Below are 72089 nucleotides of genomic sequence, written 5' to 3' on the forward strand. Positions count from 1 at the left end.
CCCCTCCTCCCCCTAGGGCGTTACGTAATTTGTGGATGGCGCCAATGACTTGCCGAAGACATTTCCAAAAAAAAATGTGAGGAAGATTTTAGAGTTATTGTCGAATGAATTACCAAAGGCTTCACTAAAGGAATCCCCAAAACAATTGCCTGGAGAATTTAAAAAGCAAATATCAATAGTATTGCTAAAATTAACAAAACAATGCTTGAAACACTACTAAAAAATTGGCGAAGGAAATCCCGAGAAAACATTTTAAAGGATTTGCTAATGAAATAAAAAGCCAAATAAACTCCTAATGGAATAGCCGAAGAAATTTCCCTATGAAAATTTCAAAGGATGCGTGAAAGGTGTTTAGTATCAAAGTCCAAACTAATTACCTAATAAATTCTTAAATAAATTGCCGAAAGGGATCCAAAGATATAACCGAAGAAATTTGCCATATCCAATGTAATTAATGAGAGAAATAAATTGCTAAACAATTTCCAAATAAAATGCCGGGAATATTCCCTGAAGAACTACCGAAACAATGTTTGCCGAAAGCACAAATTCCTTGTATCATACTCGATTATCCAAAATGTACGAAGTTGAAATTTTGACTTATTACTACAATGTTGGTTTTAAGTAAGTCAAAATTTCAGCTTCATATAGCTAAATCGGAATTTGGTGCGAGCATCAGACTCCCGAAGAAAAAAATCGAAGTTCGCTCGCTCCAAATTCCGGGCTTCAACTGGATTGATAATATGTTCGTGAAGCTTTAGAACGGAAGTAAGGATAATCGAGTCCAAATTTTATATGTGAAAACGTATTCTCACGGACCTGATTGTTTTCAATCTATGAAACAAAGGGGTTGTTGCTCAAACTGAAAATACTAATTCCATTTATTATACGCAATCAAGTTATCAAGTTTTCAAACCTCACATGGCGGGGAAAGTGTTTAATCAGTACATGTACTTGTTGTTGTTGTTGCAACGGTTCGGATTTTCAAAAGCAAAATGTTCTTTAAAATGTGTATAGCGCGTTTAAATTTGCGGTCTGATTTTTCCCGCGACGCAATATATCATTACATATACTAAGAAATTGAGAGTGGATCGGTATTTCCTTTTACAAAAAAAAAAAAACAAACTTAAACTGGCACCCCCTAGGCACCCCTTAGGAAAAAATCCTAGATACGCCAATGCACTTGTCGCTATAACTAAAACAATTTCAAACCGATTGATTTGAATTTTTGTACAGAGTTAGATACTGTACGTGCCTAACTCTGAACAAAATTTCAAATCAATCGGTTTGATATTGACTTAGTTATAACGACAAGTGCCCAAAATAGGAACACCTGCCCAAATGGTACAAGACCCTACCTCAGGCGCCAAAGAAATCCAAAAATCACAAATGTGATTATTTTTGCATTATTCTAGTATTGGGAGGACTCAATGACTAACCCGGCGTAACCTCTACAACACGGCTGAGGAAAGAGTGGTAATAAATTAGATGAACCTAAATTGGTTGTCATTGTTTTTTTTCGATCTTAACCACGAAAAAAAAATACTTGGTCCCTCATCTAGCTACGTCAGTGGAGCATGCGTGAGAAAATAAATGACTATCGAAGACCAACAACAAAAACAAAAAAAATCTCTTCGTTGGAATTTGGTATACAGAGCGACTTTGATCGACATAATTTATGCACCACCTACGGTTTAGCTACGAATATGTGACGTTGGGACATCGAGATTATATTAAGTAGACACATTTGAGGAAAAAATACAAAGGTTTATCAAATTTGAATCAATCGGATCACCGAATGACATCAACGGAATCTACAATCATCATACTTTTATATTCTCAATCGAATTATCAATGGCACACGACCAAATAATCAGTGACTCATCGGAACTGGACGAGTTATCAGATGCAAATTTGGAAGTTTTATCAACATGCCATGACGATACGAAAATGTGGACTAGACACTTTTTTTAGAAAGGGCTCGACATTCAGCCAAAACCATTAGCCACTTTGGATGAATCATCGAGCCAGTCGTTCAGCAGGTTATCGTCTGGCCTGATATAATCGGGAGCGTTGGAGATTGAAAGAGCCGAGCATCTTCAACGGATTAGCTGCAGAGAAAGATGAAGGCTTGGCAGAGCTTCCCCGCACATTGGCAATTTATTTTGTTTTGATTGAATGTTTGGCGGAATGATCGTGGGCGTAGCTTTGGCAATGATTTTACAGTAGTAAAGTGTTCGCGGAATTCCAGCAGCCGGCAATCTGTTCGTTTTGGGACCAATTTCATCACGTTGAGAAAGTCTTTAACCGGCGCCCGTCTTGCACTGGTGCCCCGAACATCGAGAAGAAATTGCACAATGGCCCCAGAACCGTTTGTACACAGAAAAAGATCTGAAAATTGTCACTAGCATAATTATTGACACTGTCGCTGAACCAGAAATCATGTAATAAGTTTTTACGCGTAATTTTGTGCCAAACATCATGCACATGCGGGGAATGCCAGAAATGATGCTATTTTTTCAAAGATTCCTCTAGAAATTCCTTCAAGATTCATCCAGGAACTCTTTCAAGGATTCCTCCAGGGATTCCTCATCGGATTCTTCCAGAATTTTTTTCAGGGATTCCTCGAGGACTTTCTCCAGGATTTCCTTTAGGCATTTTTTCAGAGATTCCTCCAGAGTTCCTACAGCTATTTCTCCAGGAAGCGCTCCATAAAATCCTCCAAGGTTCGTCCAGAAATTCCTTTAAAATTTCATGAAGAAATTGCTGCAGGAATCCTTAAATAAATTTCTGGAGGAATTCCTTAAGGAATCTCTGAATCCCTGGGAGAATCCCTAAAGGAATTCCTGGAGGATTTCTTAGAGAATTTTCTGAAAAAAAACCCCTTAGAGGAATCCCTGAAAGAGTCCCTGCTGGATTTCTTGGAGGAATCTCTGGAGGACTTCCTGGAGGTATTCTAGGTGGAATTCGTGAAGCAATTCCTGAAGAATTCCATGGACAAATTTCTGGACAAATTCCTGGAGGAATGTCGAAGGAATTCCTGGAGGAATCCGTGGAGGAACATCTGAAAAAAGTCCTGGAGAAATCCCTGAAGAAATTCCTGGAAGAATCCATGGAGAAATTCCTGAAGGAATCCCTGGAAGAAGGCCTGTGAGGATTCCTGGAGGAATCCGTTGAAGAATTTCTGAAGGACTCTTGAGGAATTCCTTAAGAAATCCCTCGAGGATGTCTTGGAAGAATATCTGGAGGAATTCCTAGAGGAGTTCCTGAAAGAATCCCTGGATGATTTCTTGAAGGATTCTCTGGATGAATCTCTGAAGGAATTCCGGAGGAATTCTTGGAGGAATTCCTGAGGGCATTCATGGAGGAATCCTCGGAGGAATTCCTGGAGTAATCCCTGGAGGAAGTTTTGAAGGAATCTGTGCAGGAATCTCTTAAGGAATCTCTGAAGGATTTCTTGGAGGAATTCTAGAAGGAATTCGTAAAGATATTCCTAGGAGAAATTCCGGGAGGAATCTCTGAAGGAATTCCTGCAGGAACCCCGAAGGAATTCTCGAAGGTATCCTTGGAGGAACATCTGAAAGAATTCCTGGAGGAACATCTGAAAGAATTCCTGGAGGAATCCCGGAAGAAATTCCTGGAGGATTCTCTTGAGGAATACTTGGAGGAATCCCTGGTGGAATTTCTGGAGGAATGTCTGTGACAATTCGCTGAGGTATCTTTGGAGGAATTCCTCGAGGAACCGCTGAAGAAATCCTTGAAGGAATCCTTAGACAAATTCCTGAGTAAATCCCTGGAGAAATTTCTGGAGGAATTCCTGGAAGAATGTCGGTGAGAATTCCTCGGGGTACCTTTGGAGGAATTCCTGGCAGAATCCCTGGAGGAACCCCTGGAGGAATTCCTGGAGATATCCCTGGAGAAATCCCTGGAAGAATTGCAGGAAATATCCCTGGAAGAATCCCTGAAGAAATTCCTGTTGGAATCCTTGGGAGAATGTCTGTGAAAATTCCTGGAGGTATCTTTGAAGGAATTCCTGGAGCAACTCCTAGAAAAATTCCTGGAGGTATCCCTGAAGGAATCCCTAGAGAGATTCCTGGATGAATTCCTGGAGGAAACCCTGGAGGAATCTTTGAAGGAATCCTTAGGTGAATTCGTGAGTAGATCCCTGGAGGATAATAAATGGATAATAAATGGAGTAAATCCAAGAGAACTCATAGAAGAAGTCCTGGAAGAATCGCAGGAGGAATCCTTTTATGAATTTCTGAATTAATCCCTGGAATAATTCCTGGAGAAATCACGAAAGACAATTATGAACGAATTCCTGGAGGAATTCCTGCAGGAGTCCCTGGAGGAAATCCTAAAGGATTCCCTGGAGGATTTCTTGGAGGAATCTCTGTCGGAATTCATGGAGGAATCCATGGAGGAATTCCTGGAGAAATTCTTGGAGGAATTCTTGGAAGAGTTCTTGAAGGAATTCCTGAAGGAATCCTTAGAGGAATTCCTGGAGGAATTTTTGGAGGAATCCTTGAAAGAATCCCTGGAGGATTTCTGGGAGGTACTCTGGAGAAATTCCTGAAGGAATTCTTTGAGGAATCCTTGGAAAAAATCCAGGAGGAATCCCTGGAGGATTTTCTGGAGGAATTGGAAGGAATTCCTGAAGGAATCCTCATACGGATTCCTTGAGGAATCCCGTGAGAAATTCCTGAAGGAATTCCTGGGGGAATCTCTGGAGGAATCCCTGAAAGAATTACTGAAGGAATTCCTGGAAGAATCCCTGGAAAAATATTTGTGAGAATACCTGGGGGATAATATTTTGGAGGAGTTCTTGAAGGTATTCCTAAAGGAATTCACGTGGGAATTCCTGGAGAAATTCCTGTGGGAATTCCTGGAGGAATTCCTGTGGGAATTCCTGGAAGAATTCCTGGAGGTATCCCTGGAAGAATTGCTGGAGAAATTTTTGGAGGAATCACTGAAGGCATTCCTGGAGGTTTTCTAAGAGGAATCTTTGAAGGTATTCTTGAAGGAATTAATGAAAGAATTCCTGAAGGAATCCTTGGAGGAATTCGTGGAGGAATCCCTGGAGGAATTTTTGGAGGAATTCTTGAAAGATTCCCTGAAAGGTTTCTAGGAGGTACTCTGGAGAAATTCCTGGAGAAAATCTTGGGGGAATTCCTGAAGGAATCCTTGCAAAAATTCCTGGAGGAACTCCACGAGGAATTTTTGGAGAAATTCGTGAAAGAATTCCTGAAGGAATCCTTGGAGAAATTCCTGGACGAATCCCTGGAGGTATTCCTAGAGGAATCCCTGGAAGAATGTCTGTGAGAATTCCTGGGGGTATCGTTGGAGGAATTCCTGGAGGAATCCCTGGAGGAATCTTTTGAACTTTTTAGGGATTTAATTTTACTTGATGTAAATGTGTATATTGGTTTTACATATAACAAAGAAATATTCGTAGCTGTCCAAAAACATTCAGCCAGTTGTGTTGCCTATGTTTCGTTGTTGGCAGGTCCTATGAAAAGTGTTTGTTTTAAGTGTCATACGATGTGGTAGGCGTCCTTATTTAACCTTTCAGGACGCGCGCTATCCTCCTCTCCTCTTCTTGGCGTGACGTCCTCATTGGGACAAAGCCTACTTCTCAGCTTAGTGTTCTATGAGCACTTCCACAGTTATTAACTGAGAGCTTCCTCTGCCAATGACCATTTTGCATGTGTAAATCGTGTGGCAGGCACGAAGATACTCTATGCCCAAGGAAGTCAAGGAAATTTCCTTTATGAAAAGATCCTGGACCGACCGGGAATCGAACCCGTCACCCTCAGCATGGTCATGCTGAATACCCGTGCGTTTACCGCCTCGGCTATATGGGCCCTCGCGCGTCATCAAGCACCCGAAACTGCACCGTGCTCGCGCTGTATACGACGAGCGAGATTTTTTTTTTGTAGTATTGTGCTTTTTACAACAGCACGCGTCCTGAAAGGTTAAATCTACGGTTTGGTAATCTAGTACTGTCATTTATACGCTTCGCTGTTCTATGTTTTTCCGCCCACAATTCAATATAACACTTACTAACTATCTAGCTGTTCAACTTTGATCATTTTTACCTAAAGCTGGCGCATGACTCAAACTCTTACCCCACTACGTGTAAACTATGATTTCCAAATCTATTTTGAATAAAAGTTATACATGCTAAAGCATCTTCAAAATATATCTAGTTACGCCCCAAAATAAAAGACCGAATTCGATTTCATTACAATTCCCATCCTTGCGTTGGAAGGCACATTGTGCAGTGGAAGACTCTTTTCAAAACGCTTTCGAACAACCTTGACACCTGAAAAAAAAATAATTGGAATTGAGTTCAGAAGCCAAAAAAAAATTTTGCCCTGCTCGAACTTTTGCGCCACTTTACTCTATACTCGAGGAAAAATTAAGCTAGGGAGTATTTACGTAAATCAAAGAATATGTCCGTTCAGGACGAAAAAAAAAAAAAGATGATGCTTTCCATCTGTCCAACGTTAACGTGGATGCCATGGTTTGATGGCGGATATGTTTCAGGAATTTTATGTGTCTCGCATAATCTCCAAACAATACCCGAGCAGAAGAAAATAACAAGTGAATAACATATCAAGGTATTCATCTTAAATACTACCATACCTTGATATGCCCTCTATTAAGGACTGTATCGGAAATTAACTATAAACATTCAAAATGCTCTATCTTGACGCACGGTTGGTCTTTTCATTTTGGTTCTTCTATGAAATCTTCACAATATAGTTATATTTAGAACAGCTTGAAGAAATTTGGAAAATGTTTAGTATTATTGAAAATATGGTTCTATGAGTATACTTACCACACAAAATAACAATCTGTTCAAACTGCATTTTTTAAATTTGTTTAACGTTTCAAATATTTGTTGCGAAAAAAAAATGTGTACGGTGAAAAATCTGGAAAATAGATATTATTACTAGCACTTATGTACACATATCATATCACTTAAAACCGACTTTTAAAATTCCTATTTTGTATAGAAAAACCTCCAACATTAAGAATATGGTCTATCCCAATAAAACACCTACTTTTTGGTCGGACTTTGACGCTCTGTTTTAAATATCTTTAGAGGTTATAAAATTCCGTTCTCTAGTAAAACTACCTCTTCAATAGATTTAAATACATACCCAATCGAAAAAAATGCAAATTTTCAACTTAATGTATGGGTCATTCCATATGTAGTGACCGAGAAAATGTGAAAACTTGCAACCGACCAGCACGGATTTGAACCAAATTTGGCTGAAACATTTGTTTAGATGGGAAAAGAAAAAATCCAATTTTTGGTGCCGATCGGATCACCCCTCGGCCCGTGGCAGCACCCCTCGTTTTGGCCGATATGAAAATTATCCTCTCTTTCTTATATTTTTAGCATTGAAACGATTGCACCTACACATTTTCGACCTTTGGCTTTTTTAAAGAAAATCGTTCAGGGAATCCAGAAAAAAATATTATTTTTTTGATACAGTGTTGCCAGATATCATATTTTTCAATTTTAAAACTAAAAATAGATTTTTCTCAAAATACGTTTTATTTTGTTTTTAAAAATTTTGATTCCATCGTGTTTATCAGACGTTTTTTCATTGAAAAAGCTTAACTCCCCAAGGTAATTTGCGTCGTTCCTGAGATATAGCGTTTTTAAGAAAAAATATTCATTTTTTTCATATAAAGTATCATATAAAATCAGGTGCAGTTTATAAATTTCGCAAAAAAATATTGTTCGATGCCATATAAAGACGTTTTGTGTTGATTTGAACAATATCAAGTATAAAAAGGATTAAAAAAATGTTACAGTGTTGCCAGTTCATCAAATATGAGTCTATCGTAATGGACTAACATAACCTGTTGAACTAAAAAAATGTATCTATTGAGATAATCAATTGTAAACAAATCTATATATATAAAAATGCAGTGGCATACGTGGGACCGCGCATAACTTGCGAACGGAAGGTCCAATTTTGGTCGTCTAAGTTTTGTTCTGTTAGTTTTCACCCAAGGAAGGTTTATGAGCCAAAAAACATGGACATAATGAGAGTTTTTGAAAATCGATTTTTATCAATCTTTGAACGGGGACTTGGACTTGGCTAGGGACTTGAAACGTCAAAAATCGCAGTAGGCAAGACAAAGTTTGCCGGGGACAGCTAGTTTCATATATTTTAACATTATCTGAACGGAAGTGCTGCCAAATATGTAATATTTATTGTAGACATCTTAATTTTACTAGAACTTTTGTATGAAATCTAATTAACAAGCCAAAAGTATTTTTTTATTTAGGTTTAGTACATTTGGCAACATCGACGTAAAATATATTCAGGAAAACATTTGATGAGTGTATTTATAAGCAACAGTGCTGAAAATGTCATTTCGATATAAGTACATTCAATGACTCACAGCTAATTTCCGTAGCTGAACCTGGAAATATGGACGATGATAAAATATGAAGTATAACATCCTTTGGAATTAAATAATATTAGATACTACGCGCAACTGGTAGCTCAGACTTCAGTATTTTTATTTTATATTCAAAGGTTCAACTCCTTATAAAAATCCCTGTAAAATATATTTTGATTGATTTTTACGGCAGTGTTGCCAAGTATGCTAGTATTTAGCGGAAACGCAAACAATAGGTGCGGGGATGCTTAGTATTGCGTTTACTCTTACTGGATTGCAGAATAATAGATCATGTCCTTTATTGTCCCGGGCAGAGAAGTGAAGAACAGTGTTGAGTATTGTGTTGTCTATTGATGTGATTGCATATGGTATGAGTTTTTGTTTGTTCTTCGTGACGAAGAATAAACAAAAATTTCTGAGTAAAATGGATTAGTATGGCGTTTGCTCCCTAGAGCCTACTTTTCTTAGGCTTTTTTTGCATGGAAAAGAGATCGCCCAAGTAACCGAACCAGCTGAATAACAGCTTCTTGGGCTAAAGTTAGCTTAAGAGTGATTTGTTCTACTCTTATACAGCAAAAATGTTTGTTGGGCGGTTGTACGCGAAGGTTAATTCCGATAAATCAAATCGATTGTTCGATCAATTATAGATGACTCCCAGATCGACAATGTATAGTATCATATTAGGGATCGGTATATTCGCCTCACTCCATTCATATTCACTCCTCTTTGCTGAATCGAATCGAGAAAGATGCAGCAAACGGATTGTCGTGATCAAGCACGCAACCCTATCACCAGTGGAAAGCCAGGCGCAAGTTGCTTGACATGGATATTCGTTGCCGTTCGTCGCAGTTTTGATCGCAAGCGAATGAATGAATGGCGAATGCTGAAGAATGCTGGTGAGTGATCGAAGTGGCTGCTGTCGTCGCAATAGAGTTAATAAACTATTAACTCTATTGTCGTCGCTGACCAGCAAACACACAAACTAAAGCGACAATCGTTCGCTGCGATTAACCATGGAGTAGCAATTATGAATTGTGTTGCCATCTATGCTCATACTCATGTAGTGTTGCCAACTGTGCTCGTTATGTATAAAAAACAGAAATCATTTGTTTTTAATTGGTGTTATCTATTTACGAAAGCTTTCGTGTAAATTAGATGTTTACAATTACATACATTACACTTCCATCTACAACAGCGGTTTTCAGATCGTGCACCGCGGTGCACTTGGTGCACCGCAAAGTCTCGACAAGTGCACCGCCAGACATATCAAAATCCTGCCATCACTACAACGAACAATTTTCGAAAATACCTTGTGGTCCACTGCAAAACGAAGTTCCGAACGAAAGCTATATAAATTTCCAAGGCTCTTGCCGATGGGGAGTTTTGATTACCCTTGATTAACCAAAAGTCAAAACCCTACCAGGCATTTTCAAAGAAATTTACCAAAAATCTCGTGAGAAATGTAAGAATGTTTTTTTTAATAAATCCGGCAAGGATATTCCATCATCAATTATTTTACAAGGAATCTGTAGTGAATCTTCAATAACTTCGCTGAAAATCTCAAAAGAAACTCGACCTGTATTGCTGCGAATTCTCGTATGACCTGGGAAATGTCCTATCAAGAATCTTCCAAAAAATTCTCTCAATTTTCCATTGTTTTTCAAATTTTTGAATTTTGATTGTTTTTGTATTACTTCAGATGTCTTTGTGAATCGGTCAAAAATCAAGGATGAAATTCATCGAAAATCTTGTCAGTTATTGCAAATTTGCCAGGTATCTTCTGAAAATCCAGTTATAGTTGAAAATCCTAAAAATGATTCAAGGGTAAACGCAGGCGTTCGTCGAGGTTCTTGTTAACTTGTTAGGAATCCACCGGGGATTATTGTTGTCCGAAAATTTTCAAGAATACCCTCAACAACAGAAAAAAATGTCTGATGTTCATCCACAGTTTCATTCGTAGGAAGAACTGACAAGTAATAAAAAAGTTAACCAATGCAATGTTATACCGTCTACCCCCGTTGGTTTGACCGCATCTAATCTGAACACTTTTTAATTTGACCCCCGCTAAACTGCACATCGTTCAAACTGAAAATGATTCAAACGTCATCAGCAGAATCTGAAACGGAGTGAAACAGAATGCAGGATTAAAACAAAACAGCAAACCACCCTTAGGGTTACTAAAAGTTAAAATTAAAAACTGATTGGTTTACATGAGAAGTCGTGCAAACAACGGGGGTTGCCGGTTATCATATCAATGGAAACAGTATTTCAACATATATTGTTGCAGCAGGAAGACACTTTGGAAAATATGACAGCATTTTTAAGAAACTCTCAAATCGGATTCTTTTACTATAATGGACAGGTGCACCGCGAAGCAATTCATTTCCCAAATGTGCACCGCGAGCCAAAAGGGCTGAAAACCCCTGATATAAGAGATAAAAGATCTGATAATATCTGGAAAATGTTCATGGAACATCTGAACAATATCAAAATTTGATATTTCAAGATCATACGAATAGCTCGCTGCTATTGGTTATATCTTACAAAATCTAAATATGAATTGATGATGATGTTCCATGAGTAAATTTTTGATTTTATTTTTAGATCTTTTATCTCTTATGTTAATCAAACCCATATCACTTTTTGATCTCCATATCAAAATATGCTATTATTAAGCTCTTTTCCTCTACTCGGGAAGCCTATTGGAGTAGACGTGTGCGCCGCCGTACCTTGCCGCGCCGATTAGAAATCGGCGTGAATCGGTGTGAGGCTCCTCTTTGTGATGGCACAAATGTCCCAAATGGAGGATAACGTGCCTCTGGAGCCCGCCTTATGATATGCCCATGCACTGGTGGAAAAAGTTTTTGGTTATGATGTTTGAAGCGCTCCTCATAAAGGCTACTACAATCAAAACAAGAAAATTATTGCAACAGCACATAGCTGTAGCTTGCTGTAATCCAATCATTAGAAAATAGTTAAATTTGTTCATAATTATTTAAGAAGCCCCACGCAGACGCACGCAAACTTCACGCCGAAAGTACGGTGCACACGCCTGTATTGGAGTGCCTATTCATACTCGAATCCCGTAACATACCGTATATTTGAAACACGTGAATAAATTTCTTCAGTCTATTGATTTCAAATTGTCAAGTCTTTCAGTTATATTTGATCAGTACCCAGGTAACCAATAAGCAGTTGAAATGGCATTAATTCGGCACTATATGCGCCTTTAAAGCAAGTCATTAAATGCTAATTTGCCCTTTATGCGCCATAAGTGCTACTTAAATGCAGGTTTTGGCCCAATATACGGCCGATTAAATGCTTAAATTTCCTATCCCTCAAATTGTCAAAAATAAAAACAAAATATTTCCCCTGTCCATTTAACGGCTTTCCTTTCTCTTCTAATTTTATCCTCACTCTCCTGTGCAACTTTTTAGGCTTGGGGCACGTTTTGGAATGCTGTTGTTTTTTTTTTTGCTGATTTCAGCGAAATTGGGATTTGATCTCTCAATCCTCGGGTTGACGATGGTGCTGAACCGCGCTACGATGTAAGCTATTGATGATTAGATATTGTGTATTGGTTTTTTGATCAATTTAAAGCTTAAATATTACATCGGCAGTTGCTGCGTCAGATATGCTATGTACCCGGCATGTGCTGATAATTCAATCGAACATTGGAAAGTAGCCAAAACCATGGATTTTTTTTGCCAAAGTATGTTTTTTTAGTTGCTACTCTATAAATGACAGGATAAGCGAATGAAAATGGCATCTACAGTCGGGGCACGTAAATTAAATAGCGGAAATGTGTTGTGGGTTTAGCATCACTCATCCCACTAGCCGTTTTATGGCACTAATGTCGCAGTTATGCTGCTTGTTGACCAAAACATACCGTGCATCTAAAATGCTACATAACTGCTATCAGATTTTAAGTAGCATTTCAAATGATAATATAGGGCAGTTTAGCAGTCGAACTGCTATAATACGGCAATAAGCAGGTCAAATGCAAACTCCGCTAGCAATGATGGTTCTTCGTAGTTGCATGTCCGAAAGATCGTGAAACTATTGAGAACTTGAGCTACAGGTCCTAAGCCCTGGTAAAGGAGGAAGGTTGCGATGGCTGTTATTCATGGCCATCGTGTAAAGAAAAAATGGATAAACCCCAATGCCAAGGTGTCATGCGACCCGTGCCGAAGGCTGAATGGTTGAGGGGGTTCTAAACATGCTCAACCGCGAACGGAGCCTGGGGTGCACCAGGGCGAACACCCCAGTAAGCAGTCCTTACTGCACTACGGCTGGGCACTGGTGCAGCGGACATTTATTTCCCTAGCTACTCGTGGGACCAAAAATGAGTACAAATTCTACAAACAACCTTCAAGGTGACGACTGCCTCTCTCAGTCGTGTGAGAGCGAAGTGGAGAATACTCTGAGTCAGCTTGGCCTTACCGAAGACCAGCTACTCAGTAGTTCGCAGGAGAAGATGGAAATATCCTGTCCCTCAACGCCTACCTCCCGGAGCAGCACATGTTTCGACAAAGCTGATCCAGATCTACAACACCCCTCATCGACCGACTCCAACCTGCTGGACATGGAAGATAACGAAGATGATGGTATACGGATCGTCATCAACCCCCAAGAATCTTCAGCAAGTAGCAAAGGATCCGAAGATAACAAGGGTTCTACGGAAGCCAAGGAGGCTCCGAGTAAGAAATTCCCCACACTCACACGCTCGCAGAGGAAGCAGCTTAGAACTCTCCGGGAGAAGGGAAAAGACCGGAATGAGGCCTTGTCCATAATCCTGAATAAGGGGAGCGAGCCCACTTCCTCAAAACGCTCGAGAAACGACCTAGACAAATCCGCCACAGAGCACCCCAAACAAAAAAGGGTGAAGCACCATCTGGAGCGCGCCCAACAGTCCACAAACAGCGCGCCTCAGAAAAACGTGTCTGGACAACAAAACCCACCCATGAGGAAAACAGCTGGTATCAGCTACAGTGATATGGCCAAAAGCGTGAAGGTCGGGATAATACCCAAAGACTTTCCCACCGTCCAACTCACTACAGCCCAGCTAGACCTTCTACAAGAAGCACTCTTGCTCAGAGTAGTTCAACAACGAAACGAGCCAATAAAACCCAAATTCAACAGCCTCATCTACAAGTCCGGTTACATGCTTCTAATCTGTAAGGATCAAGAGACTGCTGAGTGGTTAAAGAGAATATCCCCATCCATGAAACCCTGGGAAGGTGCAGAGCTGATGGCAATGGACGAAGTGGCGATTCCACGTCCAGAGATGATCCGAGCATTCTTCCCACAAAGCTCCAGCTATGACGACGACCGAATAAAGGCTCTCATAGAATGCCAAAATGACATCACAACAACTAATTGGCGTATTGTGAAACGATCCATTCTGAAAGACATTCATGTCGAATGGATCTTCACAGTAGAGGGTGCGTCGATGGAAAAGTTGAAGAAGTCCAAATACACCCTCAACTACCGATTTGGTGAAATCCAACTAAGGAAGATTACAGATCAACCGACTGCCGATACCGCCAATCCGACTGGAAGGCCGACCCAAGAGCAATCTGAGGAGTCCTTCTGTTCTGGCAAGGTTCGGCTAACTGGAAGGCCGACCCAAGAGAAATCTGAGGAAGCCTCCGGTTCGGGCGAGGTTAGTAAATCTCACCCCAAAAGCACCATAAAGGCTAGTCAGTCCGCCTCTAAAGGAAAAGCTCGAAGCTTACATGCGACTCCCTGCTCTAGTGGTACCAAACCAAAGGTATCTAAACAGGGCAAAGGGAGTGCAAAAAGCGACAGTTTGACCACAGAGGCGAAACTGGCGGGCCAGGTCGGTACAGGGAAGAGAAACAACCCAAACTGTAACACCAAACGACACCCTGATGATCCGCAACATCCAAAGCCGGAAAAAAGCGGGAACCCCGGAAATGGCGACTAAAGTTCTGCAAGTGAACCTCCACCATGCTGAGAGCGCCACGGGTGTGCTCTGTCGGAGGTTCACCAAAGAGAATCTAACCGTGGCCCTCATTCAAGAGCCATGGGTCAATAAATCCAGAATACAAGGTATTCCACAACACTCATGTAAGTTGGTATATGATGACAGCCAGCTTTCTCCTAGAGCGGCTATTTTATTACATAACAACTGTAAATACTTTCCAATTTCAGAATTCATAAAAAGGGACATCGTAGCTGTCAGGATAGAGGTACCTTCCGCTAGAGGGAGTAGAGAGATCTTGATGGTCTCGGCATACTTCCCAGGTGACGTGGACGAAATCCCTCCTCCAGAAATAGCTGCGCTCGTAGCCTACAGCCACCGACACAATATCCCCTTCGTCATAGGGTGTGACGCAAATGCACATCACATCGTATGGGGAAGTACAAATATAAACACCAGAGGTGAACCTGTTACAGTTTCTCTCCTCCAAGAACATTGACATTTGTAATGTTGGTGACAAGCCCACGTTTGAAAACCTCATTCGTCAGGAAGTTTTGGACTTGACTCTATCTAGTCGGTCTATCTCTGATAAAATAAAAAACTGGCATGTTTCTGAAGAAATATCAATGTCAGACCACAAACACATCATCTTCGAATGGGAAGGGGGTTTAACGATAGAAAAAAAAACGTTTAAAGATCATAAGAAAACTGATTGGGAATCCTACTCAGCTATCCTACAATCTGAAGAGTACATCATAGAAAGTCACATCCAGTCCATTACACAATTGGAAGATGCGTCCAAATCCATTAAAAACAAAATCCTTAATGCCTACCAAGAGAGCTGTCCAACTAAATCAATTAGTTCGAGCAGAGACGTTCCATGGTGGAATAAAACTCTTGAGAAGCTTAGGAAAACTGCGCGTAGGGAATTCAATCGTGCCAAGCGAACCGGCGATTGGAGCCTATACAGAAAGGCCCTGATGAACTACAACAAAAAAATAAGGTCAGCCAAACGGAAATCGTGGATTCTAATGTGTGAAAGCATAGAGAATACACCCGTAGTGGCCAGACTCCAAAAAACTCTTTCAAAAGACCACTCCAATGGTGTGGGTAGCCTCCGAAAGACGGATGGTTCGCTCACTGTAGAGCCTAGCGATACACTGAGCGAATTGTTAAAGATCCACTTCCCTGATTCAATCCCTGAGTCGAGCATCGGCGACCAAGACACTGGAATTGCTGTGTCAGATCCACAAGAGATCCAATCATGGGTTTCTGGATCTAAAAAAGTCGCAATAAAGGTTGCAAAGGAAGCTTTCACTCGGGCCAGGGTTGAGAGGGCTGTGAGATCTTTCGAGCCATTTAAGTCTCCTGGCATGGATGGAATATTCCCAGCGTTGATCCAAAAAGAGGAGAAAACACTGGTTCCACCCTTGGTTGAGATTTTTAGGGCGAGTCTGATTTTGGCGCATATACCCAACGATTGGCGTCAAATCCGGGCTGTCTTCATTCCGAAGGCAGGAAAGAGAGATAAAACCAACCCCAAAGCATTCAGGCCGATAAGTTTATCCTCTGTAATGCTCAAAATTATGGAAAAGGTACTATGCGAATACATAAATCACAAATTTATGAAAGCAATGCCTTTGTCAAAAAACCAATTCGCTTATCAAAGTGGAAAATCTACGATCTCGGCACTACATACGGTAGTTCAAAAGATCGAAAAAACACTTAATGCAAAAGAAATTGCTCTTGTAGCATTTCTTGATATTGAGGGCGCATTCGATAACGCTTCTTATTCGTCTATAGGGTCAGCAATGTTGAGGAGAAAATTCGACCCATGCATTGTTACCTGGGTACATGCTATGCTAGCTAATCGAAAAATCTCCTCTGAGCTTAGCGGTTCATACATTACTGTTAAAGCAACAAGGGGGTGTCCGCAAGGCGGAGTACTTTCTCCTTTGTTGTGGTCACTGGTGGTGGATGAGCTTCTAGACCTCTAAGCTGAAGAAGAGGCTTCGAAGTGGTTGGATATGCTGATGACGTTGTCATTATTGTACGAGGCAAATTCGAAAGTATTATCGTGGAAAGAATGCAATCTGCCCTAAATCACACTTTTTCCTGGTGTCATAAGAAACAACTAGGCATAAATCCTACAAAAACTTCCATTATCCCTTTCACCAAACAGAGGAAGGTCCAACTGAAACCCATTTTCTTGAATCATACACAACTAGTTTATTCAAGCGAAGTAAAATATCTAGGTGTCATACTCGACGCAAAACTGAATTGGAACTCTCATCTCCAATCAGTTGTGCAGAAAGGTCTCAATACACTTTGGGTTTGTTCAAAAACCCTGGGTAAAAGATGGGGCCTAAAACCAAGTATGATCATGTGGATATATAAAACCATTGTTCGTCCCAGGACTACTTATGCTTCCCTTGTCTGGTGGCCTAAAACTAATGAGGCTGCTGCAAGGGCGAAGCTCAACAAAATCCAACGCACCGCTTGCATAGCGATCACTGGTGCAGTTCGTAGTACACCCACTTTGGCCCTAGACGCAATGCTTCACCTGCCCCGGTTAGATCAATTCATAAAGCTGGAAGCGGAAAAAAGTGCTCTAAGGTTAAAGAGAACAAAAACACTGCTGTCGGGAGACCTTACGGGTCACCTCAGCATATTAAATGAATTTGCCATAAATCCCGCAATAGGAATTTGTAGTGACTGGATGGAAACGGTAGTCAATTATGACTTACCTTACGATGTGTTCATTCCTTCCCGCCAGGAGTGGGAAGGAGGTGGACCCAGCGTTCCAACAGGCTCTACAAATTTCTTCACAGATGGTTCGAAAATGAATAATCTGACAGGCTCCGGTATGGCCCTAGAACAAAAATCTCTGTCCACTTAGGACAGTGGCCCACAGTATTTCAGGCGGAAATATATGCAATATTAGAATGCGTGTTATTATGCCTGAGGAGAAAGTATAGGTTTGCAAAAATATGTATTTTCTCTGACAGCCAAGCGGCACTTAAGTCGCTTAATAACTACACCTGTAACTCAAAGCTAGTGTGGGAATGCATTCTGGCTTTGAAAAACTTATCCATACGCAATCGAGTCTACCTATATTGGATCCCAGGACATACGGGTCTAGAGGGAAACGAGATTGCTGATGAGCTAGCCAGAAATGAATCTAATGAAAGGTTCATTGGCCCTGAGCCCTTCTGCGGGATCTCAGACTGCTCTGTAAAAATGGAACTGAACAAATATATGGTCAGTCAAATCACATCAAACTGGAATGCACTTCCCCATACGAACCAACCCAAAAGGCTCGTAACGATAAATCCCAAGAAAACCCAACAACTATTAGGTCTCAACAAAAGGAATCTCAACATCTACACCGGTCTAATAACTGGACACTGCCCCTGCAGATACCATCTACAAAAGATCGGAGCAATCCAAACCTCAAATTGCCGCTTCTGTGACGAGGAGAGGGAAACATCAGAACACATCCTCTGCTATTGCAGTGCACTCACTCAACGTAGGTTCAAAGTTCTCAGCAAGCCCTTTTTAGGGCCTGCTGACATATGGATCTTATCTCCCAAGGACGTGGTTGGCTTCATAAAGCTAGTCTCGCCAGAATGGGGGAGTCACATACTGTAACTCCCCGAGCAGAAGGGAATAGCAACAGCATAATAAAATGAGTCATTTTGGAAAAATAACTGAGTAGCGGAAAGAGTTATTTTCATGTTATTCACATAACATATCATGTTATAAACTTGTCTGTCATAAGCGGCAAAATAACAAATATTATAACAAAAAAATGTTCCTGGAAGACCTGTTTAATAACATGTTTTGTTAGTTTCAATAACAACTTAACCCTTAAAAGATGTGGACAACTTTTTTGCATAGTTATACTTATAGCTTTTGACCCAGTCGGTGGATTTAAAAAACCAAAATGTTTTTATCAAGGGGATTAGTTGTGCTATCATATGCATATATGGAGATTATGTTTTGCTAGAACATTTTGGAGATATAGCTGCAAATGTAGTGTACACCACTTGTTATTCGCTCGATTTCGGGTAACATTTCTATGCAAATGTGATATATGTTAGTGAAAATTGCCCAAAACTCCTTGTTTGGGTTGTAGCTGTTAGATAGCAATGAGTTATGTACTTATACAGCTGTTACATAGATCTCCAGGTTATCCAAAACGTCCAGAAGATTTGAACTCTGTCTACTGAATTCAAATAGTTATGTTTACTTTTTAAATCATTTGAACTTGAAGAATTACATTCAAATATACATTTTAAAACATGAAATGATAGTAGTCATGACCTGGTGATGTTCTAGGCAATTTATAAAAGCTCTGAAGTTGTGATTGTAAGGCCTTTACCTGTATTAGTATATCAAACTAATGTATGCATGTCAGAACTGATTTCATTAGATCCATACATGTAAATCAGAGTATGAAAGACTAACTGCACATCAATGGCGATACCTTAGGCTATCCAAATCATTCTGGAGTTAAGGCCTTTATATCTACACCCGTAATAACGCATCGGATGCATTTCAAACTTAGTATAGTGCGTTTTGGTAGTCATAGAAGATCAGTTGAATCATATGATACTTGTATACACATCATAGAGGCATCCTGGATCATCCGAACTATTCTGAAGTTGAGAAATATGGTTTGAATTTGAAATGGTGTATCAACGGAAGTGAACAAACATAAGGTTTTGTCCATTTGATTTATACACATAGTGCAAGCCATGGGAGAGAAGTTTCCAGATCATCAGGGATATCTGAGGTCACCTTTCAGTATTATGTGGTTAAGGCCTTCAGATCTATACTCGTAACAAAGCATCCCGCACGTTCAAAACTTGGTGTAGTGTGTTTTAGTAGACATAGATGATGAGTTCAACAATATATGATATAACTTAAAGCTGTTCTAGATCATCCAAACCATTCTGAAGCTGAAATATACGGTTTTCATTTGTAATGACATATCAATAAAAATGCACTAATAGCAGCATGTATCTCATATGATTCAAACATATAATACAAGTCGGGGGAGACAAAATTCCAGTACATCAGTAATGTTTTTTTTTATATTTATGTTTTTTTTTTATATATATTTATGGTTAAGGCCTCTAGATCTACACTCGTAACGAAGCATCGGCTACACGTCTAACTCACTATAACGCGTTTTGGAAGTGATACTTGAATGTACATCTTAGAAACTTTCAGGATCATCCAAACTATTCTGAAAATGTGACATATGGTTTACATAGTTTTTTTCCTGTAAATGTTGCAACCTAAGATTAGAAACAATTTTAAAAAAATCTTGTAGATCCTGTCTAAACTATCTTAGACTATATTTTAGCAAAGTGTCTGCATATACCACTGGAATAATCTGAAAAGCGGGATGTACTGTTGTTAGTGATCAGTCATTTTCCTATATGATGGGCCAAAAAGGGTTGCGCGGACCCGCAAGCAGAGATACTTGCGTGAAACCCGCGTCAGGGAATAAGCATCTCCTCCCTGAAAAAAAGTTCTTACGAAGAACTACAAAATAAAGTTCAACGTTTGCATATAAAAAAAAACAAACCTTGTTTTGTCTGGACGATGGTATCACATTGAAATCAAAATAATTTTCCGTGTATGGACAATTCGCAGCTGGTTTATACTTTTTTCGCTTTGCATCCTGTCTTCCTTCAGGATTTATTTCAGTAACAGGTAAATTATTTTAACATCACATAAGTCTCGAACGATTTACTACTTCTTTAGTGACTAACATTGCGCATGTCATGTGCATGTTGCGCTCGTAAACTTCGAGTACCTTTGTGCAGGACACTCCACCGTACGGGGTCGGATCACAACGTCCGAGACCATACTGTCCCGGTCGTTAAATCGCGTTTATTTTTGCGAAATAATTCATCATAGAGGAGAATGACTGATCACTAACAACAGTACATCCCGCTTTTCAGATTATGCTAGTGGTATATGTAGACACTTTGCTATGATACAGTCTAAGATAGTTTAGACAGAATCTACAAGATTTTTTTTCAATTGTTTCAAATCCTAAGTTGCAACAATTATAGAACAAAAAAAAATTAACCATATGTCACATTTTCAGAATAGTTTGGATGATCCTGGAAGCTTCTAAGATGTACATTGAAGTATCACTTCCAAAACGTGTTATAGTGAGTTTGACGTGTAGCCGATGCTTCGTTACGAGTGTAGATCAGGAGGCCTTAACCATAAATATATATAAAAAAAACATAAATATAAAAAACATTACTGATGTACTGGAAATTTGTCTCCCCCGACTTGTATTATATGTTTGAATCAAATGAGATACATGCTGCTATTAGTGCATTTTTATTGATATGTCATTACAAATGAAAACCGTATATTTCAGCTTCAGAATGGTTTGGATGATCTAGAACAGCTTTAAGTTATATCATATATTGTTGAACTCATCATCTATGTCTACTAAAACACACTACACCAAGTTTTGAACGTGCGGGATGCTTTGTTACGAGTATAGATCTGAAGGCCTTAACCACATAATACTGAAAGGTGACCTCAGATATCCCTGATGGTCTGGAAACTTCTCTCCCATGGCTTGTACTATGTGTATAAATCAAATGGACAAAACCTTATGTTTGTTCACTTCCGTCGATACACCATTTCAAATTCAAACCATATTTCTCAACTTCAGAATAGTTCGGATGATCCAGGATGCCTCTATGATGTGTATACAAGTATCATATGATTCAACTGATCTTCTATGACTACCAAAACGCACTATACTAAGTTTGAAATGCATCCGATGCGTTATTACGGGTGTGGATATAAAGGCCTTAACTCCAGAATGATTTAGATAGCCTAAGGTATCGCCAATGATGTGCAGTTAGTCTTTCATACTCTGATTTACATGTATGGATCTAATGAAATCAGTTCTGACATGCATACATTAGTTTGATATACTATTACAGGTAAAGGCCTTACAATCACAACTTCAGAGCTTTTTCAAGTTGCCTAGAACATCACCAGGTCATGACTACTATCATTTCATGTTTTTAAATGTATATTTGAATGTAATTCTTCATGTTCAAGTGATTTAAAAAGTAAACATAACTATTTGTATTCAGTAGACAGAGTTCAAATCTTCTGGACGTTTTGGATAACCTGGAGATCTATGTAACAGCTGTATAAGTACATAACTCATTGCTATCTAACAGCTACAACCCAAACAAGGAGTTTTGGGCAATTTTCACTAACATATATCACATTTGCATAGAAATATTACCCGAAATCGAGCGAATAACAAGTGGTGTACACTACATTTGCAGCTATATCTCCAAAATGTTCTAGCATAACATAATCTCCATATATGCATATGATAACACAACTAATCCCCTTGATAAAAATATTTTGGTTTTGAAAATTCACCCACTGGGTCAAAAGCTATAAGTATAACTATGCAAAAAAGTTGTCCACATCTTTTAAGGGTTAATAACAGCGAATTTTGAAAATATTTCAATAACAAATTTTGATATGAATACGTTATTGATAACAATCTGAAAACAAAATTTGCTTTTTTTTTTTTCTGTTGCGGATAGGAACTCTTCCAAAGTCCCATATGCAGGAAAACAGAGAGAAACAATAGTTCTCGTTTATTTTCCAAACAACTTACCATGAAAAACTTCCGTCGTTTTGAATCCCTTTATGTATTAGGTGGGTCATTGATTAATTTACATTATTACCTTATTGATTGACACATTTATCCTAGTTAATCTAAGTTGGCTCGATGCAGTGAAATCAATAAAAATAAAATGTCTAAAAATAATCAATGGAGTTCTTGATAACTTATTTTTTACATTTTTGTCGAAAATGTGTTGTTCGTCGTTGAATTCCACCAGTTGATCCAAAATGTTTCATAAAATGGCTAACACTCTATTACAATCTCTATTTTCGTATTCATACCTAACCGACACTGGGACAAAAAACAGGTATACTTTTCAAAGTGCTTATAAAACAAAAGGCTGAAAAGTTGGCACTGTAACGTAATGCCAGAAAGAAGAGGAACTGATGACAATATAATATTTTCTCTTACAGTTCCTCACGGAATGCTGTGAACAACGAAAATCTCGAATGGTGTAGTTTTGATTGCAAAGCTAGTTATGTTGTAATATTAATGATTAAATATTTGTACTAGTCTCAATGACACAATAATAACTGAACTTGTGCTACAACAAAACATGTTATTGAAATGTAATTTAAAGAAAATATACCAAGAGCACGATCATAACAAAATAAGATTGCCCAACAGAACATGTTATGGAACGGTGATGACTTAATAAGTTAATAATAACAAACCGAGATATAAAAACAGGTTTTGTGGTTCCGTTGTTATTATTTTGATCTTTCCTCTGCTCGGGTCAGGATCTCTATTCATCAATAATAGATGGTCTTGAGTTCAGTCGATACCAAGGTATCTCAGTGACAAACATGTTACTGAGATAACTTGCGTACCTCACAGCAAAAGGGTATATCACATTAGTTCTAAAATCTTGACGCAGTGATCTTCACCCGACAAACGAGAGAGAGAGAGAGAGGTCAAATGCAGATATAAAATAGAAATACGGCTTATTCAAATGCTGATTGGTCACATTTCATTTATTTAGTTAACATCAAATTCATGATAATACTGAATCAACAATTTGCCGCCATAATACTCGATTTGCAGCTGCAGCTCTCCAACGTCGGTCACGCCCAACACTCGCCAGATCACGCTCCACCTGGTCCGCCCATCGTGCTCTCTGCGCTCCACGCCTTCTTGTACCAACCGGATGGTTAGCAAAGACCAACTTTGCAGGGTTGTTGTCCGGCATTCTTGCAACATGCCCTGCCCACCGTATCCTTCCGGCTTTGGCTACCTTCTGGATGCTGGGTTCGCCATAAAGTGCAGCGAGCTCGTGGTTCATCCTTCTCCGCCACACACCGTTCTCCTGCACGCCGCCGAAGATCGTCCTTAGCACCCGTCGCTCGAAAACTCCGAGTGCTTGCCTGATTGGTCACCTGGGTATTTATTTTGTAATTTCCCATTTTATTCTTTTCATAGGGATCTCATACCTGCCACCAGATGTCAAACTGATCGTTAGCTTCAGAAAAATAAGCCTATAGTGACCGATTGAGATCCCCAGGTTCAGATTATTAAAACTATTTAAAACAATCTATATTTTACGAGTAACAAGCTAAAAACACAAAACACCATAAATCGAGTCACGGTTGATTGAGCCACCGGATCGAGTTCAACATACACAAGAAAACCGATGATATTTCAGTACGTAATACAAAAATGGTCAGATAAAAACTTCCTTCGTAATTTGTAAATTTCGCCCCTGTATTGATAACACGCGGGATTCATTGAATCCCGAAACCACCTAAATCTCTGGTTTTTTTTTGTCCCGGGATGGACACTCTATGTGTAACCGGTGCATACCCAAGCCGGATCGAATATTCTAAATATCGGGGATATTTCACAAATCATTGGAATATATTCCTAGAATTTGTTATCCGGAAGCTGAATCACTGGATTATTGTAGCACAACAAAATCCGTCAGACATTCGTGGAAACAACTGTAAATCGCAATTAGATGCATTTACCTATTTGCAATTCAAATTGTTTATTGTGTCATTCTGGCGGTAATGCTGCATCTGCCGGAGCGATACTCTAGTGCTGTGAAATGAAATGACCTGACGATGATCCATTGCATGTAGTGCGCACAGGTCACAATTTTTCAGTTGGCTTGGCGAGTTGGTTTTCTTTCAAGCCATGATTCATTTTCTCCTCCATGCCATATTTTGAATAAAATGGCAGCAGAAGATGAATCATTGCTCTTATCGCACATCCATACGAGAGAAATTAAATTGACCAAGCCTCCTCACCTGGCGGCGGCAATAACAGCGAGTCGTGTTAAGCTGCAATGAAAATCCCAACCGTTTTCCCCAATCGATGCTGCGGTGGTTTTAGACCCCACGCCAGACAACCGATCCGAGCCACGCTTATTCGCGAATATAGAATACGCCACGCGCTGCTACCTTCGCGGTAGTCTTCGTTTGGCAGTTGAGCCATCTGGATCGTAGGATATTGAATTGAAGTGGATTAAATATAGGTAGTTTTAAGTTGCGACCATGAAACCGATTGTTCTTGTGGGTATTTGCATTCAGCTGGTTTCAGGATGGAAGTTAAAGAATGAAGTATATGATATCCAGAATTGCACTCATAATCAGTTGTGTCTGCGAATGCAAGATTGTCCAGACTACAGGAAATATGTTCATAAACCAAAAAAGTGGCCGATTGAAATGACAATCTGTAATCAGGAGCAAATCGGCAAACAAGCGGTAAGACGATGGAATATCTTAAGCTGATTAACATAGCCGTTTATTGAAATGATGCCATTCCAGCTGATAACCAGTGTTTGCTGTCCGACGACGTTGAACGACAAGCAATGTGGAATAAATAGCGAATCGCCAAAACTTAATGTAGTAGTTAAACGGATATCACATGGAGAAGAAGCAAAACCGTCCCAGTTTCCATGGATGGCTCTGCTACTGGACAGAACAGGAGTTTTTTTCTGCGGTGGAACTCTGATCACTAATCGATTTGTGCTAACGGCAGCCCACTGCGTCTGGTCGAAGAAGAAGTGAGTTAAAGTTTTCTTAGTGACTAAACATCTGCATCTGCCGTGTTTTGGCTAATTCCCTGAATGTTCAGTATGGACTTGTTGTGCCTCTAGAAGTGTCCGTTGTATTGTCCAATTAGCATAGGAAGTAGATTCCCTGCTTGTGCAAGGACCGTTGCGACATGTGTTGAGGGTTTAGTTTAGTGTGAAGTGATCAACGGTGTATAAGTGACCAGATAGGCTAAGGCAATGGGTCCCAGTGATGCGAGGGTGGCGAAAAGTAAAAAAACCACCCAGTCAACCAGTCATCGTATAAGATGTTATATAAGATGTTAAAGTGGAGGCGATATGAGTACATTTTACATGCGCCTGAATGGAGGCATGCACGCATATGGCCTCCACTTTATCATCTTATGCAACATCTTATACGATGACTGGTTGTCTGGGCAACTTTCTTATATACACTCCCGTGCAAAAGTTTGGGGTCACCCCCTCAAAAACATGGAAATGTTTTTCGGTCATATCTCAGTCATCTTTCATTTAATCAACTCGTTCTTAGACTCTTTCGAAAGATACAGAGTTAGATTTGATTCGTAGGTACTTTTCACAAATTTCATATGAAATTTTTAGTATGAAAACTTTACCTAAACTTACATGTTTTTCTTAAATCTGTACGAAAAATTGTTTTCCATATAATTCAAATTTGGGTCAACCAAATTTCAAAATTAAAGTTGCATTAGAACCCTATTTCTATCCTCTTTGAGATCCATTCATTAGATTTTAGCGGGAAAAATCATTACATAATTTAAATGACCGAGTTAGGTTTACAAGTCACCGTGCAAAAGTTTGGGGTCACTTCTAAGTATGCTGCATCGTACAAAAGTTTGGGGTCACCTTCCAAATGAAGTCTGAGTCGGATTTTCATTCAAATCGTCATTGTTTTTGGTGCAACTCCAATTCCTTCTTTGATATTTGAATGACAAGACACAAAAATGGTTATGAAATGTTCATAAACTAAGTTCTAGACTAATATAAGGTAGAAAATGGGGTATAAAATACATATTTAATCAGCTAAGTTCGTTATATAAAGTGCGAAAGAGGATGGAAGTGAGATAAAAATGACTAATTCATGAAGTCTACTCTATATAACTGTAAGTGTTATAACCACAAATATACCATTACCACATACCATTACCCCAAAGTCCATAAGTTTCAGGAATGTTACATATTTTATTTTAAATGGCATTTTTATCAAACAATTATCCCTTTGCTTTGCACCAAAACCCAAAATCTCGATTGTAATAGTACATTCCGAGAAATGACATTCGTTTTTATGGATTTTGGGGTAATGGTATATTTGTGGTTTTAATACTTACAGTTATATAGGGTAGAATTCACGAATTAGTCATTTTTATCTCACTTCTATCCTCTTTCGCACTTTATACAACGAACTTAGCTGATTTAGTATGGATTTTATACCCCATTGTCTAACTTAACTTAGACTAGAACTTAGTTATGAACATTTCATAACCATTTCTGTGTCTTGCTATTCAAATATCAAAGAAGGAATTGGAGTTGCACCAAAAACAATGACTATTTGAATGAAAATCCGACTCAGACTTCATTTGGAAGGTGAACCCAAACTTTTGCACGATGTAGCATCCTAAGGGGTGACCCCAAACTTTTGCACGGTGACTTGTAAACCTAACTCGATAATTTAAATTATGTTATGATTTTTTCCGCTAAAATCTAATGGATGGCTCTCAAAGAGGATAGAAATACGGTTCTGATGCAACTTTAATTTTGAAATTTGGTCGACCCAATTTCGAATTACACGGAAAACAATTTTTCGTACAGATTTAGGAATAACAAGTAAGTTTAGGTAAAGTTTTCATACTAAAAATTTCATATGAAATTTGTGAAAAGTATCTACGAATCAAATCTAACTCTTTATCTTTCGAAAGAGTCTAAGAACGAGTGGATTGAATGAAAGATGACTGAGACATGACCGAAACACATTTCCATATTTTTGAGGGGGTGACCCCAAACTTTTGCACGGGAGTGTAGGTTATTTATTATGATTATTTTGTATGGCAGTCTTCAAAAGTTCCTCCACATTGCATTTGCATTGATCAGAAAACTTGGATCAGAAAAATGCACGCTCCCGATTTTTCCAATCTACAATGCTTCGATTTGCTCTTATCATTTTGATGAAAATACTGCATCATTGAGCAAAATCATTCATCAATTCCTTGCACTGGGTAGGTGACCGGAAACATGCATGGTAGGCCCAGTTTACATTTCACCGCAAGCTCGCGAACTATTGCCTTGATGCATTAGCATTTCTCGTTGTTTTCTATTGTCTGTTGGTTGTGATTCAGGTTTACCTTAACACTTGAACCACCTAGAAAGCAAAATATGTTTTAAATTGCCTTCTAGTCAGGAGATTAATTGCGGCAGTTTTTTCTGGAATTGCATGATTTCTCCAGGACCTTCTTCCGAGGTTTCCCCATGATTTAATTCCGGAGCTCCTTACTTATAGGATTTAAACAGGAATTTTTCAAGATTCCTGAAACTCTTTCAGGAGTTCAGCAGTTCCTGCTGGAATAACGTGATTCTTCCAAGAATTCCTTTCGACTCTTCCGGGTATCAGGTATCAGTAGGTCGGCTCCAGAGGCACGTTCTCCTCCATTGGGGAAATTCGGTCGATATTATCGCATAAGCGAACCACAACGAATTCAAACAGCGCCCTGAAAAGGGCACTGTGAAAAAACGCATAAAGCGTAAAGTAAGCCTAAAGCTACTTGCCACAACGGGTTCACAACAACAGAATATCCTGAAGATTCAGGCTTCTTAGGTCAGTTTCACTTAATCAAGTGTTTACCGAATACTCGGAAACGCAGTTGCGTAAAAACTGGGTAGTTATATATCAAATGATTAAAAGTTCCACAGTCGAATTCTCAGCTAAGATATACAAATGAAGCAGCCTGTTGAGGCTTGTGATGGACTAAACGATGAGTAGGAAAACCACATTGAGTTATCCTAATTGCGTTTCTGCTACGAGATTCCTCACAAGTGATGGCAAGACTCCCGCACGGGGGCATCCACAAACACTCAATTTCCTAATCGCTGCCTGACGTAATGCCGAGAAGAGGGGTTAGGTAAATCAATAGAAATACACTAGAACTCCAATGGCGCTGTAGTCACTTTTTCTATTTAATTAAATTAATACCTTTTATTGTAATCATTGATTGTTTTTATGTGTCCAGATTGAAGAGCATCGTTTGTTTTGGTAAACAAAATTTATTTGACACTTCTAGTACCACTACTGACGCTGTAAGGGCGTGGCAAACTAGATGTTAGTCGCACGAACAGTCGCGACATTGGACTTCCGTGGCTAGTTATTCTAATGGTAAATCCAATTGGAAATCACAGAAAGATAAATAGGACAATCCGTGCAGCTTCCAATATGGATTCGAAAAGTACGTGTTCAAACTAGTGTTCAAAAGTATCCTGAAAAAACCAAGCAAACACCCAAATAAAATTGTTTTTGAATGAATGCTTTCCGATATCGTAAACAACATTGTGTAAACAAATCACAGTGGACTTTCCATTTTGGTTAACATGTTGGTTCCAAGGGCCCATATAGCCGAGGCGGTAAACGCACGGGTATTCAGCATGACCATGCTGAGGGTGACGGGTTCGATTCCCGGTCGGTCCAGGATCTTTTCGTAAAGGAAATTTCCTTGACTTCCTTGGGCATAGAGTATCTTCGTGCCTGCCACACGATATACGCATGCAAAATGGTCATTGGCAGAGGAAGCTCTCAGTTAATAACTGTGGAAGTGCACTAAGAACACTAAGCTGAGAAGCAGGCTTTGTCCCAATGAGGACGTTACGCCAAGAAGAGAGAGAGAGAGAGAGATGTTGGTTCCAATGGAGACGCAAGTTTGCCAGAAAAACATCGCGGATGTGATGCTCGACAAAATGTTCTAATCATTTCAGAAGAAAGAGGTCAAATTGATAGGTCTGGTCTTCATACGATGCATTATCCGCTTACGGAATAAACTTGACAGTATAATCCCACCAAGATTTGGTAATAACAAGGCTGCAAACAAGCAATTTTATCAACACATTTTGGGGCTCGAGGCATGGCACGCGAGATTGCCATTTCAATTTTACTGAAAGTAGCAAACATCGGATCAAACGCAAAATGCGGAACCATAAGGTGTTAATTAAAATATTACATCTACATAGAATCTACACAGCTATCTAGGCCGATCGAGAAAATACAAGGGCGTAGCCAGCTTTTCGGCCAGGGGGGGGGGGCGAGCACCCTTTCTTTGAAAACCACTTTGCGGTAACAAGGAAATCAAATACTTCATCATTTAAAAAAAAAAATAAAAGTGAAGTATGAAATATGGGTGATCAACAGGAATTATTCAATGGAAGAATCATATATGATTATAATCCTGAGGAATTTCTCAAGATATTGCTTCAGGAATTTCTTAACAAATGCCATCATGAATTTAAATTTATCCAGCAGTTTCTCCAGAAATTTCTTTAATATTTTTCCAGGTTATTTTAATGTAGATATTCCAGAAGAAATTACCTTCGGAAAACTTGCAGTAATTCCGTTGGAAATACCTTCAGAAATTTCTTCAATAATTCCTCCAGAAGTTTTATTACGAATTTCACCATGCATTCTTTTGAGAATTTCCCCAGTAATTTTTTACAAATACCATTCTTAATTCCACCAGAAATCCGTTTGAGAAGCTCCAGAAAATACGTTAAGAATTTCTCCGGGAATTCTTTCAAAAATTCCAATCAAACTAAGTTTCCTTTCCTTGAGGAATACCCTAAGAAATTTTTGGAGAAATTTCTTCGAAAAATCCTTTGATAAATTCCTTCGGAATTACCGGAAAAAATTCTTTGAAAATTTCTAAAGGAATTCCTTCGGAAATTCCTAGAGGAATATCTTTGGAAGTTGCTAGAGGAATGCATTCGGAAATTTTTAAATGAATCAATTAAAAAATAATTTCAGGAATCTATTTCGAAAATCCTTGAGGAATTCCACTGGAAATTTCTTGACAAATTCTTCAGAAATTTATTGAAAAATTCCTTCATTTCTAAAGCTCCTTGAGAAATTCCATAAGACATTCCTTCGAGAGTTCTTCTACGATTTCCTTTAGAAGATTCTTCGGGAATTCCTTGAGGAATTTCTTTGAAATAGATTTAGAATATTCCTTGAGGAACTCCTTCGGAGTTTTCGTGAGGAATTCTTCCGAAAATTCCTTGAGGATTGCCTTCAAAAATTCTTGGAGGAATTCATCCGGAAATTTCTGTGAGAATTCCTTCCCAAATTCCTTAAGCAATTCTTTCGAAAATATTGAAAAAAAAATCACTAAAAGTCTCTTGAGATATCCCTTCTGAAATTCCATAAGGAATTTCTTTAAAAATCTTTCAAAACTTCCTAGAAAAAATATTTCGGAAATTCCTGAAGAAATGCTTTTTGTGATTTTTTATTTCCTAGAGGAACTCATTCGGAAATTTTTCAAGAGTTCCTTTACAAATGCCTTGATAAGGAAAATTCGGAAATTGTTAAAGGAGTTCGTTTGGATTTTTTTTGACATATGTCTGAAATGTCTTATGGAATACCTTCGGAAATTTTGTGAGAAATTGTTTGATAAGTTCGTTGAGGATTTTTTTCGGTTTTTTATAAATCATTACGAAATTCCTCAAAGAATTCCAGCGAAAGATCCTTGAGAAGTTTCTTCGGAAATTCCTCAAGAAATTCCTTCAAAAATGTATTGCGAAACTCCTACGAAAACTTGAGAAACTTCTTCAAAAATTCCTTCAGAAACACGTTTGGGGATTATGTGAGAAAATCCTGAGGAAATTTTTTGAGGACAACCGTCAAAAATTTTTGGAGGAATTCATTCGGAAATTTTTGGAGGTATTTCAAAGCAAATCCATAAGAAATTTCTTTGGAAATTCCGGGAGGGATTTCTTTGGAAATTCCGGGAGGGATTTCTTTGGAAATTCGTAGAGGAATTCCTTTGAAAATTCAGCAGAAAATCCTTTGAAAATTGCTGGAGAAATTCCTTTGAAAATTCCTGGAGGAATTCCTACGGAAATTCCTGGACAAGCTCCTCCGGAAACTCATGGAGGAATTCTTCGGGAAAATCCTGGAGGAATTCCCTCGGAAATGCTTGGAGGAATTCCTTCGAGAATTCGTGGAGGATTTCCTTCGGGAATTCCTGGAGGAATTTCTTCGGAAATACCTGGAGTAATTCCTTCGGAAATATCTGGAGAAATTCCTTCCTGAAATTTCTGGAGGAATTTCTTCGGAAATTCATGGAGGAATTCCTTCAGAAAATCCTTGAGCGATTCCTTCGCAAAAGTCCTGGAGGAATTCCTTCTGAAATTTATGGAGGAACTTCTTCGGAAATTCGTGAAGGAATTCTTGGAGAAATTCTTTCGAAAATTCCTGGTGGAATTCCTTCGGACATTCATGAAAGAATTCCTTCGGAAATTCCGGCAGGAGCTCCTTTGAAAATTCCAGGTGAAATTCCTTTGAAAATCTCTGGAGGAATTCCACCGGAAATTACTGCAGGAATTCCCTCGGAAATTCCAGGAGGAATTCCATCCGAAATTGCTGGAAGATTTCCTTCGGAAATTCCTGAAGGAATTCCTTCGGAAATTTATGAAGGAATTCCTTCGGAAATTCCAGAAGGAATTCCTTCGGAAATTGCAGAAGAAATTTCATTGAAAATTTCTGGACGATCTCCTTCGGAAATTCCTGGAGGATCTCCTACGGAAATTTCTGAAGAAATTCATCCGGAAATTCATGGAGGAATTTCTCAGGAAATTCCTGGAGGAATTCCTTTGAAAATTCGTGGAGGAATTTCTTCAGAAATTTGTGAATGAATTCTTTCGGAAAATTTCTGGAGCAATTCCTTCGGAAATTCTTGGAGGAACTCCTTCGGAAAATGCTGTATGATCTACTTCGCAAAATTCCTGGCGGAATTCCTTCGGTATTTCCTGGAGGAATTCTTCCGGAAATTCCTCAAGGAATTTCTTCGGAAATTCGTGGAGGGATTAGCGATAAAGCAATTATGAAAATACGACTAGTTACAAGTACAAATTAAAATTGCAGTAACAACGAAAATATTAAAACTTTTACCAGAAACGAGAAAATTGTCAGAGTATTGTTATGTTTGTTCAAATTTAAATTAAAAATACATAACATTACATTCATTTCAAGCCTGAGCACTCATTGTAGTGCAGAGGGCCGAATTCAAAGAGCTTCATCCTGGGTGATTGCTTGACATCGTCTTGACCTGTAGACAGTTTATTTCCAATATAAAAGAGTCACAAAACTATTGATAATATTTCTTTTGAATAGCGTTAGTGTTAGCGTTAGCGTAGTTATGGTATACTTAGTAGATTGGATACTAACAACATTCATGTACACTCCCGATCAAAAGTTTGGGGTCACTCCCTCAAAAGCATGTTATTTTTTAGGCCCATATCTTCGCCAATTTGCGTCCGATTTCAAAACTCTAGGTTTCATTCAAAAGATAATAAGTCAAAGAAACTTTGAACATGATTTAAAAGGAACTTTTTCAAAAAAAAATGTATGTAAACTTATCTCTAAGTTGCCAAATTTTCTAAAAAAATAATGTAAACTTACGGCAGTGTCGCTGGAAATTGGGTCGACCAAATTTTAAGATGTGAACGATAATATAATCCATTTTCTATTAGCTTTCAACTGCTTTTTACAGAACTTAGCTAAGCAGTCTAGCACAAACTCATTCATTCCATGATAATATGCTAATTCATGTAAGAATTCCTTCGGAAAATTCTTTAGAAATTCTTTCGCAAAATTCCTGGAGGAATTCATTCGGAAATTCATGGAGAATTCCTTCGGACATTCATGGAGGAATTCCTTCGGAAATTCCAGCAGGACATCCTTTAAAAATTCCAAGAGAAATTCCTTCGAAAATTCCTAGAAGAATTTCTTCGGAAATTCTTGGAGGAATTTCTCCGGAAATTCCTCGAGGAATTTCTTCGGAAATTCGTAGAGGAATCCCGTCGGAAAATTTCTGGAGGAATTCCTTCGGAAATTCATGGAAGGAATTTCTTCGGACATTCATAAAGGAATTCCTTCGGAAATTCCAGGAGGAAATCCTTTGAAAATTCCAAGAGGAATTCCCTTGAAAATTCCTGGAAGAATTCCTTTGGAAATTCCTCCGGAAATTCCTAGAGTACTTCCTCCAGAAATTTGTGGAGGAATTTTTCCGAAATTTCCTGGAGGAGTTTCTCCGGAAGTTCCTGGAGGATTTTCCTCCGAAATTCCTGGAGGAATTGCCACGGAAATTCCTGGAGGAATTCTCTCGGAAATACATGGAGGAAATTATTCGGAAAATCCTGAAGGAATTCCTTCACAAAATTCCTGGTGGAATTACATCGGAAATTCATGGAGAAATTCCTTTGGAAATTTCCAAAGGAATTTCTCCAAGAATTTCCGACAGAATTTCTCCTGGAATTTCTGAAGGAATTCTTCCTGGAATTTCCAAAAAAAATCTTTCAAGAATTTCCAAAAGAGTTTCTCCAGGAATTTCCGAAGGAATTTCCAAAGGAACTCCTCCAGGAATTTCCAATGGAATTCCTCCGGGAATTTTTAAGAAATTTCTCCAAGAATTTCCGAAGGAATTTCTCCAGGAATTACCGAAATAATTGCTCCACGAATTTCAGAAGGAATGCATCCAAGAGATTCCGGAGGGATTTCTCCAGGAATTTCCGAAGAAATTCCGAAAGAATTCCTGCAGGAATTTCAATGAATCTTCAAACGAATTCGTCCAGCAATTTCCAAAGGAATTCCTCCCGGAATTTCCGAAGGAATTCCTCCCGGAATTTCCGAAAGAATACCTCCAAGAATTTCCGAAGGAATTCTTCCAGTAATTTCCGAAGAAATAATTCCAGCAATTTCCGAACCAATTTCTCCTGGAATTTCCAAAGGAATTCGTGCAGTAGTTTCCGAAGGAATTGGTCCAGAATCATAAAAAGCATTCCTCTAAGAAATTTAGAATGATTGTTTTTTTCAGGAATGTCCTAAGGAATTCATCCAAGGATTTTCTCATGAATTTCTCTATAGATTTCTGAAAGAATTCCTCCAGAAATTTCCGGAGGTATTCATCCAAGATTTTTCGAAGGAACTCCCCAAGGAATTTCCGAAGGAATTCCTCCAGAAATTTTCGAAGGAATTCCTTCAGGAATATCCGAACGAATTCCTTCAGGAATTTCCGAAGGAATTCCTTTAGGAATTTCAGAAGGAATTCTTCCAGGAATTTGCGAAGGGATTCCTCCAATAATTCTAAAATTTTTAAGGAATCCCTCCAGGATTTTTTGAAGGAATTGCTTTAGGAATTTCCGAAGCAATTCCTCTCGGAATTTCCGAAAGAATTCCTCCAGGAATTCCTAAAGAAATTCAGTCTGGAATTTCCGAATGAATTCCCTCAGGAATTTCCAAAGGAATTCGTCCAGCAATTTTCGAAGGAATTCCTCCCGGGATTTCTGAAAGAATTCCTCCAGAAATTTCCGAAAGTATTCATCCAAGATTTTTCGAAGGACCTCGCCAAAGAATTTTCGATGGAATTCCTCCGGTAATTTCCGAACGAAGTCCTTCACGAATTATTGATGAAATATCTCCAGAAATTTCAGAAGGAATTCTTCCAGGATTTTGCGAAGGGATTTCTCCAAGAATTTTGGAAGGAATTCCTCCAGGAATTTCCAATGGAATTCCTCCAGCAATTTCCAATGGAATTCCTTCAGGAATTTCCGAAAGAATTCCTCCTGGAATTTCCGAATGAATTCCTCCGGGAATCTCCAAAGGAATTCGTCCAGCAATTTCCGAAGGAATCCCTCCCGAAATTTCTGAAAGAATTCCACCAGGAATTTTTAAAAGAATTCCTAATGGAATTTCCGAAGGAATTCCTCCCGGAATTTCCGAAAGAAGTCCTTCCGCATTTTCCGAAGGAATTCTGCTAGGAATTTCCGACGGTAATTCTCCAGGAATTTCAAAAAAAAAGTCTAAAAAGAATTTCCGAAAAATTCCTCCAGGAATTTCTGAAGGAATTTCTCCAGGAATTTCCGAAGGAATTCCTCCAGGAATTTCCAAAAGAATTCGTCCAGCAATTTCCGAAGGAATTCGTCCAGTAATTGCCGAAGAAATTATTACAGGAATTTCCGAAGGAATTCCTCCTGGAATTTCCAATGAAATTCGCCCAGCAATTTCCGAAAGAATTCCTCCAGGAATTTCCGAAAGAATTCCTCCAGGAATTCCTAAAGGAATTCCTCCTGGAATTCCAAAGGAATTTGTCCAGCAATTTCCGAAGGAATTCTTCCCGAAATTTCTGAAAGAATTCCTCCAGGAATTTCCAATGGAATTCCTCCTGAAATTTCTGAAGGAATTCCTGCAAGAATTTCCAAAAAAAAAATCCAAAAAGTATTTCCGAAAAAAATCCTCCACGACTTTCCGAAGGAATTCCTCCAGGACTTTCCGAAGGAATTCCTCCAGGACTTTCGGAAGGAATTCCTCCAGGAATTTTCAATGACATTCGTCCAGCAATTTCTGAAGAAATTCCTCCAGGAATTTTCAAAAGCATTCCACCAGGAAGTTTGGAATAATTTTGCCCGAGCAGAAGGGAATAGCAACAGCATAATAAAATGTGTTATTTTGGAAAAATAACTGAGTAGCGGAAAGAGTTATTTTCATGTTATTTACATAACAACTCCTGTTATAAATTTGTCTGTCATAAGCGGCAAATTAACAAAAAATATAACAAAAAAATGCTCCTGGAAGACCTGTTTAATAACATGTTTTGTTAGTTTCAATAACAACTTAATAACAGCGATTTTTTAAAATATTTCAATAACATATTTTGATATGAATACGTTATTGATAACAATGTTAAAACAAAATTTGCTTTTTTTCTGTTGCGGATAGGAACTCCTCCAAAGTCCCATATACATTCAATGGGATACGCAACAATAGGATCTATTGTTAAATATTTCAAAGTGCTTATAAAACAAAAGCCTGATAAGTTGGCACTGTCACAGTTAAAACGTAATGTCAGTAAGAAGAGGAACTGTTGACAAAAAAATATTTTCACTTACAGTTCTTCGCGGAATGCTGTGAACAACGAAAATCTCGAATGGTGTAGTTTTGATTGCAAAGCGAGTTATGTTGTAATATTAACCTTCACATACCCGACCCCCGACAACTCATTTTGAAAATGCTGGCATTTCGTCAATTTTCATCCGATTTTTTTTTAAGTCGCCCTTAATCGATCATAAATTGGTGCAAGTTTATCACACTCAAGTGGTCATGTAATATCCGTAACCATTTCGGAGATATTCCGGATTGTACTGGGGTCAGGGGGTGGGGGAGGGGTTCTGTTTTTTCAAATAACTAAAAGTGATTATTTCGTGTGTTATTGTATTTGAGAGGCCCCCGCGGAACCTGTTTCAGGTGTTCCGGAGCGGCCATATCAGTTGCTATATACTTCAGTCAATTTTTTTTGCCTCATTCTCTTGAAATCAAGAAGTTTGATACGTCGCACGGTATATTTTGGTTGCAAACCAGAAATGTCCCAGATGTCACCCCCCGTGGAACCTATGCTAGATGTTCCGGGATGGCCATATTAGTTGATACAGACTTCAGGGTATCGTTTCGTCATTCGAAATCATGAAGTTTGATATGTCGCACGACATGTTTTGGATAAAAACCAGAAGTGTCCCCAATGAGGCCCCCGCGGAACCTGTCACCGTGATCCGCATGGGTTAACTTATTCAAATCTGATTATCGCAGCTGTGTTTCACTGTTCGCAGTAAAAATTCTGCTGAAAATCGATGATTCAAACACAATAACACACGAAATAATCATTTTCAGCCATTTCGGCACCCTCCCTGACCCCAGTACAATCCGGAATATCTCCGGAATGGTTCCGGATATTGCATGGCCACTTGGGTGAAATAAGCTTGCACCAATTTCTGATCGATTGAGGGCGACTTAAAAAAAATAGATAAAAATTGACGAAATGCCAGCATTTTCAAAATGAGATGTTGGGGGTCGGGTACGTGAAGGTTAATGATCAAATATTTGTACAGTCTCAATGACACAATTATAACTGAACTTGTGCTACAACAAAACATGTTATTGAAATGTAATTTAAAGAAAATATACCAAGAGCACTATCATAACAAAATAAGATTGCCCAACAGAAAATGTTATGGAACGGTGATGACTTTTTGCCAGTCTTGGTAAGGTGGTATGAACTACCAACCAAGCCGATCTGTTTAAAAGCACAGGTCGCACGGCAGAAGTTTCACGCATTCGATGTATTCGTTCAATACATGGCCTACTTGCCTAATTTCACCTTCTATAAAATTTTCACACTTGTTCGCTACCTAGCGAATTCTATCATATCTATCATTTCATTATCCACTTTGATCTCTACTCCCTTATACTATGAGTAGAAAGAGACCGATATAGCCACAAAATCATCAAGTTATTAATAGAATACGGTCGATAAATCAGCATATGAGGTGATGACTTAATAAGTTGATAATAACAAACCGAGATATAAAAACAGGTTTTGTGATTCCGTTGTTATTATTTTGCTATTTTCTTCTGCTCGGGTGTCCAGGAATTTCGTAAGGAATTCACCTAATGATTTCCTCACGAATTTCTCTATGGAGTTCTGAAAGAATTCCTCCAGGAATCTCCGAAGGTATTCATCCAAGATTTTCCCAAGGAACTGCCCAAGGAATTTCCGAAGGAATTCCTTCAGGAATTTCCGATCGAATTCTTCCAGGAATTTGCGAAGGGATTCGTCCAGGAATTTTGGATGGAATTCCTTCAGGAATTTCTAAAGGAATTCCTCCAGGTATTTCCGAAGGGATACCCTCAGGAATTTTCGAAGGTATTCCTCCAAGAATTTCCGAAGGAATTCCTGCATACATTAAAAAAAATACGAGGATGCAGGAGAATTTTATTTTTACTGGTCAAAAACAGCTCTGATCATCTAAGTTTTTCGGTTAAGTTAGAATATAGTTAATCGGTCAGGGGGGGGGGGGGGGGGTCTACGCCCTTGAGAAAAGAAGTTAATATTGCTGATCAACTTCATACGGACCCGAACAGCCATCAAAAATTATTCAATTCCGGTGTTCCTTCAGAAATTCCTTATAGGGTTTAAACAGGAATTGTTCAAGATTCCTCCTGAAATTCTTTCAGGAATAACGTGATTCTTCCAAGAATTCCTTCCGATTCTTCCGGGACTCCCTCGGGAATTTCTTCTATGATCTACATAAGAATTTTCAAGATTACTCCTGAAATTCTTTCAGGAGTTGTTTGCAGTCATTCCACCTGGAAGTACGTGATTCCTCCTGAAATTCCTTATTGGATTTCTCCTGGTATTCCTTTTACGGATTTTTTTTCGGGACTCCTCCAAAAAATCTCTCCGGTAGTCTCTCAGAAGCTGTTTCTGTTTCTTCCGGGATTCCAAAAGGATTTTCTTCTGATAATTAAACAGGAATTTTCCAATATTCCTTTTATAGTGTTTCTGGAGATTTTTTTCCGGAATTCCTCCAGTAGCTGCTTACGAGAATTCCATTTGGAATTAACGTGGTTCCTCCAGGAATTGCTCCTGAGATTTATTTATGGACATTGATCTGGAATTACGCAATTCCTTATAATTCTTTCAGGAGATTAATTTCGGCAGTGTTTTCTGGAATGGCAGGAGTCCTTCAGGACCTTCTTCCGAGATTCCCCCATGAATTTATTCTGCAGCTCCTCCAGAAATTCCTTATAGGATTTAAACAGGAATTACCTAAGATTCCTCCTGGAATTCTTTCAGGAGTTTGGCAGTTCCTTTTCGAATGACGTGATTTTTCCAGGAATTACTTCCGACCTTTCCGGGACTCCCTCGGGAATTCCTTCTGTGATCTACATAGGAATTTTCAAGATTTCCACCTTTCACCATTTATTCCACCTGGAAGTACGCAATTCCTCCTAAAATTCCGTATGGGGTTTCTCCTGGAATTCCTTTTTCGGGATTCCTTCAGGGTTTTTTTCAGGGTCCCTCCAAAAATTCTCTCCAGTAGTTCTTCAAAAGCTCTTACTGTTTCTTCCGGGACTCCACCAGGAATTTCCTTTGATAATAAAACAGGAATTTTCGAATATTTCTTTTATTGTTTTTCTGGAGTTTCCTGTCGGAGTTTCTCCAGAAGCTGCTTCCGGGAATTCCTCCAGATCGGGAATGCCTCTTCGGCTCAGTTATTCCCATGTGGCACCCGAGCCTTCCAAATAAACTAATAAGTAAAAAAAAATCACCAGGAACCTTTAAAATTTCCTGTAGGTGATCCTTGAAGGATTCCTCCAGGAGTTCTTCGGGATTTTCTTCAGAAGTTTCTTCAGAATTCCTCCAGAAGCTCTTTCAGCTATTCAACAGTTCCTTCTGGAATTTCTTCGGGAATATCTCCAGCAGTTCCTTCGGGAAATTTCACCAGGAGTTCTTTTTGGGATTCCTACATGAGTTCGTTAGTGAATCACTTCAGAGTTATTTGGGAATTTCTTCAAGAATGCTTTTAGGAGGCCTTCGGGAACTTCCCATGAGTTTCTTCAAGGATTCCTCTGGAAATTCTTCGGAAATCTATCAAAGGCGTAGACAGCCTTTCGGTCAGGGGGGGGGTTTGTGCAAGCACCCTTAGCAAATGTGTACCTACTAGCTTTTATAACTATACGCAATACGATGAAATTGAATATAATAACATTATATTATAAAAGCATTAATTAACCCTTCAGCAGTCACGCTGTTGTATTTTGTACAATACGTTAAAAAAGCTCACCTAATCTACATAAATCAACGTGGTGCTGCTGGTGGTGACCAATTTCTTGAAAATTAAGGATTTCATTGATTCGCGCATTATTTTGTTCTATTTGTTTTGGTAATGTCTTCAATACATTCATAAGAAATTATAGCTGAACTCCAGAAATTCTTGGAAAAAAACTATTCAGGTAATCTTGGAGAAGTTCTTGGGAACCTCCCTGAAAAGATAATTGGAGGATTTCTGAAATTTCCGAAGGAACTCCTGAATGAATTTTTGAAGAGAATGTAAGAGGAATTTCTAAAGAAATCAGTTAAGGAATCCCTGAAGTAATCATTCGAAGAATTTCTGACAGTGTATGTGGAAAAATTTCTGTATTAGTTATGGGAGGAATAACTAAAGAAATATCTAAAAAGATTCCATGAGGAAATACTAGAAGAAATCCTAGATGAATTTCTGGAGGATTCCTTGGAGGAAATTCTGGAGATATTCTTGGAGCAGTTTTGGGAGGAATGCCTAAAAAAATTTCAGAAAAATTCCTAGAACAAACCTTAGAGGAATTTCAGAAGGCATCCTTGGAGGAATTCTTAGAGAAATCCCTGATGGAATTTCTGGAGGAATGCCTGAAGCATTTCCTGGGAAAATCTCTAGAGAAAATCCTGAAGGATTGCCTGGAGAAACTTCAAAACAAATTCCTGGCGTAATTTCTGGAAAAATTCTTGGATGAGATCCAAGAGGAATTCCAGGAGAGATTTCTTGGTAGAATGCTTGGAGCAATACCTGGCAACATTCCTGGAGGAACTCCTGAAGCAGTTCCTGGACAAATCTCTGGAAGAATGTCTGGAGGAATGCCTGAAATTTCTGGAGGAATTTCTTGCGGAATTTCTGGAAGAATTCCTGGATAAATCCTCGGAGGAATTCCTGAAGAAAACCGTGGAGGAATCCTTGATGAAATTTGTGAAGAAATCCTTGGAGGAATTCCTGGAGGAATACCTGGATGAACCCCTGAAAAATTCCTGAAGGCATTCCTGGAGAACTTCCTTGAAGAAATTCTTAAGAATTCCTTAAGGATTTCCTGGAATTATCCTTGGTGGAGCTTCTTGAGGATTTCTTGGAGGAAACTTCGAAGGATTTCTTGGAGGAATCAATGGGACAATCCCTGGAGTAATTCGTGGAGGACTTCCTGGAAGAGTTCCTGGAGAAATTCCTGGATAAAATTCTGGAGCCAGCACTTGCACAATGAAGGTGGGGGAGGGGGGAGTTAACCTCCCCCCATTACCGACGCTACATACACTAGGCGTTCCTTCGCCTTTTGGGGCTGTCCATAAACCACGTGGTCATGAGGGGGGGGGGGGGGGTTTCGGCCAATGACCATTTTGTATGAACAAATAAAAAAAATTGTATGGAGTGCTGACCACGCGGGGGGGGGGGGGGGCGGGGTTTGAAAAGTCCCAAAAAAAATGACCACGTGGTTTATGGACAGCCTCTTTGCCGAAATTGGGAAAAACCCCTCTCGTGGCGCCACTTCTGTGCACGGGCCTGTCCCGGAAGAATGCCTGGAGGAATTCCTAGAGGGATTATTGTGAGAATTGCTGAAGGAATCAATTATGAAATTCCTCTAGATGAATTTTTGAATTACCGTCAGTGGGGGTGTCATTGGGCCAAAATTGTAAAGTCCATCCCATTGCAGGGAGTTCCAACAATATTTTAGCTCCAAATGAATGTTGAATTCAGCAGGCACCTTCATTTTGATATTATTTAGGATTGTTTCAAGTATAAATGCTTCAACTTTAATTTTGACAATGTTTTAGCGTAATTAATATTGGCCTAATTTCACCCCTTCTAGGGGGTGACATTGGGCCAAACACTAAAACTTGTACAAAACAGCTCAATGTGATAAAATATTGCTTGCGAATGAAAGCTATAGAATATATAGATACTTGCGCACAACCTATCAGTATCTAGTCGCTTTAAAATAACATCACAGACAAACAAACATGAAAGTTTGACCACATTCATTGTGAACGATCAAGGATCCAATACAATACATCTGCCATCCTTTAAACATAACTTCAACTAGCACTCTCAAAAGACGAAAATAATATTTCTGTATTATCTACCTAAAAGCTGATAAGCATTTATTTTAGTTTTGTATGAATCTAACATTTATTTCCAAAATATTACACCGTATTATGCATAAAATAATGTGAATACTCTCAGTTGATTTAATTCACATTTGTAGGGTTCTCGTACTGATTGCATTGCTTTTATATGGCCCAAAGTCACCCCCAAAATGAACTATTTGTACTACAGCTTGAATAAACAAGTTTTTCATGCAAAATAGCTTACTATATCAAGTAAACTTATATTATTTAACAAAACAACTACTGAATACACCTAGAAAACAGCAATTGATTACATGTTCGGTATTTAGCTGTTTCCTACTGGGCATTTTAAAACCAACGATATTGTACAGTACTCCTAACCATAAAATTCACATCTCGTTTTATCAATGGAAAATTAACTATATGTGACTTTTTTCTAAACCGGATGGCCAACGCAACTTATAGTTACTATATACTATCCACTTTTTAATCATCACTTCGATAAATGTTAGTATTTTGAGCGAAACATCTTTCTTGATTTTTGGCCCAAAGTTACCCTCCAGGCCCAATGTCACCCCGACTGGCGGTACTGGATATGTTTCTAGTGGAATCTCCAGAGGAATTCTATTCTTTTTTCTATTTTAAAAAAATCCCTGAATAAAATCCTGGAGGAATTTCTAGCGGAATTTTTGGAGGCATTCCTGAGGATTTGTGAAGAAATACCTGGAGGCATCTCTAGAGGAATTCCTGGAGGAATACCTGGAGGAATCCCTCAGAAGTTCTGAAGAAATCCTTAGAGGATTTGCTGGAAGAATCCTCAGAGGAACTTTTGGAGGATTTCCTGGGGGAATCTTCGAAGGGTCTCCTGGAGGAATGCCTGGAGAAATTCGTGGAGAATTTCCTGAAATAATTTCTGAAAAAAATCCTCAGAAGATTTTCTGGAAAAAATCTTGGAGAAATTTCTGATATAATTTCTGAAGCATTTCCAGGAGCGATTCCTGGCCCAATTCCTAGAGAAATTGCTGCAGGAATTCCTGAAGTAATTCTTAGAGTATTTCGTGGAGAATTCCTGGAATTCCTGGATAAAATCCTGGAGAAATGCCTGTAAGAGTTCTTGGAGGTTTTCCTTTGGGAATTTCTGGAGGAAACTTTGGAGGAATTCTTGCAACTATTACTGGATGAATTTTTAAGGGAATCTCTAGAGGAACTCTGGGCGAAATTTCTGAAAAAAAAAACTCCTGATAAATTCCTGGAGGAACTTCTAGGAAAAAATTCTGGAGAAATTCTTGGAGAAATCGTCGAAAGAATTTATGAAGGAATTCTTGAGGGAATCCTTGGAGAAATTCGTGGAGAAATCCCAGGAAAAATCCTTGAAGAAGTTCCTGCAGGAATTCCTAAAGGAATCCCTGCAGCAATTCCTGGAGGAAAACCTAGAAGAATTCTTGGAGGAATTCCTGAAAAAAAAAAGGTATTGCTAGAGAAAATCCTAGAAGAATTCCTGAAGGAATCCCTAAAGGGTTTCCTAGAGAAATTACTGGATGATTTGCTGACATAGTTTATGATGGAACTTCTTGATTAGTTACTGGTTAAATTCTTGGAGGAATTCTTAGAAGAGTTTCTGAAGAAATTCCAGAAGGAATCCCGGAAGCCATTTCAAGAAGAATTCCTAAAGGAATCCTTAAACAGCTCCTACAGGAAGTACTGAATAAATTTCTGGAGGAGTTCCATAAAGAGTACAAGGATGAATTCCTGAAGGAACCCTAAGAAGAGTTCCTGGGAGAATCTATGAAGGAATTTTTAAAATAAGTTGCTGCAGGAAAAATCGCATAAGGAATACCCGAGTTAAGCCCTACAGAAATTCTTGGAGGAATCCATGTGTTCATTCCTGGAAGATATCCTCGGCGAATGCTTGTAGGGATTATAACGGAGAATCTCTAGAAATACTCCTGGAGGAATCTCTAGAAGAATTTCTGGAGGAAACTCTGGATAATTTTTTTGGGAGTCCCTGAAGCAATTCGCGGAGGAATCCCAGGAATAATATCTGGAGGAATCTCTGAAGAAATTCGTGGAGGAATCCCTTGACAAATTCCTGGAGGAATTGGAAAAATTTCTGAAGAAATTGTAGATGGAATCCTTGGAGAAATCCAAAAGGAATTCTAAGAAAAGTTCGTGGAGGAACTCCTTGGGGAATCCTTGTAGCAGTTCCTGATGGAATCCCTGCAGGAGTTCCTGAAGAAACCCCAGGAGGAATACCGGAAGCAATACCTAGAGGCGTTCCTAAGGGAATCTCTGAACAGTTCCTGGAGGAAGTATTGAATTAACTCCTGGAGGAGTTCCTGATAAAAATTCAAGAGGAACTCCTTAAAAAGTGTTCCTGGGGGAATCCATGGAGGAGTTTTTAAAATAACCCCTGGAGTTATTCCTGGAAGAAACACAGGATAAATTCCCGGGTGAAGACTGGAGGAATTCTTGAAGGAAAACCTGGAGGAGTTTCTGAAGAAATCCCAAGAGGAATCCCAGAGGCAATCCCATGATTTTTGGACGAATTATTGTTGGAATTTTTGGATGGACTCCCAAAAAAATGTTTTGTATAATTGCGCAGAAACGGCTATCTCAGTCTTAATTTACGACGATTTATTTTATTCTACCCGACGTTTCGGTTATGGGTTTTGGCCTTTTTCAAGGGAAAAATTGTCTATCGTCCTTGTCCTTGTTACAATTTGCAGGAAAAGGACAAGGACGATAGACAATTTTTCCCTTGAAAAAGGCCAAAACCCATGGCCGAAACGTCGGGTAGAATAAAATAAATCGTCGTAAATTAAGACTGAGATAGCCGTTCCTACGCAATAACATCCAGTTCCAGTCGAAAAATCCCAAAAAAAGTTTTGTACAATATTTAAGGAACTCCTGTATTAGTTTTTAGCTAATCTCTGGTACAATTTCCTTTAAGGGTTTCTGGAAAATAATCCTGCTGCTATACTTCGAATTATTTCAAATTGAATTATTGGAGCAATTTCTAGTGGAATTCTTGAAGGAATATACCGTCAAGGCACCATTCACCGTGGATCTAAGAGGATTCGGGGTAAATAAGGGCTGTCATTTGACACCAGTCTTATAAACATTGTTGGTGCCGCTTTTAATTGCCTTCATTATAGGTTAAAATCAAAGCAATATCCACAGAAGTAGAAAATTTTTCACAAAATTTGATAATATAGTACAATTAGTAAAGGGTAGTAGGGTCGCCTAATTCCGTGGTAGGTCACCATTCACCGTGGTAGTAGGGACCCATTCACCGTGTATGAGAAATTTTATTCTAATTTGTTTAAAAATGATCAAAACAACCCAGCCAAGGGAATTTTCTTCGTTTAAATTCATTTCAAGTTATAACTTGCAAGATTTTATTAGAAAAACGAATGTTCAAATTTTCGATTTTTTCTAGATATATGGGACAATATGGGGCACGGTAAATGGAGGCCATTGATTTTTAGGGTATCCATTTACCGTGCCTTTTTGTTTCAATTAAAAAGTACGAGTAATCGCACTTTCTTGTTAAACTTAATTCGGTAATGCAAAATACATACCTGATATGTGAATTTAATTGCTTCTTGGTGGAATAAAAACGTTACTACATTTAGTTTATCGCTTAAATCACCTTAGCGCAGTTTTCGTTTTTTCACTATGAATGCAGTGAACGAGCAGAAACCCGCTTCGTGGAAACACACTTTAGTGTCAAAATGATACTTTTAAATGTTTCTAATGAGCGTTTTGACATGGTAACAATACATTAGTGTTGTATTGGTGAAATTGAAGGGAAATTGTCATATCATTCAATCATAATATGGAAATAATGAAAAAATATTCGAAGGCACACGGTGAATGGAGCCCCACGGTGAATGGCGCCTTGACGGTATGGAGAAATCCCTGAAGAAATCTCTGAAGGAACACTTGCAGAAATACCTAAAAGTATTTCTGTTGTCATTCCTTTGGGAATCCCTGCAGAAATTCTTGTAGGAATCATCGAACGGCCTGTCTGCCCCTTCTGGCTTCGCCCATGAAATCTATAAACGAGGTTTTCGGAAATTCTTCCAAGATTTCTTCGGGAATTCCTCCAGAAGTTCGTTTGGGAATTTTTTTTGGGCATTTGCTACAGAAAATCCAGGAATTTAACGGAAACTCTTCTAGGAATTGTTCGGAAATTCCCTCAGGAGTTCGCCAGGAAAACTTTCAGGAGTGACTTATGGAATTCTTCCACAATTTGTACGGAAATATCCCCAGGAGTTTCCCCTTGATAAATCCCCGGTGGGAACTCCAGGAGTAATCTTCGGTGGGAGCTTCTGTTGGAACCCCCGCGGTGGTAGTTTCTGTAGGATATGGGTAACTCTCGCTGAGACCGGCCTACTATTTACACCTTGTCTTCAAAAATGTATAAGCTGCCGATTTTCTGAAAGCCCTCGCTAAAAAAGTAAGAAAAATGCATTTGGTTACTCAAACGGGGGGTCCCGTTAGTTAGAGCCACAACCATTTTTGCAGACCCCTCGATTTTGGTCAAATGGTGACTCATTTAAACCGTTATAACTCGAAAGTTTCTCCAAAAACCACCTCAGAACGAATTGTTGTTGGAAAGAGGAAAGGTGAAGCTACTATTGACATTTTTTTCACCATGAGGGCAACTACCGATTTTCAAAATTTTTGCATCAATTGAAAGCTGAGGCATTTATACATAACATATCAAAAAATAGGAGATGTCTTTTTTTTCCTATCAAAAGTTATCTGCAGTTTTGTAAATTAAGCCACGTTTTCTCCATACATTTTCATACGCACCGGCAACGACATGCAACAGCATCTGAGTTTACGCCTGCATGAATACACAAAGGCGCGAGCCGTAAAATTTGGCTAAATATGAGGTTCGTTTCCGTTTTTTGACTGTTTCTCAATGATGCGGGCATTGCTTTCATAACTTTTTAGTGTTTTGAAAAGCTTAAACGTTCAGCTTTCCATTAGCGGGTTCAGAATTTAAATTCGTGTTCGTAAATACTGCGAAATATCGCTGCATTTATGTTAACGACCGGCACCGGGCCCAGTGCGCAAAAGTGGCATGGTTTACAAAGCTGCAGATAACTTTTGAAAGAAGAAAAAGACATCTCTAATTTTTTGATATGTTATGTATAAATTTCTCAGCTTTCAATTGATGCAAAAATTTTGAAAATCGGCGGTTGCCCTCATGGTGAAAAAAATGTTTTGGTATAAAAAAACCAAGTTGGCGGCCAAAATCAATATGGCCGACCCAACTTTTTTATTATTGTAAATAGTAGCTCTATCTTTCCCCTTTTCAACAACAATTCGTTTTGAGGTGGTTTTTGAAGAAACTTTCGAGTTATAACGGTTTAAATGAGCCACCATTTGACCAAAATCGAGAGGTCTGCAAAAATGGTTGTGGCTCTAACTAAGGGGGGTCCATCAATTTGAGTAACCAAATGTATTTTTCTTACTTTTTAGGCGAGGGCTTTCAGAAAATCGGCACCTTAAACATTTTTGAAGACAAGGTGTAAATAGTGGGCCGGTCTCAGCGAGAATTACCCATATTCAATGATAAAACGTGTCAGATAATTATTATTTTATTACACACCATTAAAAGGGGGATCAAGTCTCCCCATTTTCAAAATACGGCATATCCAGTGAATCAAAATTCAACCATCGCGTAACAATAATGACAATGTCGCCACCTGTATTTGTTGCGACAATCCACCCAATGCGACATAAGTTTGTTCCAACTTGAAAATAATAGGATAAACATCGTACTCCACGAGTTTAGAGATTTTTAAGCCTTGCATTGCGATTTTCGAACGGTAACTTCAAGTCAGTAAACACTGCAACTCTGCTGAAGATCTATCATCAAACAGCTTCGACTTTGGGTTAGTAAATACTGATTATTCACGAGTTGGAAAGTACGCAACAAATTCAGCTTCCGTTTTGTCTGCAACAAAAATTTTCGAGATCATGTCATTATCTGTTACCAGTAGGGATAAAGAGTAATCGTCACGCTTTCTTTGTTGCTTGTTTTGTGCCTCTTTTGTCTGACAATTCTCTTCACTGGGCATATCCTTAACAATTTAAGGAAATCTCATAATTTCAAATACACCGTAGTCATCAAAAATGCAAGAAAACTTGAAAAGAAAATGAATAGGAAGCTTCTGGAGTTACATACATACATTTATTTGTTCAACATCATTAAGACAAGACATAATCAACAATAGTACGCCACAATACTCGGTTTGTGGCTGCCGCTCTCCATCCTCGGTCGCGCCCAATGCTCGCCAAGTCACGCTCCACCTGGTCCGCCCATCGTGCTCTCTGCGCTCCACGCCTTCTTGTGCCAACCGGATCCGTTGCAAACACCAGCTTTGCAGGGTTGTTGTCCGGCATTCTTGCAACATTCCCTGCCCACCGTATCCTTCCGGCTTTGGCCACCTTCTGGATGCTGGGTTCGCCGTAAAGTGCAGCGAGCTCGTGGTTCATCCTTCTCCGCCACATACCGTTCTCCTGCACACCGCCGAAGATCGTTCTTAGCACGCGTCGCTTGAAAACTCCGAGTGCTTGTAGGTCCTCCTCGAGCATGGTCCATGTCTCGTGCCCGTAGAGGATCACCGGTCTTATTAGCGTTTTGTACATGGTGCATTTGGTGCGTGGGTGAATCTTTTTCGACCGCAGTTTCTTCTGGAGCCCGTAGTAGGCCCGACTTCCGCTGATGATGCGCCTCCGAATTTCACGGCTCACGTTGTTGTCAGCCGTCAGTAAGGATCCGAGGTAGACGAATTCCTCCACCACCTCGAAAGTATCCCCGTCTATCGTAACATTACTACCCAGACGGATCCGGTCGTTTTCGGTTCCGCCTACCAGCATGTACTTTGTGTTTGAGGCATTCACCACCAGTCCGACCTTTGCTGCTTCGCGTTTCAGGCGGGTGTACAGTTCTGCCACCATTCCAAATGTTCTAGCGATAATGTCTATGTCGTCCGCAAAGCACACAAATTGACCGGATTTTGTGAAAATCGTTCCCCGGCTGTTGAGCCCGGCTCGTCGCATCACACCTTCCAGTGCGATGTTGAAGAGTAGACATGAGAGTCCGTCACCTTGTCGCAGTCCCCGGCGAGATACGAATGAACTGGATAGTTCACTCGAAACCCTTACGCAGTTTTGCACACCATCCATCGTTGCTTTAATCAGTCTAGTCATCTTCCCAGGAAAGCCGTTTTCGTCCATGATTCTCCATAGCTCTGTGCGGTCGATACTATCGTATGCCGCTTTGAAGTCGATGAACAGGTGGTGCGTTGGGACCTGGTATTCACGGCATTTCTGGAGGATTTGCCGTACGGTAAAGATCTGGTCCGTTGCCGACCGGCCGTCGATGAAGCCGGCTTGATAACTTCCCATGAACTCATTTGTTTTAGGTGACAGACGACGGAAGATGATCTGGGAGTTATTTTCCCTTTAAATCTACCATGTGCACAAAAGGGGATCAATTGTGACTCATTTTTTTAAAATACATCATAAGACATGCCTCGATAAAAACACAGTTTCGAAAACTTAAACAATAATTTGAAGTCTTTCTGTTGTGTATCAACTGCACAGGCAAATTAAGAAAAAGGGATCAAGTCTCCTCAGTCTCCCCTATAACGTACAGATTGTCCGATGGTGGTTACCATTTATCATATAAAGCAGGGGTTCCCAACCTTTTTGGGATGGCGACCCCCTTAAAGAATTGTCAAAACATCCGCGGCCCAATGAAAATTTAAAAAAAAAATATGAATTAAATGAACGAAACCGAGTTTTTTTTGGGTACAGTGGCGTAGCCAGAAATTCTTTGTGGCAGGGATTTTCGACGATCAATGACACTCACATTTCGTAAAAATGATGTGATGAACATTAAATTTGAATCATAGCTGAAAAATAGCGGCGCAGCCGAAAATTTTTTCTTCTGAAGGCGTTTTATACTGAAAATTTGTTCCTCAAATTGTGACTTTTGGGGGTGGTGGTATACAAAATTAAAAATTGATATAATTTGCACAAAATAGAATAAAAATTTAACATTTTTTTTGGTAACGTCGCGGCCCCCCTAGACTGGCTTCACGGCCCCCCAGGGGGCCGCGGACCACCGGTTGGGAACCCGTGATATAAAGGAATAACATCAACAATAAAATCTTGGCTTATACTGCCAAGCGTATTACTTTTTTCACAAGCGTCTGATCAATTTGCGTTTCTCAACAAAGTATTGCAGCACATTCTAGGCTATACTTTAACGTCATAAGTTATATGATCTTGGATAATGTTTTTCAACTTATGAGAAAAATGCCAAAAAGTACGTTTTCCCATACAAACCCCATACAAATTTCGCGGAATATAGGGACGCAAACAATCGCTCCCAAATTTTGCACAGTTATTATGGTCCATATAATCTTTTTTGTTGACCCAGTCTAATGGGCATTGTTTCATGAAAAAGCGAGGCCTAAACATCTATCTCATAAAAGATGAAACATTTAGCTATTCTGCAGTGACTTTCCATATGCTTTCCAATCGTTTGCTTAATTATTGCTTACGACGTTGTGAAAAAAATAATGAAAAATTAAAATTCGAGAAACACAACATCTCTAAGAACAGTGTAGTGCAGGTCGTTAGAAACAGTTAGTGCCCCAATTTCTACCAATAATTGTATAAATGTTTAAAACTGCATACAAGAAGCTCCAAATGCACAAAACGGCAAAAACTAAAAACGAAAAACGGTAGACAGTTCCACCCTTGAAAAAGGCCAAATACAAAGTGCCGAAACGTCGGGCAGAACAAAACTATCCGTTTTGATCCCCTAGACTGCGAAAGCCAGTTAAAATTGAGAAATCATCCAGTCGAATAATTACGCAATCAGAGAAAAATAGTATGATGCAATTTGATCGTTTCGAAGTGTTGCCATATTAATTTAAACCTCTTATGCCCAACCCCGCCTTTAGACGGGGTATAGTTCGAGCATTTTCATGTTTTTTCTTGCTTGGGCTGCTTTTGAAATAATTGAAAAATTGATTTTTGGTCACCTTTCAGATCCGTTGTGTCTTTTGTATTTAATCGCAATGATTGGCGTATTTGATTTTTTTCTAAATCATTCTATTATTTGTGAAAGAGTTCAAAGGAGTTGAATACACACCAGAATTTTTTTTTCTAAAAGTTACATAACCAAATACAATTTAAAAAAAAAAATAACAATAAGAATAATTTAGAAATGTTAAGTAATCAAAGAATCTCAAAATGTTTTTTTTTTTAAAAATCGGTATGCCCAATAGGCTTCCAGGAAAAATATAAAAGTGTAGAGATGTTCAAAAATAAAAATTAGAGAAATCAAAAACCAAAATTCACAAAATCGAAAACTAGAAAGAATCATTTTCCAAAACATGTTTAAACCGACTTTAGATTACAAAAAATGATATTTAGATTAAAATCATGGATTTATGGATATATTAGAAGTTTGTCTAAATTTTGAAAATGCTTCTGTGTTGTGATGCTTTTGCAGTAATAGATTGTCATAACATTATAAAAGGGAGTTACGGTTCAACTTTTACTAAAAAAACACCACATTTAAATTCAGAAAAATAGCACACACTTTAAACAATTGGGTTTTTTGTCACATCAACGATTACATTGAACCACAAATAACGGTCGATAAAATGCTATTTCAGAATATCAGTGAGGCTCGGCGAGAACCAGATCAGCCAGAAAACGGATTGCATTCATCACGGCAGAAGAAGGAGGCACGCATATACACCGCTTGATATCAAGGTTCAAAAATGTACCATCCATCCTAAGTACCATTTACGACAAAAGCGCAATGACATAGCTGTTTTGCGATTGGAAGAGGAAGTTTCCTTTAGTGATAGTAGGTGCTCTTCCTTAGATTGTTTTCGCATATCTAAACGCACTTTTTTTTTTTCGTAATTTCAGGTATTCGACCAATATGCATTCCCGGCAGAGGAAAAGAAGAGCTGTCTCCGATTCCATCCCAATTCCTTGTCGTTGGAGGAGGGCTGACAGAGAACAATAAGGCCTCCGATTTGCTAAAATATGCAGAAGTTTCAGCAATGTCACTCGAAAAATGCAAAAACATTGTCAAACAATCTAATAGGGAAGTCAAGTTGGATGAAACTTACGTCTGCACTGCAGGAAGTAACCAGGAAAAACATCGTAAGGGTGACTCGGGAGGCCCACTTCAGTTTAAATCTCGTATATCTTATTACTGGCGATATGTTCAACATGGAGTGGTGTCGTTTGGGATCCAAGGCGGGGGAAAATGTGATAATACTGGCATTTACACAAGGGTTGATAAGTACGCAGACTGGATTCATAAAGTGGTTCATTCACATAGGAAAAATGAGGATTTCAAGCCACTGGTGGCTAATAGACGTAAACAATTACATAAGTCCAATAAGAAAACAATGAAAACCAAAGAAGTAATAACGACGTACGATTTTACAGGATGATATAAAACCATGCCCGAAAAAGAGGGATCCATAACACTGGGATCAAATGAAAAAATGAACTATAACTAAAAACTGTTCCTTTTCAGCTATTGAGTAAATTTTCAACTTTGCTGATCTTTCGGAGAATCAAACAAGTTTTGTCAATAGCAAAGCGAGTTTTGTTATCGATTAGCAAGCTTTCAATTCCTTTGGTCCAGAACTCATTGCTCATACTATGAAGACTTCACGAGTTCGACTTGTTTTCGGATCTGTCGAACAATGTTTTTGAATTCGCCGCTTTTTGGAACACCAAGCGAAGTAGGACGAGTTAGTCGGAATCCTTCGAATTGAAAAGTGATGACGTTACTTTAAGTATTATTTAGTAATCTTCAATTCCATGGACAATGTTGAAGTTGGTATAGGGATTGCTTTAAGTGTACAATATTTGCTTTCCTTGACGAATATGAATTTCCAACCGTCTGATTACAGACGGCTCAGAAGATCGATAACGATGATGGGACGGCAACACTAACCAGATCCGCTTACCTCTCGATCACCTTTCTCACTGAAAGATGATTTGTAGAGCACACGCGAACTTTTAGCATTAACCGTTCGGTACTTGAGACGTTCCAGAAGCAAACGGAGCCAAGAATAATACCTGTCACGTCCGAATGCTGGTCAACGAGGGAAAGTGACGTGATGATCATTGGCGGAGCCAGCTATTTCTTTTTTCTTTCTCACTCTCCCGAACATACACGAGAAAGAGCGAGATGAAAGAGGAGGCAATCTGCCCCCTCTTCTATCTTTCTCTTTCTCGTGTATGTTTAGGAGAGTGAGTGAGAAAAAAGAAAATGCTGGCTCCGCTAATGGTGATGATGCAATCGCTCGTCCAAGGTCGTTTTGTCACTACAACTGTACAAGTTCATGCAACTATCGAAGTGCGTTGGAAAATGATTGTGAGGCACATAGGTTCACGTTGGTGCGTGGATTGCCATTTGATAGGCGTGAGGTTATGGATCTGTTAAGATCACTGTCAGTTGGTACAATTTATGAATTAACAATGAGCAGGCGAATGATGAATTGATATTGTTTTGTAAAACTGAAAGGAAGAAAACGGCTTTTTCATACCGTTTCAGGTGATAACAATGGCTGTGAACATAAATAAGTTGTGTATGTATGTAGAAAAGAGGAAGACAGTAAATAGAGAGGTAAAAAATAGGACGAAAAAGACGTACCAGTATCATATAACGCCTATACATCGACTACTCCCAAACAGTACCACATCATCGTCAAAGAAAATCACAATCTAACACTAAACGCCTACAAATCTATCTACTATCTGTCAATCGATGCCCAATATCCGCCAACCTGCATGAACTTTCGCAGACGCAGTGATCCATACCTACTGTCTGCCGTGTGCTAACGATTGTATCTTAACTTCACGCCTTTTTCTCACATCGACCTGTATTCTAACGGCGTTATATGTGTCTGAAAATAGAAGATCGCCAACAGTCGCACACTGAAGATGCCTATTGTTTCAACAAGATTTGTCGTTCATTTCTTATGTAAGTGTAGCTGATCTGGCAATAATGGATTAGCAACTGCAGGCGATCAATCAATCTTTAATTCTAGCTCAAGTAGCGTTACTGGACAAAACTTTAAATATTGAGGTACGAAAACAATCAGAGCGATTCCACTTTTCCTATATTATTCTGAAACCAGCTTCAACGTTGTCTTATCGTTTTTTTACATTATGTTTTAAAGTAGATAAACAAAAAACGAAACAACTAACGAAAATTTCAATACTATTTACAACGAAACGAAATATGATAGGTTGTCCACAAATCACGATACCAAATACTAGATGACGCATTTTTTTTAAATGAAACGAAACATATATTTAATTCCACTATTATTCAAGTTTTTATCCAAGTAATAATTATCATTTATTCTCATAATTTATTATTCGAAACAGCATTAAACGGTGCATTATGTATATCTTGTATTTATTCTTATTTAATGCGATCATCTTATACATTATTCCAGGAAAGTAAAACGATTAAATTTAGCGTATTCTACCGACCTTATGCCACAACGCAAAGCTTCGTGAAAAAATCTCACCTGTTGCTGAAGGTGGTTAAAACTGGCCCCCTTGCTTGTGTGTATTAGTTATGTTTTGAGAGTCTGATACTCAACGCAATGCCGTACTGCCGGTATATTAATCACTCAATATCGTAAATAAAGTATATTTCGGCATTATAAATTGAAAGAAACATTTTTCAAGATGACACTCCTTCCTTTTTTGCATTTCTCGTGCACCAAAGTGTACGGAAAGACTACATGATGACTCAAAAAACTAATTTTCGATAGAAGGCTCGGGGGTTGAAGTCACATATACCAATCAACTCAGTTCGACGAATTGAGATGATGTCTGTATGTGCGTATGTATGTGTGTATTTATGTCTGTGTACAAAGAAGGTCGCTCCCCAGACAACCAGGCATCGCATAAGGATGCACGCTATACATCGTATAAAGTAATATTTTAAGTCACTATCGCATATATGTACGGCTGAGGGACAATTTTCATCGCATATGATGTTATTTTTTGAACTTACTGCGATGTATCTGGTAAAATGATATAAGAGTGCAAATTGACTTTCATAATGCATGACTACATCGTAGTAGATGATATTCCGATGTTATGTTGCGACGAACTTTGCTTATTCGCAAAAGCGTGTGAGTGAACTCGCAAAGTGTCAAATGAATTCGCATAATTGCGTACTACGATGATTATACGACTTCGCTTGGTGCCTTTCTCATTATGTCAGTTTAATTCGCATTGGTGTACAAACTAAATCGCATAAGAGTGAAAATAAACTCGTTCAAATGTACAAACAAACTCGCTTAAACTAGAATCGTTAACGTTGGCATATTGCGATGTGATATGTGATAACAATGAAAGAGGTGCTGTTGGAGTGTCAAAAAGCTAAAAGAAAGTGAAAAGTCATCATTATGGTTACAAAACAAGTTACAAAGTCATCATGTTTGTTTTGTTGACCTTATAATTAACAATGAGTGGTGCTAGCAAGAGAGAAGTAGTGGTAACTGTGCGGGAAATCGTGCTACATCATTTTGATTTCTAGATAGCCTGCCGAACACGCACAGCGCATGGAAACCAAGTGCATTCCAACACGCACTGAGGTGAGTTAGAATGTCATGACATTTAATCAATGTGTTTCATAAGTAGTGTTTGGTGCTAAGTGTGAAGTGCGTCTAGATAATCCAATGGTTGTTAGTTCGATACTTAGGTGACAAGATTTTTTCATTTCGAATATTTTTAAGTCGCATAAGGTGCTATATTACGTCGCATTAGTGCATACCGTACATCGCATAAGATATCGCTTCAAGTCATATAGCGTCATTATTTTCCCGTCAGTGCACGTATAGCGCCTCCACTGTTGTACGCATAAGGCACTTTTACTGCATCTTATGCGATGTTACTTTACCGCATAAAAGTACGTATAACATGAACATAAACTTCATTATACGTGCAAATTGGTTGTCTGTGTCATTTTTAAAGCACCACTCTTTGAAATGGGATTTTGAGGACGAACGAATCGATTTTTTTCTACGAATCGAACTGGAATTTTGCCGCATTGTTTGAAATTAAAAATGGTCCTGATCGGTCAAGACGTTCCGGAGTTATGGCCAATTCAGTGATCCGGACGAGAAAGGCGGTATCACCGCTAGGTGGATTAATCATGCTATTTTTTTTGAATTCCTGTTTGGGTCTGTCACTGCGACCAGTTTTAGATCTATTGTGGCATTATCCGTTTCCTTAGTGTAGTGCATGTCGCATTACTCCAAGGCCATTGAAGGGCATAAAAGTATCGATTTTGTTATAGTTTTAGTTTTATTTTCTTAGACTTACCCCACCAGTGGGCTCCAAACTCCAAACATGCAACAGTACGTTGTTAGCAGGTTTTCTAAAGCTAAACTAAAGCAGAGCGCTGTCTTCAAACCTCGGTGGTCTCTATTTTACATTGTTAAGTCATAAGCAAGTATCACGCTGCGTTTGATTTTTTTTTTGATGTTATGTGACTTCGTGAATTTGATACTCATGCTGCTAGAAGTAAATTGTACTCCAGCAAAATATTGCATACTATGTAAGACAGTGCTGAAATGTATTACATAATTAACCTACAATTTACAAGTTCTGCACTGGGGATGGCTTTAAATCACATCACATATTTTAATTGATGAAGCTTCGCATCTAGATTTTATTTGGTTTTTGAACAGTATTATAGATTTTTTGTTGTTCCTTAAAACTGTAGTGTTTCTATTCATGAGTAAAAACACCTATTAAGGCGAAATTGGAAGCATATCCTCATTTTTTCAGTATTTGATTTTTTTTTTAAATAAAGAAGCAATATTTTCAAAAACGGTTTTCGTACGCATGTAGAGTATGGATCAATGTATCTTCTGAATTTTTCGTTGAAAACATTTTCCATTTTTTCAAAAACCATTTTTTTGTGGAATTTTGTTCAAAAATATTTTCTGCAAAAACGAAAAACATTTTCCACCACGAAAAAAAATCAGAAGATACCTTGATCTATCCTCTACATGTGTACGAAAACCGATTTTGAAAATATTGCTTCGTTATTTAATAAAAAATCAAAAACCAAAAAGTGAGGAAATGCTTCCAGTTTTGCCATAAGTCAAAGCATCTCTGAATATCGTAACTACTTTTAAGAGAAAATCAATACATTTTCGATATGTGTGATCCTAAAATCGGTGAAGTAGAGAAAACTTTATTTAAAACATTTTCAAGCAAAACTTGTCCACTTCAATCCAGTTTTTTGTCACGCTATCACAATTGTAAGTCAATCCAATTTTTATGTTATTCATGTAACGGCCTATGATATTATTTCGTTGGCAATTCAAAGCAAGTTATCAATATTAATTTAAAAGTTCATAGAAACTAAAATGGATTATACAACACAGGAAAATTATTCTCTGGATAGGGTATCGCGCCACTTGGGCGGTGGCTTCTATATTCGTTCCACTATAACTCAGTCAATTTTGAACCAATAGACTTGAAATGTTGTACACGGGTAGATACTATACCTATCTCACCACATTCCATAAGTTGTGTCAATTAGTTCAAATTTGACTGAGTTGTAGTATGGAAAACATACAAATATAGAAGCCACCGCCCAAGTGGCGCGATTCCCTACTATATAAAATGAACTGGATCGATTGGCAATAAATCCCCCTCTCATATTCTTTCGTCTCCTCTTTACGCTACTCAGAGAGCTCTACGGGCGAGCGTACGGATAGGGACCGTAGTATGCACACTCTTAAAAAATCATGTAAATTTAAGTTCACTTGGATGCACATAAAAGAAGCGGCCCGTTTGACACAAATTTACGTCTTCTATCACAAATAAAGTCGAGCTAGCCCTAGCTAGAGCCTAAGCAAGAAATAAAACATAAGTAAATAAAATAATGAACTGGATTCGAACTCCGGTCCGCTGATTGAGAGGCACGTACTATACCTCACGGCTGTATCACCGAGTTGTGAGACAAACGATAAATGTAAAGCTGTTTCCACCTATCTGGTCAGATAGGTTTGTTGACATCTTGTGCAACTAACGCGAACTTACATGATGGATGTAAACTTGAGTCAAATTTGCCATTCAGTCATGAAATACTTACATACGTTGATGGTTTACGTCACGTGTAAATTCCTACTTTTTTAACAGTGCATGTCTCTAAATTCTGAGCCCTGTTACGTACCGTACGTAAATTTTTCATTTTCGAATCGTACTTAACAACAACAGATGCAGATCGCTTGGCTGTTCGGGGCCTTATTTTACGTTAAAACGCTAGATGGATCCCACGGGTGGAGTTAATCTTAGAAACTTGATCCTTTCTTATAGAAAGAAAATAAACAGAAGCACTAATAATTGGTCATGCATCGGAAACCTTGCATCATGTTCAGTAATAATGATTCAAGTATGTTCCTTGCATATCAGCACTTACCATTCCTTGAAAAATTTATACATATATGGATCCGTAACCCGGAATTTGATTTCCTTTGCATTGAGCTTAGCCGGATAAAAACCTCATGCATGAGGAGGCTGTAGCTCCTCTCTGGAGCCACCAAGTGTGCCACCAACAATCTTTCAATAGGCTCCTAAAGTCCTATCGGGATTCTTGTTTTAAACCACAATATATGGTTCAAGAGTACATATTTACTCATTTTTTGACGTTTTTATTAACCATAGTTGAAAATATATAATTTTTATTTTTTTAGCCTTTTGTCTCGTCCCTAGCTTATAACACATACTTTGAGTGATTTTTTTTCACCGTGTATGTCAGATAGGAACATTTTTGTAATCCCAGTGCGAAAAATGTCGAGCTCAGTCACACAAGGTTGACCTCAAATGTCAAAGTAGAACTATTTACCATTTAACTTATTTCGAATTTTCTCATTATTCCTTTGTTTTTCAAGTTCGAGTAAAGTACAATTCCGATTAGAATACCATGCTTGATCGTATTATTTAATATAAGCGAAATTTCGTCTTTAATTTCAGGACCCTATTGGCAGCATCGGTTTCCAACTTTCATCACAACACAGTGTCAATCTATCATATATCGCCTAAAAGTTATGCAACCAAACGAACTGTGCCACTCCACAGTAATCTTCACACAATCTGTTACTTTACGCCTGGCATCCAAGGGCCAATGCATGAACCCCATGTAAAAAAAAAAACATTTCGTCCATGCTTGGCTAAGCGAAAAAAAAATTCTACCGCCAAGATAATGAGCAAACTCAACATTTTTATATTTTTTAAAACATCTCCGTGATTAGGAGAAGTGTACAAAAATATAAAAATGCTCATTTTAATTATTATTTTGGCAGTAGAATTTTATTTCGCTAAGCCAATAGTGGACGTAAATTAAGGTTTGGGTCTACACATCCAAAAAGTTCATTGGGCTCTGAGAGGGTGCTCCCAAGCACTGGATGAGTTGGCGAGAAATTCGTTCATATGATGTTAATAAATTAGATGAGCGTAAACTGGTTGCCTTTGTTTCTTCCGATCTCTATAAACCAACGAAAAAATACTGTGATGTGGCCAAGTCGCTCATCTAGCTACGCCAGTGTAGCAAGCGTGAGAAAATAAATGACTATCGAACACCAAAAACAAAAATCGTAGTGGCTCTTGACATAATTTATGCACCACCTACGGATTAGCTACGATGGTGTGACGTTGGGACATCGATATTAAATTGAGCAGACACATTTGAGGAAAAAAGGAAGGTTTAACACATTTGAATGAATTGGATTACCGGATGACATCAATGAAATCTACAATCACAATTGTTATACGTTTATATTCGAAATTATCATATCATTTGGTTGGGGATGCCTAAGCAAGCAGAGTCTTGAACCAATTATTGATGGCACCCGACAAAATAATCAGTGACTCATCGAAACTAGACGTCTTATCAGATGCAAGAAGATGCAAATTTGAAAGTTTTATCAACATGCCATTACCATACGAAAATGTGGATACTTTTTTTAGAAAGGACTTTGGACCCGACCTGCTCGACATTCAGCCAAAACCATAAGCCATCTAGGGTGAATCATCGAGCTTATCGTCTAGCCAAGTTTCATTTGGTTTGATATAATCAGGAGTGTTGTTGATTGGAAAACCCAAGCATCTTTAATTGCCTATCTGCAGAGAAAAACGAAGGCTTGGCAGAGCGTTCCGCTCATCGGCAATGTATTTTGTTTTGATTGAATGTTTGGCGGAATAATTGTGGTCGTTGCTTTTGCGGAAAGATATGCAAATTTTACTGCTGTTTCCTGCTGGAAGTGTTCTTGGAATTTCAGCAGTCGGCAATCTGTTGGATTTTGGGACCAACTCCATTACGTTGAGAAAGTCTTTAACCGGCGCCCGACTTCCTCAGGTGCCTGAACATCGAGAGGAAATTGCACAATGGTCCCAAGCCTTGAGCCAAGACAACAAAACTTGTAACATTTTTTTTTTCTGAAATATATAACAGAACTTTTTATAATTTTGTTATGATTTCGCAGTTTTAATAAAGGAATTTGATATCATATTGTTAAGATTATATCTCAACTTGTTATATTTTTGTTTAAATTCAAACGAGTTTTGTTTGAATTTATGTTGTTTTAACTACTAACGGAACATGTTTTATAACAACCGTGGTTACAAAAATCATTGTAACAAAATAGCACAACCTGTAATAATTTTATTTTTCCCATCTAGTAGAGACACTATCCGAGCAGCAACGAACAACTGAAACATAACTGCCGTATAACTAAGTCAGATATCTGACTCATCGAGTTATTGGTTTGGTATTGAGGACTGCTTGAGACATTAAGAAGTGTATCGGAAAGTAGTTGAAAATGTTCAGGATGCTCTATCTCGAAGCTGGGTTGGTCTTTTCATTTCGATTCTTCTATGAAATCTTCACAATATAGTTAAGTTTAGAACCGTTAGGAAAAATTTGGAAAATGTTTAGTATTATTGAAAATATGGTTAAATGAATACACCTCACAAAATAAAAATTTGCACAAAATGCAATTTTGTTAGGATATTTCAACATTTCAATGATCTGTAGCGAATAAAATTTGTACGATAAAAAATCTGGAAAATATTTATACTTGTTAACAGTTATGTACACATAACATATCATTCAACACAAACTTTCAAAATTCATATTTTTGATAGAAAAATCTCCTATATCTACAAACTGATCCACTCCAAAAAACGTATATTTTTGGTCAAACTTTGAAGTTCTGATTTTAACCCTCTAATACCCAAATTTTGGATTTTGATCTAAATATCATTTTTCGTCATCTAAAATCGACTTAAACATGTTTTGGAAGATGATTCTTTTTAATTCTCGATTTCGTGGATTTCAGTTTTTGATTTTTCTAATTTTTATTTTTGAACATCCTCACACTTTTATATTTTTCCTGGAAGCCAATTTGGGTAACGGATTTTTTGAGATAAAAACATTTTGAGATTTTATGATTATTGTTGAAATATTATTATTTTAATTTTTGTTCACAGAAAATTTTATTTTCCGTGTAATTTTAAGGAAAATAATTTTGGAGTGTATTCGATTCCCTTAAACTATTAAACAAGGATAGAATGATTTGGGAAAAAATTAAAATATGTTAATTGTAGCGATTCAATACAAAATAAACAATGACTTCTAAAAGGTGACTAAAACATCAATTTTTCAATGATTTAAAAAAAATGTAAATACGCTTTAAAATACACCAAAAACCATTTTGAGATATACAGAACAGTCCTAAATATCAGCCAAAAATATAAAAAAAAAATGATTTTCCACGAAACAAAAATTACAAAAATGCTCAAACTATACCCCGTCTAAAGGCGGGATTGAGTATTAGAGGGTTAATATCCTAAAAGGTTATAAACTTCTAATTTTTGATCTTACTTACTCGTCCATAAAATAAAAATCATACCCTATTTAAAAAAATGTGAATTTTTCATTTTATGTATTTTTTATTTGCGTAAACATAATTTGGAGGAGCATAGAAAAAAGAGGTTCCTCAAAAATGGGCCTTTTTCATTTTTAAGAATTGCGCTTAAATGCAGTGGAGATTTTTCTTGAAAAAAATAATTTGCCTATATCATGAGGTTTCTGGAGCTTATTCTATTTGCACAAAAAAGTTCACAATTTTCGAACATTACCGAACTTTTTTCGCAATTTCATTTTTTAGGCGGTGTGCAAAAATTTAAAAACATGCGTTCAGCAATCTAGATTAAAAACCCAGTTAAAAGAACATTTTTAGAAAATCATAAAAGCCACTTATTTTTTCAAGGATTTATACAGTATCTCCAAAAATAAAATGACTTAAAAGTTGTATTAAACTGATGATGATTAACCTGGGCTTGTTAGGGGAATATCTGTAAATAAAAAGAAAATCGGGTTAAGTACGGTTTCTTTGAATTCCACTAAGAATTTGCATCCTTTGACGAGTCAAGTACAAGATACTGAAGACGACCTTACAGTTGAGGTCGAAATACGTATCTGTCAAAGGATGCAAATTCTTAGTGGAATTCAAAGGAACCGTACTCAACCCGACTTTCTTTTTATTTGTATTAAACTATTTTTGAGGCTCTCTCTTGGCGTAACGTCCTCACTGGGACAAAGCCTGCTTCTCAGCTTAGTGTTTGTTTGTTGTAGTGCTTAGTTAGCACTTCCACAGTTTTTAACTGAGAGCTTCCTCTGCCAATGACCATTTTTCATGTGTATATCGTGTGGCAGGCACGAAGATACTCTATGCCCAAGGAAGTCAAGGAAATTTCCTTTACGAAAAGATCCTGGACCGACCGGGAATCGAACCCGTCACCCTCAGCATGGTCATGCTGAATACCCGTGCGTTTACCGCCTCGGCTATATGGGCCCCTATTTTTGAGGCTATTGTAAACATTTTCAACTACTTTACGATACACTCCTTATTGAATTATGAGAAAATCACTACTTGTATGGAAAAATGACCGATTATTATTTGGGTATTGTAATATCTGATGTAATTATTCACGTGGTATACATAGAATACACACCATTTATTATTTTAGGTATTTTACCTCTTATGCAGGAGTTCTTAATACCTCATTCAGTTTGTATGTATTGGGTTTTGCAAACCTGAGTTTGGTATTCTACAGCTATTTTCTCCTGCTCGGGTATATGAGTAATAATTGCTCAAAATTTGATATCATTCGGTTCATTGAATCCGGAGACATAGGTTCTAGTTCAAAAATGTCTTCTATTAGAATTACTCTAGCTTTATGTAGAATATCCACATCTTGACCAAATTTGGACCAGCAATAGACAGTTGTTTGATGAATTTTTAGAGAAAATTTGAGAATGATTTACACGTTTCATGAAAAGTTATACCTAGTTGAACATTTTTGGAAAAGTGAAAATTTTACCCGTCCCGATTATTTTATCTATCCCTCGTATGTGCTATCTTTGGGGAAGTTTCTACACATTTTTCGATTTTTAATCAATATTTTGAAACTCGGATTTGGACCAATTTTTATTTGCCCATGACGTGTTCTACAAAGCCAAAATCACTGAATTGCTTCCTTTGAACACAGTCTTTTTTTAGACTTAAACTGTTACAAACTTTTCGGATATATAGCAGTAGAAACATTTATTGGGATTGCCCTTTCTTTTGTAAATAGGCTTTTCTTTCTAGTTTTACCTCCAAGGAAATTAAATTCAATTTGATGGCATTTTTTACCAGAAATTTGCCCTCCCTTCAATCATGGGCTGTTCTTTTAAGTTGTTCTGTTATGGAGAACCTTGCTTGTCAAAATATAAGCAAAATAGGGCGGAATTAAAAGGTACGAAACTGGTTACACTCATTCGATGTAAATCGTAATTAAATGCATTTATTTGCAATTAACATTGGTTTAATGTGTCACGGTAATGCTGCATCTGACGGAGAACTAGAGCACGTGCTTTATAATACAATGACCTGTAGTGCAGACAGGTCACTTTTATTTTCTGTTGGCTTTACAAATTGGTTTTCTTTCAATCCATGATTCATTTCCTCCTGCTTTCCATATTTGAAATATTATCGCAATTTTTGATATTGCACATCATTAAGCTTAATTAAAGCTTAAATGTACACTAATCCGAACCAAGTTCATATAGTAGGTAAAACCTCATTTTGAGCACCCCGATCCTTTAGGATTTCAACCAAAAGCGTAATAAAATGCCGGAAGAAGATGAATCATGATTCTTATCGAACATCTTCTATACGAAAGAAATTAAATTTGCGAACCCTCTCCACCTGGCGGCATCAACAACGAGTTGTGCTATGTTGCAATGAAAATCCCAACAGTTTTCTCCAACCGATGCGGTGGTTTTAGGCTCCACGCCAGACAACCGAACCGAGCCACGATTATTCGCGAATACAGAATACGCCACGCGCTGCTATCTTCGCTAGTCTTCATTTGGCAGTTGAGCCAGCTGGATCGTGGGATATTGAATTGAAGTAGAAGTTTTAAGTTGCGACCATGAAACTGATTGTTCTTGTGGGTCTTTGCATTCAATTGGTGTTTGGAGGGTGGTGGGAAAATGAAGTAGATGTTATCAAGCATTGTTCTCATAATCAAGTGTGCCTACCAATTAAACATTGTACAATACCTGAAAAATTTGCTCATGAACCCGCAAGTAAGAGGCTGACAATCTGTGATCGTGTGCGAATCGGCAAAAAAGTGGTAAGACAAAAAACTATCTTGAGCTGACTAAAATTGCCCTTTATTGAAACGATGCCATTCCAGCTGAAAACCAGTGTTTGCTGTCCGACGACGTTGAACGACAAGCAATGTGGGATAAATAGTGAATTTCCAAAGCCTAATGTTGTAGTCAGACGGATATCCCATGGAAAAGAAGCAAAACCGTCTCAGTTTCCATGGATGGCTCAGCTGCTGAACAAAAATAGACAATTCTTCTGCGGAGGAACTCTCATCACTGAACGATTTGTACTGACGGCGGCCCACTGTGTCCGGAAAAATAATACGTGAGTTTAAGTATTCTTTGTGGCTAAACTTCTACATCTGCTGTGTTTTGGCTGGTTCCCAAAATGTTAAGTTTGGATGTTTGCCCCCAAATCTATCCGTCAGACTGTCAATTCAGCATAGGAGTAAGATTCCTTGTTCAAGGGTCGGTTTAGCATTGCGGCTTATGATGAGGATTAAGTTTAGTGTGAAGTGATCAACGGTGTTTAACCCATAAAAGCCCAAGACGAACCATTTTTTTTTTTCCAAACGGCTACTACTCAAAGACCATACAATCAAAAAAATTGAAACCAATTTTAAATTAAATGCGATTAGTTGGTCTACCTGGGTGTGACATCCCCCTTGACCCCTCCCTCCTTTCTTGGTATTGAGAAATGCGTTACCACCACGAGGGTATTTTTCGGCAATTTGATTGAATCTCACACATATTTTAGTTCTGAAAATTGTATTGTAAAATGTATTTGGCCATAAAATGATCGCTCTGTACTATGGGCATGCCGCCTCTACGGAACCAGCTCCGGATGTTTAGATTTCCGGACATAATCTCCGGAGGAACCTGCTACACACTGTATACTGTGGTTCACATTCATAATACTTTTTCGCGGCTTCAAGTATTGAATTTAGAGGTATGATGTCTTAGAAAAGTTTGTTCTATATACAGTGTATCAAACAATTGTCCATGCAGCAATTTTTTCGTCAAAATAATTTTTCATTCAAATGTTCATAACTTTTTAAACGTCAATCATAAACGCTGAAAATTTGACCAAACATAAACCATACACTACCCGCCATAAATATGGAATCGCATCTTCTAGTATTGCAACACCCCAATTGAATATTGCAGCACCCCAAAAAGTTTGGCATCACCTGAAAACCTTATGATTTACTAAACTATATCTCAAAAACCGTGTGCTCTGCAAAGTTTAGACCTTCGGCAAAGTTGTTCAGCAGGTTTATGACCTTCAAATGGTGAAATGTTTGGTACGTAATTCCGCCGCTATGTGGCGCTAGTGTGCATTTACAACGAAGTACTTTTACATGGATTATCTCATGATTTTGACCACCTAGAATGTTCGTGTCTTCAGCAATGTTGATCAGAAGGGTCATGGCTATCAAATGGAGGTAAGTTTAGTGCGTAATTCCGCCGCTATGTGGCGCTAGTGTGCATTTACAACGAAGTACTTTGACAAGGCTTATCTCAAGATTCTGACCACCTAGAATGTTCGTGTCTTCAGCAATGCTGATCAGAAGGTCTGTGGCTATCAAATCGTGGTAATTTTAGTGCGTCATTTTGCCGCTATATGGCACTAGTGTGTATTTACAACGAAGTACTTTGACAGGGTTTATCTCATGATTCTGACCACCTAGAATGTTCGTGTCTTCTGCAATGTTGATCAGAAGGGTTATGGCTATCAAATGGTGGTAATTTTAGTGCGTAATTCCGCCGCTATGTGGCGCCAGTGTGCATTTACAATGAAGTACTTTGACATGGTTTATCTCAAAATTCTGACCACCTAGAATGTTCATGTCTTCAGCAATGTTGATCAGAAGGGTTATGGCTATCAAATGGTAATAAGTTTAGTGCGTAATTCCGCCGCTATGTGGCGCCAATGTGCATTTAAAACAAAGTACTTTGACATGGTTTATCTCATGATTCTGACCACCTAGAATGTTCGTGTCTTCAGCAATGTTGATCAGAAGGGTCATGGCTATCAAATGGTGGTAAGTTTAGTGCGTAATTCCGCCGCTATGTGGCGCTAGTGTACAACAAAGTACTTTGACATGGCTTATCTCATGATTCTGACCACCTAGAATGTTCGTGTCTTCAGCAATGTTGATCAGAAGGTCTGTGGCTATCAAATGGTGGTAATTTTAGTGCGTCATTTTGCCGCTATGTGGCGCTAGTGTGTATTTACAACGAAGTACTTTGACAGGGTTTATCTCATGATTCTGACCACCTAGAATGTTCGTGTCTTCAGCAATGTTGATCAGAAGGTCTATGGCTATCAAATGGTGGTAATTTTAGTGCGTAATTCCGCCGCTATGTGGTGCCAGTGTGCATTTACAATGAAGTACTTTGACATGGTTTATCTCAAAATTCTGACCACCTAGAATGTTCATGTCTTCAGCAATGTTGATCAGAAGGGTTATGGCTATCAAATGGTAATAAGTTTAGTGCGTAATTCCGCCGCTATGTGGCGCCAATGTGCATTTGAAACAAAGTACTTTGACATGGTTTATCTCATGATTCTGACCACCTAGAATGTTCGTGTCTTCGGCAATGTTGATCAGAAGGTCTATGGCTATCAAATGGTGGTAATTTTAGTGCGTTATTTCGCCGCTAGGTGGCGCCAGTGCGCATTTACAATGAAGTACTTTAACATGGTTTATCTCATGATTCTGACCACGTAGAAAGTTCGTGTCTTCAGCCAAGTTTGTCAGGCGGTCTATGGCTATCAAATGGTGATAAGTTTAGTTCGTAATTCCGCCACTATGTGGCACCAGTGTGCATTTACAACGAAGTACTTCGAAATGGTTTATCTCATGATTCTGACCACCTAGACCTACCTGTGTGCTATATTTTGCTCGGCGGCAGCGTGATGGGCATTTTTGGCCGGCGGCGGCGGCGACACGCCGGTGGCAGCTTCCGGCGGCGTGAATCGGCGTGACCAAAATCTGACCATTGAATGAATACCTTTTGTAAGTCCTGTTCAGATCCGTTGCTGCGACCAGTGATTAGACTTATTGTGACAATACCCGCATCCTTAGTGTAGTTCATGTTGCAATAGGCAATACAATAGAGATTTTGCTACAATTTTTGTTTCATTTATTCAGAGGGAAGGAATCTCGTTTCTTCATGGAGGAATCTCAGAAGGAATTCCAGGAGAAATCTTGAAAGAAACTGGAGAAATCCATGAAGAAAATTCTGGGCTTATCTCTGCAGGAACTGCTGTATGAAATCCTGAAGGAACTACTGCAGAAATCTCTGGTGGTTTAAGAGTCTGTCGAGGAATTTCAGAAGGAAATCCAGGTGGATTCCATAAATGAATTCAAGAAGAAATCCTAAGGGATTTACAGCAGAAATCCTCGAAGTAATTCCAGCGGGAATTTCTAAGGGAATTCGAGAAGGAATCCTTTAAGCAAGAATTTCTGGGAGGAATCAACGAAAAATAGCCAGGAGAAATTCCGACAGATTTTGCAGCAGGAAACCTCAAAAGAATTCAAGTGGGAGTTTAGAAGAAAATTAGAAAAAGAATCCCCAAAGGAATTCTAAGAGGAATCAACGAAAATTACCTTAGAGGTATTTCTGGAGGAATTCCAGGAGAAATCCCTGAGAGAATTCTAGGAGGAATCCCCGAAGGAATTCTAAGTGGAATTCTCGCAGGAATTCCAGAAAGAATCTTTGAAGGAATCTCCGAAGAAATTACAGGAGAAATTTATGCAAAAATCCCAGGAGGAGCCACCGAAAGAACTTCGGAAGAAATCATCGAATGAATTTCGAGCGGAATCCTCAAAGGTTTTTTAAGAGGAAACCCCCAAGGGGAATTTCCATAGGAAGTCAGAAGGAATCCCCGAAGAAATTCAAGAAGGAATCCTCGAAGGAACTCTAGGAAGAAGCCACGAATTCTAGAAAGAATTTCTGAAGGAATTATTGGAGAAATCACCGAATAAATTCAAGAAGGAAACCCTGAAGGAATTCCAGGAGGAATCTGAGGAATTCCAGGAGGAATTTCCGAAAAAAATAAAAGAGGAATCACCACTGGACAGGAACTCCAAGAGGAAACTTCAAAGTTATTCCAGGAGAAGTTCCCGTGTTAATTTTAGGAGGAATCCCCGACGGAATATCAGGAGGAATACCCGAAGAAATATCAGGAGGAAACTTTGAAGGAAGTCCAGCAGGAATCCACGAAGGAATTCCAAGACAAATTCCCGAAGGAACTCTAAGAGGATACCCCGAAGGAATTCCCAGTGGAATCCACGACGGAATATCAAGAGGAATCCCCGAAAGAATTTCAGAAGGAATCCCTGAAGGAAGTCCTGAAGGAATCCCCAAAAAAATTCCAGATAGAATTTTTCAAAGTAATTCGTGAAGGAATCCTCAAAAGACTTCTAGGAGGAACCATCGAAAAAAAAAATTAGAGGAATCCTCGAAGAAATTTCATGAGGAACCCGTGGATAAAATTGAAAAGGAATCTTCGAAGGAATTTTAGGGGGAATCCCCAAAGGCAATTCAGGAGGAATCCCCGCAGGAATTTCAAGAGCAAATTCCGAAAATAATCCTGCGTGAATCCCAAAGGAATTCCAGCAATTATCCACAAAACAAATTCCAGCAGGACTCCAGTGGGAACTTCCAAGGGAATTCGGGTAAGAATCTCCAAAGGATTTCAATAACGGATCAACGAAAAATATCCTCTGAAAGAGTTCCAGAAGAAATTTGTGAGGGAATTCTAGGAGGAATCACCGAAGGAATTCCAAGAGGAATCCCCGAATAAATTCCAGGAGAAATTCCCCAAGGAATTCCTGTAGGAAACCCCGAAGGGATTCTAGGTGCAATCCCCGGAGGAATTCAATGAAAAATTTCTGGAGCAATCTCCGAAGAAATTCGAAGAGGAATCACAACAGTAATAATAAATTCCAGGGGGAATTCCCAACGGAATGTCAGGAGGAATCCCCGAAGAAATTTCAAGAGGAATCCTTGAAGGAAGTTCAGCAGGAGTTTCCGAAAGAACTCGAGGATCAGTCCCCGAAATAATTCCAGGAGAAATCCCCAAAAGAACTCTAGGAGGAGACCCCGAAGGAATTCCAAAAGAAATCTCCGAAAGAATTCAAGGAGAAATCTCCGAAGGAATCCCTGAAGGAAGCCCAGAATGAATACTTCGACGGAATTCCAGGAGGATATCCTGAAGAAATTTCAAGAGAAATCTCTGAAGAAATTACAGGAGCAATCCCTGCAGGAATCCCAGGGGGGAGAGGAAACCCCAGAGGAAGTTCAGAAGAAATCTCCGAAGAAACTCTAGGAGAAATCCCCTAAGAAATTCCAGGAGGACTCCTGGAGGAATTCTATGAGGAATTCCTGGAGGAAATCAAGGAGGAATCTCCGTAAGAATTCTAAAAGGAATCATCGAAGAAATTCCAGGAGGAAACCCCGAAGGAATTTTAAGAGAAATCCACGACAGCGTATCTGGAGAAATCCCCGAAAGAATTTCAAGAAGAATCCTTGAAGGAATGCAACATTAATTTTGTTTGTGCACTGATCACCGGCGCGAAAAATAAAAACCGGCGGCGTGACAAACTGTGGCGTATGGCCTAGGTGATCAGAATCATGAGATAAACCATGTCAAAGTACATCGTTTTAAATGCACACTGGCGCCACATAGCGACGGAATTACGCACTAAAATTACCACCATTTGATAGTCAGAGACCGTCTGATTAACATTGCTGAAGACACGAACATTGTAGGTGGTCAGAAGTATGAGATAAACCATGTCGAAGTACTTCGTTTTGAATGCACACGGGCGTCACATAGCGGCGGAATTACGCACTACATTTACCACCATGTGATAGTCATAGTCCGTCTGATCAACATTGCCGAAAACAAGAACATTCTGGGTGGTCAGAATCATGAGATAAACCTTGTCAAAGTACTTCGTTGTAAATGCACACTGGTGCCACATAGCGGTGAAATTACGCACTAAACTTATCACCATTTGATAGTCATAGACCGTCTGATTAACTTTGCTGAAGACACGAACATTCTAGGTGGTCAGCATTATGAGATAAACCATGTCAAAGTACTTCGTTTTAAACGCACCTAGCGGTGGAATTACGCACTAAAATTACCACCATTTGATAGTTATAGACCGTCTGATAACCTTTGCTGACGACACGAACATTCTAGGTGGTCAGAATCATAAGATAAACCATGTCAAAGTACTTCGTTGTAAATGCACAGTAGCGCCACATAGCGGCGGAATTACGCATTAAACTTACCACCATTTGATAGTCATAACCCTTCTGATTAACATTGATGAAGACACGAACATTCTAGGTGGTCAGAATCATAAGATAAGCCATGTCAAAGCACTTCATTGTAAATGCACACTGGCGCCACAAAGCGGCGGAATTACGCACTAAATTTACCACCATTTGATAGCCATAGACCTTCTGATCAACATTGCTGAAGACACGAACATTCTAGGTGGTCAGAATCATAAGATAAACCATGTCAAAGCACTTCATTGTAAATGCACACTAGCGCCACATAGCGGCGGAATTACGCACTAAATTTACCACCATTTGATAGCCACAGACCTTCTGATCATCATTGCTGAAGACACGAACATTCTAGGTGGTCAGAATCATAAGATAAGCCATGTCAAAACACTTCATTGTAAATGCACACTGGCGCCACAAAGCGGCGGAATTACGCACTAAATTTACCACCATTTGATAGCCACAGACCTTCTGATCATCATTGCTGAAGACACGAACATTCTAGGTGGTCAGAATCTTGAGATAAACCATGTCAAAGTACTTCATTATGATGCACACTAGCGCCACATAGCGGTGGGCACAGACCTTCTGATCAACATTACTGAAGACACGAACATCCTAGGTGGTCAGAATCATGAGATATACCATGTCAAAGTACTTCGTTTTAAATGCACACTGGCGCCACATAGCGGCGGAATTACGCACTAAACTTACTACCATTTGATAGCCATAGGTCTTCTGATCAACTTTGCTGAAGGTCTAAACTATGCAGGGGATACGGTTTTTGAGATACAGTTCAGAAAGTGATGAAGTCTTCAGGTGATGCCAAACTTTCTGGGGGTGCTGCAATATTCAAATGGGGTGTTGCAATACTAGGCGATGCGATTCCATATTTATGGCGGGTAGTGTATGTTGAAGCTCTATTAGTAAATTTT

At 38.7% G+C, this 72089-nt stretch overlaps 1 protein-coding gene across 1 annotated transcript; it reads left to right on the forward strand.

The window, feature by feature from the left end:
- The first annotated feature begins 24244 nt into the window (after positions 1-24244).
- LOC109419552 (serine protease grass) lies at positions 24245-53250 on the forward strand. Its single transcript, XM_019693771.3, has 4 exons — positions 24245-24778; positions 24842-25080; positions 51776-51972; positions 52038-53250. Exons 1-4 carry the CDS (start codon positions 24569-24571, stop codon positions 52571-52573), a joined length of 1182 nt encoding a protein of 393 aa, XP_019549316.3. The 5' UTR covers positions 24245-24568; the 3' UTR covers positions 52574-53250.
- Positions 53251-72089: the final 18839 nt, after the last annotated feature.

Source organism: Aedes albopictus, chromosome 2 (genome assembly GCF_035046485.1).
Source record: "Aedes albopictus strain Foshan chromosome 2, AalbF5, whole genome shotgun sequence".
Classification (NCBI taxonomy): domain Eukaryota; kingdom Metazoa; phylum Arthropoda; class Insecta; order Diptera; family Culicidae; genus Aedes; species Aedes albopictus.

Bases quoted from the DNA above. Each gene is read 5' to 3' on its own strand.
- LOC109419552 (XM_019693771.3), top strand. From the start codon at position 24,569: ATGAAACCGATTGTTCTTGTGGGTATTTGCATTCAGCTGGTTTCAGGA. The intron at 25,081-51,775 runs GTGAGTTAAAGT...ATGCTATTTCAG, and splicing joins TGCGTCTGGTCGAAGAAGAA to AATATCAGTGAGGCTCGGCG. The intron at 51,973-52,037 runs GTAGGTGCTCTT...TCGTAATTTCAG, and splicing joins GGAAGTTTCCTTTAGTGATA to GTATTCGACCAATATGCATT.